Source organism: Neofelis nebulosa, chromosome 12, assembly GCF_028018385.1.
Source record: "Neofelis nebulosa isolate mNeoNeb1 chromosome 12, mNeoNeb1.pri, whole genome shotgun sequence".
NCBI lineage: Eukaryota > Metazoa > Chordata > Mammalia > Carnivora > Felidae > Neofelis > Neofelis nebulosa.
In genome coordinates this window covers 33,057,940-33,130,028 of record NC_080793.1, presented here as the reverse complement: position 1 = coordinate 33,130,028, position 72,089 = coordinate 33,057,940, and positions in this window count along the sequence as shown.

Sequence of the window (72,089 nt, the reverse complement as noted above, 5' to 3'; positions counted from 1 at the left end):
CTGAGGGACCAAGGGCATATGTCAAAAGCTAAAATGTTTGGAGGGGGTTGGACAGAAAGATGTGCTGTGCCTATAGACATTAGGGTCCCCTAAGAAAACCAACTGAAATTATCAAATGAAAACTTAAAAAAAAATTTTTTTAATGTTTATTTATTTTTGAGAGACAGAGAGAAAGAGCACAAGTAAGGGAGGGGCAGAGAGAGAGGGAAACACAGGATCCAAAGTAGGCTCCAGGCTCTAAACTCTCAGCACAGAGCCTGACATGGGGCTTGAACTCAGGAGCTGCGAGATCATGACCTGAGCCCAAGTCCGGTGCTTAACCGATTGAGCCACCCAGGCGCCCCTCCAATGAAAACTTTAAAATAGGGACTAATAACATCACTTATGATACTAGAGAATGATCTCAACATACATCAGAAATTTTGACAAGCATCTGATCTTCAAATGGAACCATTGGGCATCCAGTTGAAGGAAATATCCAAGGCAAAGGGCACTCCTAATTCCTGTGGGGGTACAGGCTAGAGGCCAAACTGGGCCATGAGCGAACAGGGACTTCTTCACTTGAAAATGCATTTGCTACCATAGAAAAATCTTTGAGAATCAGCTGTGCGGGCAGCACAGGGGAAATCTGTCACATTCAACAGGAAGCCCAGGAGAGCAGGGTGTTTGTCTTAAGTGGTTTTACTCTTCTGTGATATGGTCAGAATTTCCCTCATGGGGAAGACAGAAGTACAGGAAGGCTGTCAGACACAGATACAGAAGGGAGGCCAAGCCAGACAGTGATTTGGGTGTAGAAACTTTGTTAATATAAAGGTCCCCTCGTAGAAGACCTCTTCTGATACACATCTATGTTCCTAAACTAAAATGACATGGTCAACCAGCCCTCCAGTTGAAGACTGAAGATTTTAAGTCTATCCAAGTAAGACCTAAGAAGAACTCGCCCACCTTACTTTTCGGCAAGTACAGGATACACACACACACACACACACACACACACACACACACACACACACACACAATTTTTTGAAAGCTTATTTATTTATTTTGAGAGAGACAGAGACAGTGCAAGTGGGGGAGAGGCATAAAGAGAGGGAGAGAGAGGATACCAAGCAGACTCCATGCTGTTAATGCAGAGCCTGATGTGGGCCTTGAACTATGAAACCGTAAGATCATGACCTGAGCTGAAACCAAGAGTCAGAGACTTAACCGACTGAGCCACCCAGGTGAACCCCCCTCAACACACTCTATTAAAAAAAACTTTCTGTAACATACAAGATAAATGTAGCATTGAGAGACAAAGACATTTTTACATATATATTTCATTCAAGCCATGGAAGTAAATTTTAGAGAAAGTCTGCTTTACACCCTGGAGGAAATAAGAGCAAAGATTTTAAGAAGTAAGAGATAAAAGACAAGATGGTAAAACAATATATTCACATGTTCTGAGGTAGTTCATTAAAGAATATATATAAAGACACTGCTACAGAATAATCTGATAACTGTTAAAGGCAGAACTAATCACAGAAAATCAGATCTGTAACATGGAGGATAAACTTGAGGTGGTCTCTCATGATAGGAAGGAAAAGACACTAAAAAGACATTAAAGTAATAGAAGAAACATAAATAGAAGAACCAGAAAATGAAGAGTCCACATGTAGGTCTGCTACTTACTTGCTCTAAAACCATTTCTCCTGAGTTATAGGTGTTGCTCCAAATCTAAAATGAGCTGACTTCAATACTAGTCTATAGGGTACTGAGAGGATTGACTGAGACAACTATCATAAAGTGCCTAGCATTGAGAAAGCATCAAATAAACAGTAGTTGCTCTTGCTACTATTACTACTACCATTACTCCTCCTCCTCCTCCTCTACTATTTCCATTATTATTACTAAATAAACAAAGACAGGGAGGCATGGAGAAAAAAACCAGTACTATTGACTGTGGTCTATGTACCCGGATGATCAGCTGGATTTTGTCTATAGATATTTTTTTCCCAAGAAGACCTCAGAGCTGCTAAATTCCCTGAATCCATTTTCTAAGGATATCTGGCTTCATGCATAAATTATACATACATAAGTTATCATTTTATGGATATAAAATATTTGTCTAAAATTTTTCCCATAACTCTGCACACAGAGCTTCAGTCTTCCGACACTGAATGTTACAATGGAGAAATCAGAGGCCAGTTTGATTTTTTTTTATATGGAATATATTACATAGGATAAAAATTACAGCTACCACACTATCCTTATGGTTCTGTAACTTGAGATATGGGCCAGGTTTTTTGTTTTTGTTTTTGTTTTTGTTCTCAGGCTGCTGCTGCTGCTGCTGCTGCTTCTTCTTCTTCTTCTTCTTCTTCTTCTTCTTCTTCTTCTTCTTCTTCTTCTTTTCTTTTTCTTTCAGGACTGAGTGCTCTGCTGACCTGCAGGCTCAGCTCTGGGTTTATTACAGGGAAGTTTTTTCTATGATAGCTTACAATGCATTCAATGTGCTTAGGTTAGTTGGCCTTTATCTTCCATGTCCATCCCTTTTCTAACAATTAATAAACATCGTCTTTCCATTTTCCTTAGTTACTCATGCTCTGGATTCTGGCTATTACAGCTTCTAAGGTGACTTCTCTTTCAATAGTTTTATTACTGTGTTCAGTTTCTTTCCTAAACATTGACAGTTCTCTTTTTCCCCTTTCCCTATCTTACAGTCTCTTCCTTGAGTTCTTTTCTCTCCCTTGTGCTTCTTTCCCAAAGGAGCCATGTTCTTTTTAACTTCTCTGAGGTTGAAAAAGTATTTACCTGAACTTTTTTCTATACTCTAGAGTATTTTCTTTGATAGTTTGGAATGATTCCAGATGTAAATTCCTCATCCAGTTTCCACTTCTTAACTTTGCTCGTTCTTTTCCTTTGTGTAGTGTCTATACATAGGACCCATAGTGTGGCTTTTTTAATTCACTTCTCCATTAAGGAGGGGACCATGCTACTTGAGTTAGCTATTTGTTCAAGAATGGTGTGTAGAGTTGTGGCAGAGCTGTGATTTGGAGCAGCTGATAGCTTGGGTCCAGACACATGGTTTCTGAAGATATCAGAGAGATTATTTTCTTCTTAATTTTTATTGTTTGTCCCTATCAGCTGAGCAGATTGCCCAGACAGGAGGTAGGTCTGGCTCACAGTAACTCCCTAACACACAACTGGCATCCATCCCATTTACTTTTAGCCGAGTATCCCATTTACTCCATGCCGAGGTCTGGAGGGTTATATATCACCTCTCAGCATCCTTCTTCAAATCCATCCCAAACTCACTGATTTGGCAGACATCCTTTTTATTCTATGGGTTGGCAGCTGTAGCTCTAACTCTATTTGATGGAGTTGTCATTTTCTTCCCTATTTATGTTCTTTGGATTATTTTAATAGGTTACAAACTGGGGACTATCGTTAACCTGCTTTTCACCAGAAGTTCAGTGTAGACTTAAAAAAAAAAATCTGATGGTGGTATTCTGCTACCTCGCTGTGATCTGAGGCTTAGCTACATCTCCAGCACTTTTTTGTCCTTCATTCTTCTGCTTCATGTGATGTTGTTCACTTGCTTTCTCTCTGAAATCTGTCCTCTCGTACCTTTTGTTCCCTCTACCTGAAAGTTCTCCCTCCCCCACTCCCTTGGCTTGGCCAATGCCTCACACTCCAGGCTCACTGTAAACACCACTGTCCAAGGATGCTTTCTCTGATCACTTTAAGTTTATATTCACGCCATGTTCTTGCACTTGCTATGTCAAACGTCCCTTCACCTCTGGTCAGCAGCTCCCAAAATAACATCTTGATTTCTCTTAATGTTATGTGGTGTGGGCAATAAACAATGAATTCAGATTTTAAACTGCAGTTTTCAAGTGCATATTCTCGAATCTAGACTGGACATTAGTAGGAAAGTAAAAACTCTGTGAATTGATTTTGGTTTGGGTTTTTAAACTATTTTTTATTTTTAATGGAAGTATACTTGACATATTACATTAAACTGGTTTGAAGTATATGACATAGCGATTCAACAATTATATACATTACCAAATGCTCACCACTTAAGTGTATTAAAATATTATTTGTCTTTCTCTGACATATTTCACTTAGCATTATATCCTCTAAATCCATTCATGCTGTTGCAAATGGCAAGATTTCATTCTTTTTATGGCTAAGTAATATTCCAGTGAGTGAGAGAGAGAGAGAGAGAGAAAGAGAGAGTGTGTGTGTGTGTATCTCAAATCTTCTTTACCCATTTATCTATGGATGAACACTTGCGTTGCTTCCATACCTTGGCTATTGTGAATATGTTAATAATGCTACAGTAAACATAGGGGTGCATATATCTTTTCAAATTAGTGTTTTTATTTTTCTTTGGGTAAATACCCAGTAGTGGAATTACTGAATCATGGAGAAATTCTATTTTTAATGTTTTGAGGAACTTCCATACTGTTTTCCACAGTGGCTGTACCAGTTTGCATTCCCACCAACAGTGCATGAGGGTTCCTTTTTCTCCACATCCTCGCCAACATTTGTTATTTCTTGTTTTTGATTTCACTCATGTGTGGAATTTAAGAAATAAAACAAAAACAGAAAAAAAGATAAACAAAAAACCAGACTCTTAAATAGAGAACAAACTGGTGGCTGCTAGAAGGGAGCTAGGTGGGGGGATGGGTGAAATTGCAGAAGGGGATTAGGAGTACACTTATCATATGAACACTGAATAATGTATAGAATTGTTGAATCATTATATAGCACATTGGAAACTAATATAACACTGTATGTTAATTATACTTGAATTAAAAAATATTATTTTTTAAAGTTTTTATTTAAATTCCAGTTAGTTAACACACAGTATACTATTAGTTTCTGGTATACAATTTAGTGATTCAGTACTTCCATATGACACCCAGTGCTCATCACAAAAAGGGTACTCCTTAGTCCCCATCACCCATTTATCCCATCCCCCACCCATCTCCCCTCCAATAACCATCAGTTTGTTCTCTATAGTTACGAGTCTGTGTCTTCATTTGCCTCTTCTTCCCCTCTATGATCGTGAATTTAAAAATATTATTTGATGAAGTTTCGGGGTGATGGTGGGGTGGTCTGGAGCTGATGGCCAAGAAAGAATTCTTGAAGATATCTTTGGTGCAAAAAAGGTGATTTTATTAAAGCATGAGGACAGGACCTGTGCACAGGAATAGCTGCACCGGGGTTGTAATGGGTAATTCATTATGTACCCTCAGGTTGGGAGGGGGTCAGGGATAGAGTAAGTCTGTAAGGTATTTTAGAAGCAAGGGTTGTTTCCAGGACCTTGAGGGGCTAGCTGTTGCTGGAGAAACATCACTTATTACCGTTTAATAAAACCTCAGTCATGAGACCTTTTAGATGTATATTGGGAGGCCATAAGCTTGGAGTATGATTGCCAGCATATATCTTGGGGAAGTTGAGATAAAAAGAAGCAGACTTACAGGATTCTAGAGGTTGGGATGATGTTAAGCTAAGATTCTCTTTTCCTCCTAGCAAAGTGTTATCATCGAGGCAGCTGAGTTCCTGAGGGAGGTCACTCTGCCAGTTTCAAGGACCTGTCGATGGGCTGTAGGCAGTAAGGGAATTTAATTTTTCATTTTCCTTAGTTTCCCACCTTACCAAGGCAAGCACTTAAACCCCTTTCCTTTGTTCTTGAGTAGCTGGGAGTGTCCAAGGACTATCACACAGATTCCACCTGTGGCAGTGGGGGGAAGGGGGTAGTGCCCACAGCTTGCCCCATGCTCCCTCATCATTATTGACTATATTCCCTATGCTGTACTTTTCATCTCTGTGACTTGTTTATTTTATAACTAGAAGTTTGTACCTCTTAATCTCCTTCACCCATTTTGCCCATCCCCCACCTCTGTCCCCTTTGTCAACCACCAGTTTGTTCTTTATATTTATGAGGCTGTTTCTTCTGTTATTGTTCATTGTGAATTGATTTTGAAGTATCGTGTGCTTGTGTCCATTACAGATATTCACTCTAGAACAAGTCTAGTATAATGAGATGTAATAAAAATGGGTGTTTCAGAATCTGTATCATAAAGCTGAACAAATGAATGACTGGTATATCTTTAAGTTCCTACCCAAACATCCAAATAAAAGGTGATTCACAGATAGGCAGTTCTGTGGGGCTGGAAGAGGGAATACTTTCTCAATACAAATCAAGGCAAGGATTCAAGTTTTTCCATCAACTCACTCCACTGTTTTCATACTTCCTGTTCATAGGTAAGCACTTTGTAAACCTAGATGCAAAATGGAAGGCCTGCAGATTCCTTGCTAACAAGCTGTGTGAGGCATTCTCCAAATTTCTCCAGGCTGTCAGAGGGCTTAGATCAAGTGTTTTCACACTTTGCCTAAGCTCTTCTCAGACATATTTGCTCCAGGCTTTTATCAACTGCCAGGAACTGAGCAGCTGTGAGTTCCAGACCTCACAGGTCTGTGGAGCTGTCAACATGTCCAGTTCTGATCAGCGGCAGAGAAGCTGTGCTAGGGTCAGCTCTGTCTGACACCCTCTCCTCTGACCAGCAGGAGCTCCTGTGAGCTCTAGGCTCCTGCTAAACTGGGGGATTTCTGTTGAAGACACTCAGTCTGGGGACTTCCGCCAAGCAGAGCCTGGTTCCCACCCAGCTTCATATGGACCCTAATGCCCTGTCATCCAAGATGCCACATGGGATTCAGAGGGCAGGATTAGCTCCGGCACCCTGCACCTGCCTGCAGTCCATGGGCTGCACTAGATTAACTCAAATGTCTGTGTACTATTTATTTATTTATTTATTTATTTATTTATTTTATTTTATTTATTTTTTATTTTTTTAATATGAAATTTATTTTCAAATTGTTTTCCATACAACACCCAGTGCTCATCCCAACAGGTGCCCTCCTCAATGCCCATCTGTGTACTATTTAAAATGTGGCTCACCACTGAATTCATTTTACTTGGTTTTAAAGACTAAGAGTTTAACTCCTTTTTTTTTTCTTTTCAGTCTTTTATGATATGGAAAATCAACTACTTTATGCACAGGGAAGTTCTTCATTGTTTTAATGCCTTTCAGGTTGAGGCTGGGTCTTTGTTTTTGGCTTTAGTGCTTTTTTTCAATGAGCTACTTTTTAAATGTGTTAAGACTCCTTTTTTAGGCTTTAATCTGCCTTCAAGTGATATTACTGTTTTGTCTTTTAAATTTTATTAACTTTTATTTGGGTGTTTTTAAGAGTCTTCTTGGTGGTGAGATTTCATTCCACTCTAGAATCATAGACTTTTAGAGCTGGGAATGCCCTGGAGATTTTTCCTAAATCTCCCCTTGTAGAGGTGAGGGAAGTGAGGCAGAGGTGTGAAGAGACCTGCTCAGTTTCTCACAGTCAGTGGTAGAGTTGGAGTGAGGAAAATCAGGTTTCCTAACCCTCAGTTCAAAGGTATTTCCATTACAGCTGCTTATCTTTAAGGTATTTCCACTTGCTATGCTCAATATCTTAGACTCTAAGAGCTCCACCCCCACCTTTGATGAAAATACACATGCCAACTTGCATGGGAAAAGAATTCTAACTACAATCAGTGTGATTTTGTCAACTCTTCACCCACGACCCAAGAAATACTAATACCTATGTCAAACAGTCAATCAATGGTTAATTAGTATTAAATGCATCTGTGTGTCAGGACAACTGCCAAAATATGGAAGCCTTAGTTTCATGACAGGGTCATACGGAGATATGAACTGTGACATCCTGAGAAGCATAGCACTAATAATGGTAAACTAGATTTAGCAGTGGATATGGGGGAGAGGGGCATTCCTTGGAAGCCAGATATTCAAATTACACATTTTAGGCTAAGGAAAGCAGAAAATCTGGTGCTCTCTTTCAATTAGTAATACTGATAGATTATGCTGAATTTAGCAAGCCCTCATATTTTTTACAATAATAATAATGATAATAACAATAATAATATTTTCATGGCATCTTAAAGTTTGCAAAACTCTTTCAAATTTATAATCTCATTTAATTATCACAATAAATATTTTAAATAAGTATCTTCTTTTTTTTTAAATTTTTTTTTTTTCAACGTTTTTTTATTTATTTTTGGGACAGAGAGAGACAGAGCATGAACGGGGGAGGGGCAGAGAGAGAGGGAGACACAGAATCGGAAACAGGCTCCAGGCTCCGAGCCATCAGCCCAGAGCCTGACGCGGGGCTCGAACTCACGGACCGCGAGATCGTGACCTGGCTGAAGTCGGACGCTTAACCGACTGCGCCACCCAGGCGCCCCAAGTATCTTCTTTTTTAAAAGATGACATTTGTGACTCTAAGTCTCACAGCATATTAGTGGGAGACATTAGATTTCAACCCAGTTTCTTTCTACTCAAAATCTCATGATCTTTTGTCATTTCTTTCTTCCTCCCTCTTCCAACACATGTTCATGGAACACTGTTTATGTGCCAGAAACTGTAGTAAGGAATGATTCCGTCAAACGTGCAAAATTGGTTCAACACAAGGAAAATTATGGGTTAATCTATCACTTTAATAGACAAAGTAACAAAAATCAGATTTTGTGACTACATCAGAGCAGTAAGAAACAGCTCTTTGGATTAGCGTGCCCAAGTTCACATTTTACAGATGAGGGAAATCTGGCATGGAGGTGGGAAACAGCTCAAACATCCAGTGAGACAGAAGCAGTACACTGAGTAGCTCAGATATTTCTAGTAGACCACAGTGCTTCTCAGGAGACACACAAAACATGCACTTGGTAAAAATCTTCATGCATTTCTGAAGAATGGGCATGGATACACACAAAGACACACACACACACACACACACACACACACACACAGATAAAATATATACATAAGCAAGTCAATATTAATCTCAATGGGGAAGCCACAGAAAGGCCTGCCCTCTGAAAGAATAGGATATTATAGTTTTTAATATAGATTAGCAATGCTCTATAATTAGAGATGCTCATGAAAGGGGATTCACATAGAAAGGAAAAGAGAAAAATACCACCTTCTAAAAATCCAAGGGAACCAACCCAAAATCTAAGTAAGGTAAACAACGTGGCAGAAACCAAGTAGAAATATAATAACTAAGTCCTGAGAACCTGAGATAAATAGCCAGAAACTATCCTAAAAAAGAAAAGTTGAATTATAATAGCAATGCACAGCATTAAACATTTTATTTATTAATTCAATAAATGTTTATTGCCTAACAATGTTCTGGGCACTTGGTTTACAGCAGAGAACAAATAGACAAAGATCCTGCCCTTAGGGATCTTTTGTTCTCATGGAGGAGACAGACAAAGCATAAGGAAGTTGTATCATTCCTTGGAAGCTAAGTGCTATGGGAACAATGGTGAGCATGGTAAAGGGAATCAGGACCACAGATAGTGAGCATGGGTTATAGTGTCAAATAAGATAGTCAAGGCCACTGAGAAGGTAACATCTGAGTCAAGACCCGAAGAAGGTGAGTGAATTAGCCTTGCAAATATTTGAGAGAAGAGTGTTCAAGACAGAGAAGTCAGCCAGTGTAAAGGCCAGGAGGTGGCCTCTCTGTTGGGTTAAGGAAATAGCATGTCAAGGTGAACTACCCAGTGTTTGATTTAGCACAGAAGTGGAGGAGGGGTATAACCCCACAGAGCCTTGAACACCCTTGTCTACTACTCTAAGAACATGAAATATGAAGCCATGTGGGTATTTAGCAGAAGAGTGTCATGATGTGACTTGAACCTTAACTAGATCACTCTGGTGATGGTGTTGAGGCAATGTTCCATCACTGCCCTTTTTTTCTTCTCCCTGGCTCACACCTCTCTCTTCTCAATTATTGTAGATAACAGTGGCATGGGCCAAGGTAAGGGCAGTGGAGGCAGTAACAAGAGGCCAAAGTTTGTACATACTTTGAAGGTAAAGTCAACAAGATTTCCTGAGGTGCAATGTGCAAAGAAAAGGATAATGCTAAGGGTTTCAGCCTTGACCAACTGGAAGGATAGTTAATAATTAACATAGTATGGGATATATGAGAATTACTGAAAGAAAATACCAAAATCCTTATAGCATAGTACCAGAACTAAGACTCTATCCTCCTTGTTCTCTGTATTCCTGGAGTCTAGACCAATGTCCAGAATGCAAAAGGCACTTGATAAATATCTGTTGGATAAACTGATGAATGAATAGTAATTATTGGAATCTCCTTTCTGAACTGTAGTTTAAGCCAGCAGTTCTCAAACTCTCGCATTCAACAGAATCACCTTGTTAAAACACAGATTTTGGGCCTCGTCCCCAGACTTTCCGATTCAGTAGGTCTGGGATGGGACCCAAGAATTGGCATTCATAACACATTCCCAGGAGGAGGCAGATGCCGCTGGCTCGAGGAGCACACTTTGAGAACCACTAGTTTGAATGCTGTGCTGACGACGTGCTCTGACAGTGAGCACATCCCTGCCAAACCTGAGGTAGACTGAACTCCTGCTTCTCTGAGTGCTTGGACATCCCAGCTTCCCAGGATTGGCCTCCACGGGCCAAATGATGCCACCCATTCCTGACCACTCATTCCTGCTCCTTAAAACTTTTCTTTTGGTTTTCAATATTGCCATGTATTTTTTAATTTGCAAATGATTTTACTGGCTATCTCTTTTTGTTTGGAGCTGCCATTTTTGCCACTGAGTCTCAGCTGCCTCTCACTTCTTGGGGCTGTTTTCTTCTTTAAGTTCTGTCTCAATTCAAATGGGAAAATAGCCCCCTTTCCTTGATTTCCTCAGAGCACCATAACCCCCTGTGAGGTGGCTGTGTGGAGCAGGCGTTTTACTGAGGAGTCTAGCACACCTCAGCAGATACTTAAAATCTAACAGAAGACACTACATCTCTGTTTCCAAATTTCATAAGCCACTCCCACAGAGACCAGATGGCTTCCCTTTCCTGGCCCAGTGACCCTCATTCATCAGTCTTTCTTATTGAACTCCACACCACATACACACACCCCTAAACTGAAAGTCCTTCCCACTTTGCTATGCAATGTGCTTCCTCTCTTTTTCTCACCTAGTCTCATTCAGGCCAGGCCCTGGGGCTTCCCCTTTTACCAAAGTGATTTATTTTTCCAACAAAGATGACTTTCCCACTTATGAGATTTCTGCCATCTTTATAATGGTAATATTTTCCTCTACTATAACACACACATGCATATACACACATGTGCACTCATACATACATTTAATTTTAATAAGCAAAAGACTATACCTCACTATGGTTCTAATTTGCATCTCTTTGCTCATTTAGGAACTGAGGTCATTTTTTTGTGTGGTTTTTGTTTCAATGCGTATGTGTTTTCCAAGTAAATGTCAACTTTCTATCCTATCTGATGGTCTGCCTTTTAATTTTGTTTTTGCCAAAGTGTTTTAATTTTTATTAGTTAAGACTGTCAATCTATTCCTTGTGACTTCTTCAATCATTTGTAACCTTCCTTTCTTTCCCCTAAACTCTGAAAGTCTTGTGTTTTTTTGTTTGTATGTTTATATTTGGCTTTTCTTTTATAGTTGACCATTTATTACACCTGGAATAACTTGCCCCTGATATGAAATAAAGTTTAAATGAATTTTTCCCCTGTTAATCAATCTTCTTTATAGCCCTGTCACCCAGCACACGTTCCCACTAAATGTTTTTACAATCAGTGAATGCATCTCTGTACTTTGTAGAAAATAATACTTCTCTTCCCTATTGAACCTTGTTTTATTTAGGGATGTGATGAACATGGCATTCACCATTCCGCCAGCTACCACCACTACCTACCCACATATGTACACTTCGGGAAAAGCAAACTCCTCTTGGACATATTAGGTCCTTCTCAACTAGTGAATCTGCAGCCAATCAGAGATGGTCAGAGAAGATGTGAGCATTGTCCAGAAAAGAAGGTCCAAATGCTCTCTGGGTCTCTGACAACAGAGGCATGAGGATTAGAAAGGAAGGGATAAAACTATCTCTCTATGCAGTGGGTCTGCTTCTGTATGTGGAAAACCCAAGAGATTTCAGAAAAAAACTACCTCAAATGGTAGGACAATGTAGTGCAGGAGCACATAATGAAAATCAACATATGAAAATCAATAGATTTGTGGAACTGAATTATGTATAAACTGCATATCAATCCAAATTGAGGAGCATTTTATAAAATAACTGGCCTGTACTCCCCCAAAATGTCAAGGCCAAAAAAGGCAAAACGAACAAACAAAAAAAAGCCAAGGATCTCTTCCATAATAAAGAGACTAAAGAAACACAACAGTTTCTCCTTTAGGAGAAGAGAGATGGTGGAGAGGGAGGGGCAAAAATATCAAGGACTTTGTTGGTTTAATGGGTTAAAGTTAGATATCAGTTGTAGGTTGAATAGTCACATTATGATGTTACATTTTTTGAACTTGATAACTACTGTGGTTATGAAAGGTAATGTCCTTGTTCTTAGGAAATACACACTGAGTATTAGGGGTAAAGAGCATCATATCTCCAACTTACTCTCAAAATGATTTGGGGAAAATGAAAATGAAAGCAAGATAGATAGATAGATAGATAGATGACAGGTAGGTAGGTAGATACATGATAGATAGATAGATAGATAGATAGATAGATAGATAGATAGATAGATAATAGATAGGCAGAAACAGAGCAGAGGCAGAGACAGAGAGAGATCGAGAATGATAAAACAAGTGGAACAGAACATAAACAATGAGTCAATCTGGGAAAAGCATATATGGAAATCTCTTGTACTATTCTTTCAACTCTTCTGTAAGTCTGAAATTATATCAAAGTTAAACAATTAAATAAAAAGTAAGAACCCTGACATTTACAAACACAAACTAGTTAGAAGATACAACAGAAGACAAGGCCCTATTCACACAAACATGTACCCAGCATAGACCTAAAATGAAATATCTAAAACCTTATGAGAAAAATGAAAAAAAAACCCACTCCCTAAAGACACAAAATTATTTTTATAAACACAAAGATGTTCTTGATTAGAAAGACCCAAATTAAGAGAAGTCAGTCCTCCCTAAGTTAAACTACAAATTTATTGTGATCCTAACAAAAATATCATTAGGTTTGTTTTTCCTCCCTGGACCTTGAGAAGCTGGTTAAAAAGTTCATTTCAAAAACAAGCAGGAAAAATAATTAGAAAATTTCTGGAAAATAAGAGCAACTGGGGAGTGGGGTTAGCCCTATCAGGTATTAGATATAGTTTAAAGGTTCTATAATTAAATATGTGGTATTGGCATAGAGATAGACCAGTAGAATAGAATAGAAAGCCCAGAAATAGACCCAATGTAAAAGAAAATTTAAAGTATGATGAAGCAAATTCATAGAGAAAAGATGATTTGGGATAAGTGGATAGCCAGATGGAAAAAGATAAAATTTGGTCCATTCCTCACATCATACATTAGGATACATTCTAATTGGATCAGAGGTCTAAATATAGAAAGAAAGAAAGAAAGAAAGAAAGAAAGAAAGAAAGAAAGAAAGAAAGAAAGAAAGAAAGAAAGAAAGAAAGAAAGAAGAAGAAAGAAAGAAAAAGAAAGAGAGAAAGAAAGAAAAAGAAAGAGAGAAAGAAAGAAAAAAGGAGGGAGAGAGGGAAAGGAAGGAAAGAAAAACGAAAAGAGAGTGAGAAATATTGGTACTAGAAGAAAGCACAGGTTAATTCTTCTATAATACAGGAATGGAAAAAAGGTTTTAATTGAAAGGTCATAAGAAAAAGATTGATAGATTTGCCTTTATAAAAAATTTAAAAGTAAACTTTCACACAGCGAAAATACATGAAATGACAGTAAAAGACAAATGACAATCTGAAGAATATTAACTCACAGTGCATACAGCAGGTTAATATCCTAACCTATAAAAAATAACCTAGCCTATAACAAAACTTAAAACAGAGACTAAAAAGAGCAATGGCCCACAGAAAAATGAACAACACTGATGTGGAAAAAGAAATGCAAATGGCCCTTAATCATATGAAAGATGCTCAATGTAACTCCTGCTAAGGGGAAAATAAATGAAAAGGACATTGAGACACCATTCCAAAAGTTCGACTATTGGCAAGATTTAGGAAATAGACATTGTCATACATTGCTGGTGGGATTTATAAAATGGTATCTCCCAAAGAGGTGAATTTGTCAATATCTGTAAAAATCAAATACATGTTTACCCTTTGACCCAGCACCCCAGTTCCAGGAATCTAACCCAAAGACATACTGGCAAATATAGAAGGTATGTGTACAAGGCTACTCACTGCAGTAAAATTCGTTATATTACTTTGCCCAGTAGTAGACTGCTGAACTATGTGACATGTTTACATGACCAAGGCCCAAAAAAGGAATGAATATATGTGTGTGTATGTGTGTATATATATATCTAAAAAATATGTGTGTGTGTGTGTGTGTGTGTGTGTGTGTGTATACTTTTTGTCTTGGTTATTCTATTTCTAGGGATTTATCCCGTGCCAATAATTTTAAGTATATTAAAATTGACTATGTTGGTTTTCATTCTAGTATTATTAATCATATCGAACAATTAGAAATAATTGAGATCCCTTCTCCAAGAAGCCTTCCCTAATGCTTCACACTCATACAGTTCATTGTGACTATCTCTCCATGGCAATCATCACCTCATGCCTTGCTTTTGACGAATTTGTGTATGGTGGGTATGTCTGTTCCCTAGGCTACAGGTTCCTGGATCCAGGGAACCAGAGATGTATTGCTCATCTCTGTATCCATTTCACCTTGACTCTTACCTTTGCCCCTAAAGACTTTTTGGCACACTAGGCCAAAAAAGGCAAATAGTTTTCATTTGCAGCATTAGTCCTAATCACCTAATAGTGGCTTCCTAGAGCACCATTTGAGAATGATTCTGAGGCTGAATGCAGGCTTTGCTAGAAATAGTGCTATAATCAATCTATCTGTCACACACCTTGAAAAGAGAATAGGGGCACATATGCCATGCCTTGCATAAGAAACTATATCTTGGTCACATCACACTGACTTTGAGTACTAATTATTCTAACAAAGGCATTGACTCATCTTGTAATTCCTAGTTGTATTTAAAACACAGACACACTCACAAATAACCACTGTATATGGGAGACTTTATTAAAGGTGTTTAGGAAAAAATATGCTGTAGTTTTAATTCCAAAGGTAAAGACATTGTAACTAGCTGGGGAGACCCCAGTCAGCTTCAGGGAAGACGAACTTGAGTCAGGCTATGAAAGATGAACAAAATGGTAAAATCTGAACAAGAATAATTAGAAAGGCATTCCAGGCAGGGGAACAAGTGCGAACAATTCATTAGATAGGAAAGACTGGGTCAGTTTGAGGGCATCGCCACCCAGCATTCTTCTTCTTCCTAACTGAACCCTAAATTTCTTTTAGATATCCACCCCTCCCTCATGCAGCCACTTGCACCAAGAAAGGCTGACTCTTACCCCAGCTCTAAGCATGGTCCTGACTGGTGGAAGAGTAAAGCTATTCGTGATGTCAAAGATCAGTTTGGGAACAGTGTGTGTTCTGTTTCTGGCCAATGAGATATGAAGAGGAGTTTTCTAGGAGGGCTTCTTGGAATAATCTTCTTATTATAAAGCACTTGTAAAACAGTGCTCCTTTCTCTCTGAGATGTTGCCATGTTGACTTGATAACCTGGAACTGCTGCGGCCAATTCAACCTCTGGCCTGAGGTTGAATCCAACGCTAAGGATGGCAAGGCAGATGGGTGGGGCCCTGGATTAGGTCACTGAGCTGCTAAGTCCAGTATCCCTGCAGCCCAACCAATCTCTAGAATTTCTGTTATGTGAGAGAACACATTGCCTTTCTCTAAATGGCTGTTTGGGTTTCTGATCATGGCAGCTGAAAGCATCCTGAGTCATTAGAAAATTGTGAGAGCCCCAGCGCCTTTGGTTAGAGCAAAAGGTACCTGAAAAGAACTTGACTGGGGCAGTCCTCACAAAACCCTGCATGCCAGGCCAAAGGATTTGTAAATAATGGGGAGCCACTGACAGTTTTGGTAAGTAATGGGGAGCAGACTCTCAGAACAGATGGGATAAATATTGGTGCAAATGTATGGTGTAGCTAGCAAAGGACCCAATTTGATTCAGACTTCTCTCTCCTAAGTGAAATATGCATCTTCGGAGCAGCATCTTAACCAGACTGGGAACAATATGGAAAGGACGTGGGCGTGAGCGATGATCAAGTCCCCGGCATTGGTCTCGATGGTCACGCTCATACACAAATGCTGCCCTTGGCTGCAGTTTCGCCAGCATCGTGTGTGAAACCAAACAGTTGGTTTCTCCGCTTTCCTTGGCAATGGCAAAGCCCCAGTTGGAGCCCCATGTTTGTGCTAAACTCCAGGCGGCATGATTCTGATTTATAACTTTTAAAATTATTATAAATGTGATTTCTTTCCATTGTAGAAAAATTGGAAAATACATATAACAAAAAGAAAATTAAAGTACTTTTTGATCTATCTCTCAGAGACAAATCACGGATAACAAACATTTTGTTGTATTCATTCCAAACTTAGTCTCTCTCCCTGTGTATCCACTTGATAAACAAAAGTAATATCAAAATGTATATATTGTTTCATTTTTTTTCACTCAGCAATATATTGTGAATCACTTCTCATGTCGATAAATATTATTTATTTTATACAATGTCATTTTTAATGGCTCCATGAATTTCATTCTAAGGAAATATCCTGATTGGAATATTATTTCCAATGTTTGTTATTATATACATAGATGCTACTGTGATGAACATCTTTATATATATGCACAATTTATATACGCTGTCCAGTTATCATCTTGAAATAGAATCCCAGAAGTAAAACTGCTAAACAAAGATACAATAACATAAAAAAGTAAAAAATATTATTTCAAATTCTCTTCTTAACTAAGTATACAAATAAGTAAGAGTATCTCTTCTGTGTGAGTCCCCCAAGCTACATGTTTTCCAAGCTTTTAAAATATCTATTGAACATCTATTTGGACATATGTCTAAATATACAAATGCATCCATGTATATAATTCAATAGATATAGGTATATATACACACAAATATACAAATCTCTATTTAGGTAATTTGTTTTCACAAGAACAATAGATCTGTTGTCCTCATATGAAGACTTGTGAATAGTGCATGTTACATTGTCCTACCAACATCTTCCCATCTTCCTCCTGAAACTCGCTGGGATTATGCTTTAAAGCGGGGCCACCAACCCAATTGCTGCCAACAGGGATCGCACTGGATCCAAATGATCATTAAAACGACTGCCAAAGGCAGGTGACTTCAAACACAGTGTAGTTCAATGCAACCTTATTGTGAATCATTCTTTAAAACCTTCCAGGTTTCTGTTCTTTCCACCTGAGAATGACTGGGTGTCACCTCCTCCTCTCTCCTGTTGACATGGTAGATATAATATACACACTGTGTCCAAAGACTTGGCTGTATTGCTGACTTTCTCAGTGTCGTCATCCAACCTCTCTGTTACTTGATTATGCAACCTATAAATGGGACTGCAAGGCATGGTATAGTGTGACTGAAATTGGGGGTTCCAGCTCCAGACTAACAATGAACAAATAGCATTCTAAGAAGCCCCATCAGTGTGGCAAAGTCAAGCCAAAGCTGTCTTCTGGAGTCAGGATGGACAACGCCAAGAATAGAAGCCAAGCACAAGAGTCAACATCAATGCAGTGACGAAGCAGGGAACAGGCACTGGAGAATCTGCATGGCCAATAATATCATCCCTCTGAGTTATGATTCCCTGGCATGAGGCCCCTTTGTGGAGCCAAGCACACACCTCCCTGATTATTCTGTGGACTGTCTTAAAAGCTCCATCTACCACCTGCTAAGGATTCAACTAATCATCTGTGAGCCAAATCATGGCATCAGAGTCAGTTTTCACAATGGCTACGGCCTAGAAACCAAATCATAGGATATACATATATTTATATATTCAACTACATTCATTCATTCATTCATTTGAAAATACTTATTGAGCATTTACCATATTTAAAAAAATTTTTTTAGTGTTTATTTATTTTTGAGAGAGAGAGAAGGGCACAAGTGGGGAGGGGCAGAGAGAGAAGGAGACGGAGAATCTGAAGCAGGCTGCAGGCTCTGAGCTGTCACACAGAGCTCAACGCAGGCTTGAACTCCGGAACTGTGAGATCATGACCTGAGCCGAAGTCACATGCTGAACTGATTGAGCCACTTGAATTTACCATATTCAAGTCCAACACCAGGCTCTGAGGATTCAGAGGTGAGTGAGAAATAGTACCTGCCCTCAGGGAGGTAACACTTTAGTGGGACTGAGACACATAGGCACATGTTATTTCAATAGATTGTGTTAATCACAAAGATAGAGGCTGGAAAAATTGTTCTAGAGTACTTTTGAGCAGCACATGGAAGATTTCATGGAAGAGGCAGCACTCAGACAAAGAACTCCAAATATGCAGAAATGAATCAAATGAAGATAGAGTGGTGATGAGGGTGTTCAGGTAGAGGGGGCAGCCTGTGCAAAGGTGAGGGCTTAACAGGCTATGTCAGGAACTGCTTAGGATTCAGAGTGACCAAAGCAGAGAGGGCAAGCAGGCAGGAAGGAAGGGTGGTGAGATCTAAAACCAGAGAGGTGGGGCATCTGGGTGGCTCAGTCGGTTAAGCGTCCAACTTCGGCTCAGGTCATGATCTCACAGTTCGTGAGTTCGAGCCCCGCGTCGGGCTCTGTGCTGTCAGCTCAGAGCCTGGAGCCTGCTTTGGATTCTGTGTTTTCCTCTCTCTCTGCCCCTCCCTGCTCACACTCTCTCTCTCAAAAATAAAGAAACATTAAATAAATAAATAAATAAATAAATAAATAAATAAATAAATAAATAAAACAAACCAGAGAGGTAATCAAGGGCCATCAGGATCTTACACACCATGCTAAGGGGTATGGACCTCATCCTAAAGAAGATGGGAGCTACAGAAATGTTTTAAGCAGAAAGAGGGCTGGATTGGCATTTTAGAAAGATCATCGAGGCAAATGGATTGGAGGCAGGGAGACCATGCCTCTGAAAACTGATGTCAAAATAAGCAACATTTTCTTTTTCTACTTCTCATCTGACCATTCTTTATTCATTAATATTTACTGAGTATCTATTAAGTATCAGACTGTATATTAGGAACCAGAGGTAGAAAGAACAGGACATTAGCCTTGCTAGAAAGTGGTTGACTTTCTGTGCTTGTGTGATGGGTTTGTTCAAGGGTGCATGTCATTAGAACTTTAGCACCCTGTATTCTCTATAAAAAGCATCACGAAACCTCCTGCTCAGCTTCGGTTTCAATAAGAAAGCAGTACTCCCATCCCCCTTAATCCAATTAAAGGAGCTCTGCGTCACTGTGAGTGCCAGCCTGGCCATGCAGAAAGCTCCTGGCCACGGAGGATGTCCCATTCCTCGAGCTCGGCCTGGGCTGTTGGGCCCTAGCTCCTCCCCTGAGCCGTTTCCATGGGCTGCTGGCCATACTTTGAAAAATGCACAGGTTGCCAAACTGTCAGCAAAAGCTTTAATGAATGGTTCTAATTACATTCAAGTAGCAGAGCCCACTGCCATTTTAATCAAATCTGGGCCTGGCAAGCTCTTTGGCAGGAATACAAGAGAAAGCCTCATGAAAATCCTGCCAAAACACTAATCACCTTTTATCCGAAATTTGCCTGATGGAGGCCTGGATGTAAAACGCTTAGGGAGGGGGGAGAAAAAACCCAACAACAACAACGTTTGGATATTTTAAGGAGCTTATTTTGGGGCTTGCCATAAATTATTACATGTGGGGAGGGGAGAAAATTCCAAATCAGGAGTTGCTGGGGGACCTCCCTTTAGGAACAGTCCTAGCTGTTCCTAGCTGAGGAGGGGGAGGAAGCGAGCCCTCACAGGGTCTGAGGCAGGGGCACTCAGCCAGGTCCAAGTTCACCTTGCACACTGACAGAGACCTAACCACATAGCCTTGCCCAAGGCCTTGCTTTGGGCAGCAAAGGACCTACAGCCCTGCTCTGTGTCCTTGCACTCTCTGCCACCTACATCGTGTCACTAAAGGGAGTTCTTCCGACCTGAACTGGGGTGGTAATTAATAACTTCTTTTTTTTTCTCCCCAAAAAAGATGGCTTTCATATTAACTACTGTGATTCTCAAAAGCTACAAAGAGAAGGCTTCCTCTACCGAGTTATTCAAGGCAAGGACACAAGCAATAGGAAAGCTAAAACCCAGACACCTAGCAACTAAGTTCTAGCCAGGGCAAAACAGAAAGAGGAGGTTTGGTGATAAACACGGTTCCTCTCCCCTGGGGCAGAACAAGAGGAGAAGGATTCAAATTGCAGCAAGAGGGAATTCTTTTACAAATAAAAAGGAGAGCTTCCTGACAATGAGTATAGACAGTGAATAGGGAACAGAGATAAGGAGTAAAATCTCCTTCACTCCCAACTCTACCCTTAGAATCTGTTGTGAGGGGTTTCCACACCACCCCCCAAGTCTAAAAGCAAGTTGCCCTCAGGAAACAAAATGAAGTCCTCTTAACATTTTACTACTACAAATACCTCAGCCAATTGTATAACTCTCCAGCTTCTTGGTTTGAGTTTTTTCAACCTTATATTCTATATTCCACATATTTTATACCTTTTCCCCTATAATGAAGCCCCCAAGAGCCCTGGGATACAGGGGAGTCTCAAGTACCTGAAAGGGTTTGATTCGTGAATTTGGAAGCTCTGTTTTTAAACCCAATCCCTGTTATGGACTGGTTATGTGACCTGAGCCTTGGGTTTTTTTTTGTGACTTTCGGTTTTTGTCACTTATAAAATGAGGATTAAAATATTTGCTCTGCCTTTTCTACAGAATACCTACAAGGATTATATAAGATCATGTATATAAAAATACACAGGGGCGCCTGGGTGGCTCAGTCGGTTAAGCGTTCGACTTCAGCTCAGGTCATGATCTTATGGCTTGTGAGTTCAAGCCCTGCAAAGGCCTCTGTGCTGACAGCTCAGAGTCTGACCCTGCTTTGGATTCTGTGTCTCCCTCTCTCTCTGCCCCTCCCCCGCTCACACTCTATCTCTGTCTCTCAAAAATAAACATTTCTCCCAATATATATATATATATATTGCATTGCAAACAAGAGTACTTTACAAATATTTGCTCATTTCTTTATTTTCATATAAATATAGCTATAGAGGGTGATGGGGATTGAGGAGGGCATTTGTTGCGATGAGCACTGGGTGTTGTATCTAAATGATGAATCACGGGAATCTATTCCAGAAGCCAAGGCTACACTGTATGTTAGCTAACTTGACAATAAATAAATAAATAAATAAATAAATAAATAAATAAATAAAGCTATAGAAGAATCTGAAGATCTGAAGTCTAGTCTTGAATGTCACTTATTCACTGGCTACATAAACTTGTACTCTTGCTCCCTCATCTCTAAAATGGGTATAATATTGCCTCATAGAGCTATTGAGAGAACTGGATAAGATAGTCTATGTGAAAGCACTACAAAAAATAAAACAATAGATGGGGCGCCTGGGTGGCGCAGTCGGTTAAGCGTCCGACTTCAGCCAGGTCACGATCTCGCGGTCCGTGAGTTTGAGCCCCGCATCAGGCTCTGGGCTGATGGCTCGGAGCCTGGAGCCTGTTTCCGATTCTGTGTCTCCCTCTCTCTGCACCTCCCCTGTTCATGCTCTGTCTCTCTCTGTCCCAAAAATAAATAAAAAACGTTGAAAAAAAAAATTAAAAAAAAAAAATAAAACAATAGAGAAATATGATTATACCACAACATGCTTGCTGTGGGACCTAAATTATATTGGTTGGATCCTGGAGATGTGCCAAGAACTAAAAAATTGGTCAAAGCCTGCAGTTTAATTTGGGGAAAACAAACATCTCAATGGACATGAGGTTCCAAAAGAATGAATGTCTATGCAGCCAGTAGTTCCTCTGACCCCATTCAGGTGATGGAGTTCAGCTCAGGTACTACATTGCTAGGAGACCAGGTTGGGTTCTTCAGCCTTTCAGGATAAGTCCTTCTAAAAAAAATAATAAAGCATATTTCATACCATATATAGCTGATAGCACTTTATTTAATTGAAATTTGCTAAGGGAAAAGAACTTACATGTGTGCGTGTGTGTTTAAAACAAAACAAAAAAACCCATAAAATGGAAATCCTCCATTTTTTACTCCTTATCTATGAAATACTTGAAGATTATATAATAAGCCTCCCTTTTATCTTTGAAGAACTTGGACTTTTAAGAAAGTGTTCATAATAGAAGTAGGATCACGTAACCAAAGATGAATACAAAAGTATGGTGGGGACACTTAAGAATAGTATCCATAGATTAGAGCCCAACAGGTGTAGTGCTCTTTAAGGACCCATAAGGTAGAACAGGGAAGTGGATGGGAGCAGGAACTTGCAAGAATAGTTGGGAACGCTCAGGACCAAAATAAGCTGAGAGATAAAATTAAAAAGAAGGAGGAAGAAAGGAAGGAAAAGAAAAATGAGAGGAAGAGGAAGAGGAAGGAGGAGGAGAAGAAAAAGAAGGAAAGATGGAGGAGGTGGAGGCAAGAAGAAAAAGGAGAAGGAGAAGGTGGTGGTGAAGATGGAGGAGAAGGGGGAGGAGGAGGGGGAGGCAGGGGAGGAAGGGGAGAAAGAGAAGGAGAAGGAGAAAGAAGGAGAAAGAGAAGGTGGTAGAGGAGGAGGAGGAGGAGGGGGAGGAGGGGGAGAAAGAGAAGGAGAAGGAGAAAGAAGAAGGAGAACGAGAACAAAAAGATTTCAACAACTAAGAGGAAAGATAGGCCCTAAAAGTGAGAGCAGTATTTCCCAACATGAATTCCTTGAACATCAATTTTGTAGAGCATTATTAAGGGACAAAGAAAGGAAAAGAATAACTCTTACCAGAGTAACTCTTTACTAAAAAGTTTTAGAATTGTTGAATTATATAATTAATTAATTAAGTTCCTTTATTGAGGGACTTCTCAGAGACTTTAATATACTAATATGCACTGAAGTCTCTAAGATGATACAGTGACGTGTCTCCCAGACTTATTTGACCACAGGATTTTTTTCATAAGGCATCTTGAAGAAATAATACTCCACAGAACAGTTTGGTTTAGAACACTGGCTTAAAAGATCCAAAAATTATATTCTCTTTTATGATGACCAGCAGAGTCTCTGGAATGTTAGATATTCTGCCATTTCATTAATTCATTAATTTATTCATTCAACAAATATTTATCAGCATCTATTATAAACTGAACCCTATCCCAGACCCTGGATATACTGTGGTGAACAAAACAGATGAGGCCCCTGCTCCCACCCATGGAGGGTCCATTTTACTAACGGTGGCAAGGAGAGAAAAAACATAAACAAGTAAACAGACATCTGAACAAGATTGTGGTAGGCTCCATAATGGTCCATAAGGATGTCTGCATCCTAATCTCTGGAACCTGTGAATGTTACCTTATGTTGACAGGAATTTAGCAGTTATGTTTAAGAATTTTGAGATGGGGAGATTATCCTGGATTATTCATTGGGCCCTAAATGTAAACACAAAACACCTTATAAGAAGGATACAGGAATGTCAGACAGCTGAGAAACAAAGAGAGAAACACCATAGAAACAAAGAGAAAAAGCTGTGAGATGTGGGGACACAAACCAAGAGACATGGGCAGCCTTTAGGAGCCAGGGAAGGTGAGGAACAGGTTCTCCCCTGGAACCTCCAGAAGGAGCCTGTCCTGCCAACATCTTGTGAGACTCAATCCAGACATCCGACCTCCAGAACCATAAGAGAATAAATGTATGTTGTTTGAAGACAATAAGTTTGTAGTAATTTGTCATGGTAGCAACAGGAAATGAATACAAAAGTCATATGAGCTGATGATAAGTTCGGTGAAGACATTATGACGGGACCTGATGGTGTAACTGGCTGGGAAGGGGACAGGCTGCTGTTTTCAGCTGGGTGGCCAGGGAAGGCTGCTCTGAAGGGGATTCAAATGATAACACACTCAACACAGCTCAGGTCTGCTCCTCTGTTGCCTTGTCCCCTCTAGCAAGGAAAGGGGGCTCTCTGGCAGCTGACAGTTGAACCCTGTTGGTACAAAGAATAAAGACTCACTCCAGTCACTTTAAGGGATGAGCAGCTTACTGAAAGGACACACATAGAAGTAAAGAAAGCACGATCATCATCCTGGGCCACGTCCCAAGAAAATGGAGGAAAAAAGCTTCTCAGTCCAACTCCCAGAAAGAAGAGGAAGGGTCTTCTAGAGGTGGGAACAGAGTTGTTCAGAAATGGAAAGGAAGCAGGGTAGGCCGACACCATCAATAGGAAAAATAAGGGTCCTTAGCCTAAGCCTCCCTATTTAGCTGAGTTCTGTTTCTGTCTCTGCTTTTTCCTGTGTGTCTTACTGTGTTGGCTCCAAAAACAAATGGCTCACTCTGCCAAACTCTTCATTAAACTCCCTGAGAGAAAAAAATCTGATTTGTCCAATTCTTCACTAGTATCTCTCATTCGTCATTGGCCTGGGTAGAGATTGGCTGCCTCTGGGTCAAGTGCCCACCCCTGATCCAATCAGCTATGGCCAGAGTAGCCAGGTTGGTTGCAAGAGGAAGTGCCCAGGACCGCAGCAGAGAGGAATGGAGTCAGGCCTGGCTGCTTCCTTCTGAAGAGGTTGTGGGTGAGGCTGGAAATCAGCACCAAAGACCCATCTCAAGATTTAAGTTCCTACAGAGTGAAGCCTGTTTTACTTCTATCTTACCTCAACAATGTCTGATATTCTTAAAAAAAAAAAAAAAAAAAAAAGAAAGGAAAGAAAGAAAGAAAGAAAGAAAACATGATCTATGTAAAATAATAGTATCAAAACTTACATACACCTCTTTGTCATTTGAGTTATCCAAGCAGCAACCCTATCAAGATGACAGAGAAAGGATTTCATCCTCATGTCTGACCCCAGAGATTTCCTCACAAGCCATTTGCATTTCCTGAACACTCAGATATGTAGAAGGATAATCTAAATGTGTAGACAGCAGACACGAGGATGGCTGGTCCAGTTGACCTCCAGATTGTGACCCCTGCTAAAAAGCATGATTTCATGACATTTCAGACCAGCCCCTGTGGGACGGGGCAGGAACAGAGAAAGGAGGAATCAGAGGTCAAGAAAAGGCTAATGAGGCCAGTTCCCCCTTCCCCCACCAGAGCCTAGAGATGAACCCAGGAGTTTCATGGGGTCAGGGAGCAGACAGATTTTCCCCTCTCTTCCTGTCCCATCAGAACCTGTAGATGGAGTCCATGTGGTAACTTTGGGGACTGAGGGGGAGGTTCTTTGGGGGTCCATGAAAGATAAAAAGGCAAAAAGACTCAGTCACTTTATAGATCCCAAGTACAAAGGTCTATTTAAGTTTATCTCTTAATTTTTTAAAAAATTTTTTGAAGTTTATTCATTCATCATTTCTGAGAGAGAGAGAGAGAGAGAGAGAGAGAGAGAGAGAGAGAACGTGCACACACATCAGGGAGGGGCAGAAAGAGAAGGGGACACAGATCTGAAGCAGGCTCCAGGCTCTGAGCTGTCACCACAGAGCCGGAGATCATGACCTGAGCTGAAGTTGGATGCCTAACCAATGCCTAACCGACTGAGCCACCCAGGGGCCCCTCTTAATTTTTATAATAGACCACAGTGATAAGGAGATCTATATTAGCCCATTTCAGCAATGAGGAAATGAAGAGTTGTAGAGGTGAGTGTCCACAATGTCCAGAGACCCCTGAACCTCTGCAAAGCACCAGCCACCCCTGGGCAGCTCACAGTGTGATGAGATTCCTATCGCTGCCTCCTTTCTGCCAGCTCCCTTCCTCCCCATACACACAGCTTTCTGCGAGCAGACCTGGATGTAATAACCACTATGGTACGCAGAGAACTAGAGAAAATACTCAAGAACATTGATAAGATCTGGCCTGGGACAGATGGTCGCTAAGCATGGCTCAGGGAGGGAGAGGAAGAGGGAACCCAGGCTCCATCACTTGTAAGCAGAGAGCCCTTGTGAAAGCCACCTCACCTCCAGCCTCCGTGCCCTCAACTGCAAAGTATTTCTGCCCACCCTGCCATATCACAGACCTAAGGTAGGAGTAATTCTGGGACAGTTTGTGAAAGTGCTTTGCAAACAATAAAGTGTACTTTGAAGATTATTGTAGCCAGAAGGAAGATTACTTGGCCAGACTAGAATCTCCCTCCCAAGAAGCTGAATTTTCTCATCTAGTCATTCACTATCCCAGGTGACTGCTCTCTCTCTCACTTCCAACTCCAGCTGCAATCAGCAGTCCTGGAAGGTAGGGGCTTTTGTCTGAGCACCTTTGAATGCTCATCAGCTCAATGAATCTTAATTGAATGAACGTTTGTGCAGTGTTTTAGTCTATGCAGATTTACATGTAAACCATTTCATGAGTTCCTTGCGAACACCGCATGTTTGCCATAACCCTTTTAAGTAAGCACTAACCTTTCCGTGCATCATCTCATTTAATCATCCCAACTCTATGAAGGCAGGTGTAGTATTATTATCTCTTTATTCCAGATGGGGAAACTGGAGCACAGGGAGGTAAGGGAACTTGCCCAAGGTCACACAGTAAATAAGTAACAAAGTTGGGATACACTCCCAGGGTGGCTGGCTCCAGAGACTATCCTCTATAGCATGCTAAACTGGCTCTCGGCAATGCCCTTGTAGTATCCATTTCCTTTTCATTGACATGTGCCATATCATTCAACCACTACAGGAGTCCTACAAGGCATGTGATTCCATTATCCTGAAAAGGAGCAGTAAAGTGATTTTTATGAATCTTCGCAGTAACAGAGCAGGATTCATACCAGGTCTTGTAACCTAAGTCTGGTTTTCTTCCCATCAGAGGTACCTCTCTGATAATAAAGGTAAAAACAAGCTTCTTCCACGGTCCTCTAGAGATAATTGAGATAACAAAGGGCAAGTGGTTTGATTTTCTTGGGAAGAAAGGTTCTTGAGAAACTTAACATTTGATTATTGTTCCTGCGTCTTCAGTGAGGAGCAGCAGTGTGGGGGTGATGCCAAATATCAATCAGCCGGCGAGCAGATCAGTCATCTTCTGGGTAAGTGTGTGCATCAAATTAGCATTTTAGGAGCAAGGCAGAGAATAAGGTTTCTGATAAGTCTCTCTTCAAAACATATACCAGCCTTCAGAGATTTGCTTTAGATATTTCTGACATCCAACATGCACAGGATTTTCACAAGAAAGTTAGTAATCCTAAAACTCTCACTAGGCAATCAGCACCCTGCTTAGAAATTATAACAATAATCATTCTGAAGAACGCAGTTAAATTCTACTTCCTTATTTTCCAATTTCACATACCCTACAGTGGTCATATGTGGGATGTTGTTGATTTCTAAAGAAAAACCTAGTTTTACCCAGTGGAATTTTTGCAAGGGTGGAAAGTTACAAAAGGTGATTATTTAGTCAAGTCAACAAACCATCATTCACCATAGATATAAGAAACAAGATTGATCTTTCAACTTGACTTGCTTGAAATGATCTAGGAACGTAACAGGACATGTGGGAGCCTTAGAAGGCTTTTTTTTTCCTTGTCACTTCAACTTTTATTCTTCTGTTGAAATTAGGATAAACAATTTTAATTATTTTTATGGTGTTTTATATGTTCCTTTAACCTTTCCCCCAGCTTTATTGAGATATAATTGACATATGACATTGTGTAAATTTATGGTGTACAATGTGATGATTTGATACAGTATATATTGCAAAGTGATTACCACAGTAAGGTTAGTTAACACACCCTCACGTCATATAATTACTATTTTGTGTGTGTTGAGAAGAATCATTTAAAATCGACTCTGTTAGCCACTTTTCAAGTACACATAACAGTATTGTTAACTATAATTACCATGCTGAATATTAGATCCCTGGAACTTATTCAACTAATCACTGGAAGTTTACATACTTTGACTGAATCTCCCTGTTTCTCCCACCACCACCATCCCCAGCCCCTAGAAGCCATTCTACTCTCTAGGAGTTTGGCCTTTTTTTTTTTTTTTTAATTTCACATGAGATCATATAGTATGTGTCTTTCTCTGTCTGACTTATTTCATTTAGAATGATGCCAGTAGAGTTCATTTTGGTGTATGCAACCCAGCTCTGGCACTTATTAGCTCTGTACTTTTAGGCAAGACAATCTTGTAACACTTAAGCCTCAGTTACCTTATCTGTAAAATGGGAACAAAAATAATACCAACTGGATTATAATAAACGTTGATTGGGCAACTACCATATATTAGATACTGTCAGAAAGCTGGAGATACAGCATATAACAAGGCAGGCAAGGCCCTTGATCCTATGGAGCTTACATTATAGAGGTACTCAATAAATTGTTTGTCATTATAACATACTATTACTGTTACCGATATTTTTTTATTTTTATTTATTTTTTTATTTTTAATTTGATCCTTTTCTCCATGCCATTTTTTAGAAAAGAATATATTGTTTCAATAGAAGTTATTTTCTTTTTCATGCTTAGTGAATTTTCTTAGTGTTGCTAATAGTGGTGTATGAGTTGTCTTACAGACCAAAAAAAAAAAAAAAAAAAAAAACAAAGTACAGAAATTTGTTCTGCAGGGCCTGGCAATTTCTCGAGAGGTTAAAGATTCCTGGAGAGATACAAGCAAGGTCTTAGCATGATCTTGGAAGAATTCATGCTCATTACTGAGTGCACAGGGAATGGCTTGAATAAGAAGGCATCCTGGAAGCATCAGAGAGATGCAAGGCCCACCATGAAGGGACAACATGGCTGTGGCCACTGGAGAGACTCAGAGCGACATGCCCAGGAGGGGCTGAGAGGTGCCCTCAGACATGGGTAGCTGAAGAAAACTGCCAGGAGCATGAGATGCACATGTGCTGCACCTTCTCTAAATATCTAAATATCTGCTCCAAGAGAGACCCCACAAAGAGGTGGAGCCTATCACTCGCCTGCGCAGCCTTGAGTAGACCCACTCACCTCACAGCTTCCCTTTGGAGCCCAAACAGGCTTCTCTGCTTCTGATGCATCTGGATGGTTTTGTCTGGAGGCTCCTATAAGGCTCTCGGACCTTCTGTAGGTTTGCACATCACCTCAGCCCAGTCTAACTACTGCTAGAAGCAGAGCTTTGAAACTGAGGACACAGGGATGAAGATTTGACTTTGAATTCACCTCTACATTTATTTATTAACAAAGATACTCCCTATTAATTTTTTGATAAATGAATGAACTTTCGTACAGTTTATAAAGTTTTTAAAAATGGGGTAAGCATTCCTAGAACTCCAGAAAAAGAAATTATTAGAGATGGAGGGGCGATCAAGTCAACTAATCCAACCTCCTTGTTCAGAGCTGAGGGAAAGGCAGTTTGGAGAAGGGAGGGGCCTCTTCTGCAGCCCTATAATTAATATCTGAAAAATCTGGAACCAGGAACCAGAACTTCTGCCTCCCAATCTAGTGCTCCTTCCACCTCTTGATCAATTTACAACCTGGAGCAGGAAATTTGACTATCCTTCTAATCTCCTCCCAACTTGTGCAGCTACAAAAATAGATACAATCTGGAAGCCCAGCCATGCCAAATATTGTGGCAGACTTCCCAGCCTCTCCTCCTCCCCCAGCTGATGGGAAGTTGAAGCTCTATAACACTCTTGCTAGAAATGTGAAAATTATTTCTCTTTTATTCTTTCTTATATCTAAATCCCACTGCCCAGCCCAGTGAGGTTCAAAACCTATCCAGGATCTTCAATCCAGAGGGAAGATCAGACAGGTCATCAGCTAAGCAGAGTCCCCTATTTCAGATTCTATAAATTTAAAAATATCTGAGACAATTGTGAATATTTATGTTTAAAAAAGACCCAGACTAGTGATGAAGAAAAACATGAAGTCTTCGAGGGAAAACCTATGTGGCCATGTGAGGTCTTTCTACGGGGAGAAAAGGCTAAAAAAAGAGGAACAAACAAACAAAAAGTTTGGACTTTTTAAAAGATTAATTTGAAATGGTGGTTGGACCCTATGAGAGAAGCATCCTACATACAAAAGACAAGAGCATTTGAACATAGATGGACGTTGAATTCAAGAAACTGTTTTTCTTCATGCTGATACTTGGCAGCATATTGGAAAGAGTGATGGGGACATACGTACACAGCAGCACACTGCTGCATTATTTGTAATAGAAAGACATGAAAAGAATCCAAATCTCTTTCCATAGGAGACCTGTTAGAATAAATTATGGTGCATAGGGAGTATGGAATATCATGAAGGTTAGGCTGTATGTTCTCACATAGGATGGTGTCCAACAGACATTAAGATACTACATGGTGAAAAGCAAGTCCCAGTACTGTATGATAGGATCCCATTTGATCTCATAAGAAATGTGTGTATGTGTATACACATACAGACAATTCTAGAAGAACATGCAAGAAAATGCTGGGAAATGCTAATAGGAAGAGAAGGACAATGAGAGGCTTTTATTTGTCATCTTTTATTTTTCTAATGTGAAGGTTCTACCCTGAGAATATATTATGTCTACTATCTTTTTTTTTTATAAACCGTGAAAATCTAATATTTTAAAAACTGCAAGAGGGGAGCTTTGGGTGGCTCAGTTGGTTAAGCATCTGAGTCTTGATACTGGATCAGGCCATGATCTCACGGTTAGTGGGATTGAGCCCCATGTCTGACTCTGCACTGACAGCGTGGAGCCTCCTTAGGATTCTCTCTCTCTGCCCCTCATTTGCTTGCTCTCTCTCTCTCAAAATAAATAAATATTTAAAAACTTTTTAAAATTAAAATAAAATGAAAAAATCCCACAAGAATAATCCAGAAAAACTGATTTTCTCATAAATTTTCATTTATTAACAAACCTTCCACAACATATAAAATAATAATAATAATGTCATTAAATGAAAATAGTCCCTTTTCTCCCTTCATGAAGAATTCAGCCCTTGGATAAAAGTTATCCTCCCCATCCTTGCCATCACCCTCTGTAACTTTGAAGACTGACACCATGTAAAATTTCTTGGTCACATGCTTTCTTGTTCTCCTTGCTTCACAGAGCTCTAGATCCATCCTACAACAGCCACCAGCCTTTGGTTACTTGCTGGGTCTCATTATAATGCCTAGAGCTAGAATTTGGAACTTCTTTTCTTTAGTCAAAGCCCAGAGAGCTATGATCACAAAGAATTGGCACAGATGCCCCAATAAATCCAACCAAACCATCTCTATCCTCTTTTTTTTTTTTTTTTTGTAAAAGAACAGATCAGGGAATGTCCTTAGTGGGGTGCCAGTGAAGTGCAGCAAGGAATCTGCCCAAGTCTCTGCAACGTAGTCATGGCAGCTCTCGAGGAAGAATGGACTGGAGAACTGAGGAGTTAAGGTTACAGAGTCAACAAACACATCCACAAAGTGTAGGTTACTAATTATGACAGCCTGAAGGGAGCCTCTAAAGGTCTGCAAAAGGGTCCAGATTTGGGCCCTTTCTTGCTGAACCTACTTTTCAGTGATTTGGAGGAATACTGGAAAGCCATGTTTTCAATACTCACTAACTTTTCACCCATCACACTGATTTTCTTTCTGCTCCCACTTTATTAAAACATTCCAATCTCTGAATTGAAAAGGTAAAAATTGTATCATATCTTTTCTATGTTAGCAAGTTGCCTGTCTGAATACTATAGATTTCCATTTGTATGACATTCTGGAAAAGGCAAAACTATTGAGCTACAGAACAGGGCCTCTGGCAGGAGTAGGGACTGGCTACAACGGGGCCATGTGAGTGAACATTTTTGGAAGATGAAACTATTCTGTGTCATGACTGAGGAGGTGGATACATGACCCTATGTGTTTCAAAACCTACAGAACTATATGCCAAAAAAAGTTTGAATTTTTCTGTCTGTAAATTTTAAAATGAATCCCCAAAAATGTGCTTGTCATTTTAAGATTCTAATATTGACATTAATAATAATACAACATGGAAAAATAAATGCTAGCTTCTCAGTTCATTAGCTCACATTGAAAAGGTAGAAATCACCTGGTTTCTTTGGAGTTGGAGTTAAGAATACAGGGCTGGACGTATGCATCCGATCGTCACCTGGTCCCTACCTGCTTCTGCAGTTTCACCTCCAATCACTGCTCTTCCCCCTTATTTCACATTCCCAGTCCTAAATGGAGCAGGTGGTTTCTTGCTCCTCTGCCTTCACACAAACTCTTAATTGATAATGACTTCCCCCCACCCTCGCCTGCCACCCCATCTCCCTATGGGGCCCTACCAGAGAGCCCTTCCCCCTTCAAAACCTAGCTCAGCCATCAGCTTCCTGGGCAAATCTTCCCTGACTCCTGATAGAAATGATGCCTATTTCTATCTCCACTCTTTTGATGCTGGACTGTGATTATGTATCGATTCACCCCATTAAAATGATCTCCTGGAGGGTAGATACTGGGTCTTCTTATTTGCTTCTAAATCCAAGGAACTCAGCAGCATAGTGTGGGGTGGATAATTCAGCACTCAATAAATATTTGTAGACTTTAAACAATTTAAACAACTATTTTTTTTTCTGACTAGGCAAACTAAATCACTAATTATGTGTTTGAAGAAGGGGCATTTCTCCAAAAAAATAATTCCTTAACAATTAATCAGTTCTCCCTTTTCCAGCATTTTGTTACTACTTGGGAGCAATTTTATACATTCAGAGGATGCAATCAGCAGTAATCCATTTTATAGCATGATTTGCGAGATGCATTCCTGTATCTCATGTTAGTCCATTTTCCTCTAGTTTTTAGGCTTGCAACATCTTCGTGCAGTGTGTGATTCCTAATTCTTCCCTGCAGTCCCTTATACGTAAGATAAGAGGACTGAAGTGCATTTGACTTCAGCTGGGGCTTATCCTAATGCACCCAAAAGCAAAGAGAAATATTGGCAGACCACAGACTCGTGTGATACATTGCTGTGGAATCCTAGACTATTGCTTATGGTAAAAACCCAGGTGCCTTACTCAAATACTAAGGGATCTGAAGGGATTGCAGAAAGGGATTTCCTACCCCAGTATTCTGTATTCCCCAAAGCTGACCTCATTCCCTGGCTAATGAGATAGGTCAAAGACATCTGGCTGTTTCAGACTGGGATTTCGGCAACAGCTGGGATGAACCCTCGTCTCCAGTGAGACTTCAGTAGGCTGGGTCTGCCAGCCTTGTCACACTTGTTCGAGTCTGGTTAAGTCAAGGTTCTGGCTAGAGCTGGGGATGCAGGTGGACCATTAGAGGTCTGAACAGGGTGCAAATACTGGCAAGGCAAGGCTCGGGGACATGGCTTAGGGGCCTTGACAACACCACTTATGAACATAGTATCTTAGAAGAGTGGCATAGAAAACATGTGCTGTCATCTCTGTGATTCTGTTTCCCTATCTGTCAAAGATAATGCTTGCATTAGAACTAATGATTTCTGAGACACCTGAGTGGCTTAGTCAGTTTAAGCATCCAACTCTCAGTTTTGGCTCAGGTCATGATCTCATGGTTTTGTGAGCTCAAGCTCTGTGCTGGGCCTTGTGGAGCCTGCTTGGGATTCTCTGTCTCTCTCCCTCTCTCTCTCTCTGCCCCTCCCCCATGCACTCTGTCTCTGTCTCTCTCAAAAGTAAAGAAATAAATTTATTAATTTTTTTTTAAAAGGACTAATGATTTCTAAGGCTTCTTTCTTGATCCCAACTTAGATAAAATGGTTTGATCACAAACAAGGCCAGGCAGGAACAGAGGACAAGGCATTTCAGAGTTCATGGTAAGCTGGACTTCATGCTGAGCTAGAGAAGGATGCAGGTAAGAGTGGCCCCCAGGGACTCCAACAGCCCTTGGGGAAGCTGTCCCCTAGATGGGCTAAATTTCCCAGGCCAGCTAACAAGCTATCTGCTTAGAGGATATTTGTCCAAGGAAAGGCCTTCAGAGGCCCACATAGCAGCCCATGGTCAATCCACTAGGGGCTCAGCATGCCAGGCAAGAATCCTAGAATTTCTCAGCCCAGCTGCCCCGCATCCACACTGGCCCCAGGCTTCACACAGCCCTTCCAACTCCTTTTAAGGACCCTGCCCTCCCCTACCTCCAAAGCATATTTCATTGGGAAGCAGCATACATGGTGTAAATAGAGCAATTTTAGAGCCTGAATTCCTGGATTTGGGTCTCAGTTCTGACTGTTATGCACTTAAGTGACCTTGGGTAGATTATTTTCCCTACCTCTACCTCAATGCTCTTTATCTGTAAAATGGAAATTGTATCACCCACCTCCAAAGATGTTTCCATGATTCAAATCAGATCACTAAATAGCTGTGCTCTGTAAACTGAAACACTAGATAAACCTAAGCCATTAGCCACATCAAATTATTTTGGGAAGTTGTTGCGGTCTAAATGATGCATAAATAAAACCAGAGCTAGAGAGAAAGCCTCTCTATGCCCTGTGCAGACTCGCTGTCTCCTATCCTTCATCTGGCGATCCAACACCACCCCCCCACCCCGTCCCGACCCTCCCCTCCAGCCTTCCGGGCTTGGCTGTGGGGCCAGCCAGCCTCTAACAGGCCGGCTTACTGCTCAAACCAGACAGTCCCCAGGGCTGGAGCTTGTGCCTGTCAGCCTATCAGCTGGCATGCTGACAGACAAGGAATCCGGCCAATAAATGTCTAATCAGGATGATACCAATTCTCAAATCTGGCAATTCAGCATAGTGAATCCAAAGGAGTAGCAGGCAGTTCTATAGGCTAGAGGTCTGCTGGCCACAAACCCTGGAACTTCAGGGCTATGGGTATTATGGGAGGGGGACAAACTGGGGAAAAAGCACATCAGCATACCTTGCACAGGAGGCAGTGCATGGCAGTGGAAAATGCAATGTTGAGTCCCCAGACACTCAAATACCAAGCCCCGCTGTGCTATGTACTGACTACACAACCTTGGCCAGATCGCTTAACTTCTCTGAGCCTTGGTTTTCTCATTGTACAATGGGTGTTACAATAAAGGATAATTCTAATAGCTCCAAGCTGTTCCTTTTGCCTGGGAAGGAATCTCACTGGTGAGGCCACTGGGGGTTGACAGTGGGTGTGACTCAAAAACCCTGAATGAGCCCAGTGTCTCTGTGGCTGCTCTACAGGTGGAGGAAAAGGCCAATCCCAGGCAACTAGAGGCCCTTGAGGGTAATTTCTGTCAGGGACATTTCCATACTAGGGAGAAGGGGGGCATGGCTCTCAGTGGAAACAATTCTGAGCTTGGAAGTCCTCAGACCCATCTCAGGGTCCCACAGAAATTGAATGCAAAATTGTATGCATGAATGCTCCAGGTATTTTTCTGGGTAGAAAGTCCAAAGCTTTAATCAGATTCTTAGAGGCATCGCTGACTCACAGAAGGGAAAGAACGGTTATTCTAAACTGCCATGCTGACTTCCACACCTGAATCATGCTCTTCCAAGTCCTATTCCCTGGAGGTAGTGTCTGTGGACCATGACCATAACCAAAGGAAATTGCCACCAGCCTCTATCTGCTTTGCCTGGCATGATCTTTATTTTCCTATTTCATTTATATATATATTTGTCAAAAATATTTTAGTGAATAAGTAGTACCTTTATAGTCACTCAAAACAACATAGTTCCTTTCTCTTTTTTTTTTTTTTTTAAGTTTTAAGTCCATTATTTAACCCAAGAAACAAGAGTTAACATAGGCAGGGTTTACCACTTTGTCTCAACAAACACAATTTAGATGTGCTGTTTCTAATGAAAACCAAAACAGAGCAAATAATTAAGTTAAAAACAACAGCATCAATTTAGTGGTTTACCAATTAGCAATTCACTCCAACATGTATTGAGTAAATGCCGAGCTCACAGAACATCATGCTTAGTGCTCCTAGCTTAATTGGCCTCTCTGCAACAATTAGCATGGCTGGCCTCTGTCATCTACACCACCACCTTCCCTTGGTCTTGGTGACAGACACTTCTCAGACACTCTGTGGGTTTCATGTGCAGGTTCTTTCCTATTTCTCTGTGCTCCCCTAAGATACTGGCTGTACCCCCAGGCCCCTTGTTTTCTGGCTGGCTGTTTCCCTGATGGTTTCCTTTGCTTCTATGACTTTGGAGACCATTTCTACCCTAATGATTCCCAAATATGTAACTCTAGCCCAGGTATCTAGAAAGAATTCTAGGTCTGTAAGCCAGTCTCCTACTGGACACCTACATCTGAAGGTCCTACAGGCATTTAAACTCAACATGTCAGAAGCTGAACTTCTTATCCCCAAGGTCAACCCTCCTCCAAATCATGATCTTCATCTTATGTCTCCTATTAATGCATCCAAGCAAGAACCAAGGATGTTTGACTCCCTCTTTCCTGCCACACCTAGTGATCCTAAACATGTCAGTTCTTCCTCAGTACCCTCAGTAACCTCCAAATCCATTAGCTACCGTACTAACTTCACTCACGGGGTGATGGCAACAGCCTTCTATCAGGCCTCTTTGCCTCCATTCTTGCCTGCTTTGATCTATTCTTGATGCAGCAGTCAGAAAGAACTCTTCAATAGCTCACCAATGCCTTCAGGATAAGGTTCAAGCATCTGAGAATGTCTTACAAGTTCCTCTGTCTCTGACGCCATCCTTTCTGACTACTTCTCTAGACTGCATCTACTGTCCTCTGTAGTAGTTAAGATTGAGGTTCGAGCTGCTATAACAAAGACACAAATATCAGAGTGGCTTTTAAACAAGGTAGATGATTTTTTTCCCCTCTTATATAGCAATCTAAGTTCAGTTCTGGACTTAAAGCAGTTCAGGACTGATAGAGGAACCCTGATTCCTTGTATCCTGTGGCTCTATAATTTTTACTATGCAGCTTCCATCCAAGATGGTCTAAGGTGGTTTCTCCTGCTCCCACCTTCGCTTCCCTTGCCTACCAACAGTGAAGGGCTAGAGAGACAAGGGAAGGATCCAGAAAAGGTAAAATATGACATCCAACTACACTCCATTGGCCATAATTTAGCTACTTGCCCACAGATGGCTGCAAGGGTACCTATGTAATAGAGTGCTGAGCAGCCCTGTGCCTACTCAGACTTGTTTCAACTTAAGACTTTGTAGGGGAGCCTGGGTGGCTCAGTCGGTAAAGCGTCCAACTTCGGCTCAGGTCATGATCTTGCGGTCCGTGGGTTTGAGCCCCGCATAGGGCTCTGTGCTGACAGCTCAGGGCCCGGAGCCTGCTTTGGATTCTGTGTCTCCCTCTCTCTCTGCCCCTCCCCTACTCATGTTCTGTCTCTCTCCATCTCTCAAAAATGAATAAACGTTAAAAAAATTAAAAAAAAAGACTTTGTAACCACTGAGAAGCATTTCCATCCCACAGGATGGTGTGCTTCCTCTCCTAAAGATCTTATCACACTCAATTTTAGTTATTTGATCACTTATCTATCATCCCATCTAGGTTACGAGATTCTTTAGAGCTAGAATTGCATCTTGTTTATTTTTGTTTCCTCAATGTTTGGCATGATGCCTTATGCATAATGGGTTATCTATACATGTTTGCTGGTTGGATTAATGAAAAAAATTAAAAGTAGGACCCCCAAATTGTGTACACACAGTATGAACTTAACTATGAAAAAAACCACAAAAACAAAAAGACAAACCACCAAAAAGACAAAAAACAAAAAACAAAACAAACAAACAAAAACATAAACATAGTCCTGAATGGAAATATGTCAAAGTGTTAACAGTTGCTGCTGATAGGCAATGAGATCTGGGTACTTACTTTCTCCTTCTAGCAGTATTATTTTAATTGGGGCAGGGAGATAACATAAAAAACAAAGATGGAAATTTTGCTCCTTTTAATTCATATTAAGATCTTTAAAGGTTTCACTTAACAAATGACCATTACATTGTTTTAGAGCATTGCTCTTTCAAAACATCAAGGAGTCAACTTAGAATGAACTTTTTTTAGGTTAACAGTTATGGTTAGCAATCACTAAGTCCAGCCTGGCCATTTTATACATGGGAAAATCAAGGTCCAGAGAAAAGAAGGGGCCTCCATGTATATGGTCTTTCTAAAAAATACATGCACTTAAAAATTATACAATATAGTATTATTGATTATGGGCACAATGTTGTACAATAGAACTCTAGAATTTACTCATCTTGCATCACTGACTCTTTATGCCAGTTGAACAGCAACACTCCATTTCCCCCTGACAAGGACCATTCTATTCTGTTTCTCTGAGTTTGACTATTTTAGATACCTCATACAAAAGGAATCATGTAGTACTTGTCCTTCTGTGACTGGCTAATTTCATTTAGCACAACGTCTTCCAGGTCCATCCATGTTGTCGTAAATGGCAAATGGCAAATGAATGGCACCCATTCATAAAGGACATTAGCTTGTTTTCATATCTTGATTACTGTGAATAATGCTGCAGTGAACATAGGTAAAGTCATTTCTCTTTGAGATGCTGATTTTAAGTCTTTTAGATATATCACCAGAGGAAGGATTGCTAGATATTGTGATGATAGTTCTGTTTCTAGTTTTTAAAGGAACCTCCATATTCTTTTCCATAGAAGCTGCATCATTTTATACCCCCACCGATAGTATTTCAGGGTTCCAATTTCTCCATATTTTTACCAGCCCTTGTTACCTTTGTGGGGTTTTTGTGGTGGTGGGGGGGGGGGGTGAGGAGTTTGGATAATAGCCATCCTAACAGGTATGAGGTGATATTTCACTGTTTTTTTTTTAAATGTTTATTTATTCTAGAGGGAGAGAGAGACAGAGTGTGAGTGGGGAAGGGGCAGAGAGAGAGGGAGACACAGAATGTGAAGCAGGCTCCAAGACTCTGAGCTGTCAGCACAGAGCCCAACGCAGGGCTCAAACTCATGAACTGTGAGATCATTACCTGAGCCAAAGTCGGACGCTTAACTGACCGAGCCACCCAGGCACCCCATCACTCTGGTTTTGATTGCCATTTCCTTGATGGTCAGTGATATTGAGCATCTTTTCATATACCTGTTGGCCATTTTTATGTCTTCTTTGGAAAGATGTCTATTTGAGTCCTCTGCCCATTTCTCCATTTTAAAATTATTATTATTATTATTATTATTATTGCTATTGAATTGTAGGAGTTCCTTATACATTTTGGATATTAACCCCTTATCATCAGATACATGGTTTAAAAATATTTTCTCCCACTCAATAGGCTCCCTTCTCACTCCGTTGATTTTTCCTTAGTTGTGTTTTTTAGTTTGACATAATCCCACTTGTTTTTTTTGTTTCTTGTGCTTTTGGTATCATATCCAAGAAATTATTGTCTAGACCAATATCATGAAGGTTTCCCCCTTTCTCTTCTTCTAGGTTTTATAGATTCAGGTCTTATATTTAAATATTTAATCCATTTTTTTAATGTTTATTTATTTTTTAGAGAGAGAGCACCGGCGGAAGAGGGGCAGAGAGAGGGAGACAGAAGATCTGAAGCAGGCTCTGCGCTGACAACAGGGAGCTTGATGTAGGGTTTGAACTCATGAACCATGAGATCATGACCTGAGCTGAAGTCAGATGCTTAACCGACTGAGCCACCCAGACATTCCTTAATCCATTTTGAGTTGATTTTTGTGTATGGTGTAAGTTATGGGTCCAATATCATTCTTTTGCATATGTATATCAGTTTTTGCAATAGCATTTATTGAAGAGAGTATCCTTTTCTCATTGTGTTTTCCTGGCACCCTTATTGAAGATCAGATCACTGTGTTTGCATGGGTTTATTTCTGGGATCTCTATCCTGTTCCATTGATCTATATGTCTATATGGTCTATATGCCAATACCTTACTGTTTTAATTACTATAGCTTTGTAATATATTTTGAAATCAAGAATTGTGATGCCTCTCATTTGTTCTTTTTGCTCAGGATTGCTTTGGTTATTCAGATCTTTTGTGGTTCTATATGAATATTAGGATTATTTTTTTCTATATCTGAAAAAGAATCATTGGAATTTTGATAGGGATTTCAGTGATTCTAGACCACTTTGGCTAGTATGGACACTTTAACAATGTGAAATGTCCAAACCACGAGTATGGGTTATATTTCCATTTATTTGTGTCTTCGTTGATTTCTCTCATCAATGTTTTATAGTTTTTAGAGTACAAGTCTTCCATTTCCTTGGTTAAACTTATTCCCAAGTGTTTTATTCTTTTTGCTGCTATAGTAAATGGGATTGTTTTCTTAATTTCCTTTTCAGATAATTCACTGTTAGTATATAGAAATGAAACTCATTTTTTTGCATGTTGATTTTGTATCCTAAGTTTGTTTATTAGCTTAAACTGATTAGCATGTGGCTCTGGATATATCAGATTTGGTTTTATTCTTCAGGAAATGCCTTTGATGTTTTAAAATTTTTTGATTGTTTTCATTTTCAGCCATGAGAGACTGCCGGTCCAGAAATGATGCATCCCACTGTGTGCATGGCTCAGTTTGGTGCCTTGGCCAGCGCATTGGAAATAAATGATGCAATCAGCCCTAGTGGCCCACTGCAGATGCCACCACATCACAGCATTCGGAGACAAGGCCATTTGTCTATAGGTCTTCTAGGAAGAAGCCTCTGGCAGAGCTCTTCAAAATAAAAGGTGAGGCTGCCAGATGTATTTCTTTTCCTGACATGATTGTGGAGGCCATTTTGTGGTAATTTAAAAAATATATATGAATTTATTCTTCTTTCCACTTACCTCTTTACCTGTCAGTTATGTGGGCTTGCAGAGGGCACAGAGAGGCAAGTCATTTTTTAAAAGACTTTAAAAAGCAGACAAATTCAAGGAGGAACTGGATCCTTGGTTTTCCGTCTCTCTGTTGCATGCTACATTCTGGGGAATTAGACTTCTTCCTCAGCATAAACACAGCATGAGCACACCTAGCTAGGCATCTTTACTCACAGCTTCTTCTGCCCAGCCTCCATACCCGATGGTGTTACCTGTCTTCCTGAAATTCCTGAAATCTCTGCTCTCACCTGCCCCAGGACTCCTAGTTCATGGTGGATATGCATGCACCACTCTTCTACACTTCCCATGTACACCTTAGGCTGTGATTAAAAAATTTTTCACGTGAACCTGCTGTTGCCCCACACCACGGCTTTCCTGAAGGCAACAACTGCGTCTGATCTGTCTCCATTTCTTCAGTGACTCACACTCACTAAGCCCTCAGGACATTCTTGTTGACTCCATCAGATTGTCTAAGATCCAACCCTCGAGGGCAGCTTTGCTCTGGGATTTGAGCCAAGATTCCTTTCCCAGCTCGCCCAGAGCTTCTATCTCTCATCCACAGATCTTTGGAACCAAGGCCTTAGGCTTGAGGAAAAGGAGAAAAGGGTGTGGGGCTGGTGGAGTTCTGGGTGCAAGTCTAATCCCACCCACCGCTAATTCAATGAGTCATTTCATCTCTTCCAGAAACAGGTTTTTTTTTCCCCACCTGCAAAATGATTATTGTTGCACTTCACAGGTTGTAAGGATTCATTGAAGTAGTATACCCAAAATAGCTTGCAGACAGGTTAAAACTGAAAAAAGCAACTTTGTGCATCTGTGAACATTACCTTTTTCCTTCTCCACTTACAGGCATCACTACTTGTTTGTTTCTTTTGCATCCATGTCTAACCTATCTGCAACATTGCTATCCACAAAATTCATCCTAGCACAAGATGCCCTTGCCTATAACAAACAGCAGTTTCTAGAATTTCAAATTTCATAATTGCAAATGGAGTCATTTAAGAATACCATGATCAGTGCCATGCCTAGGGTCTACTATGAGGGTCCAGAAATAGTTATAAAAATCAAATGATCTCTCTATTATTATAGACAGCCAATATATCCTGCAGGGATTCATGTTAGCAGGAATACCTAGATGGTGACAGTAAAAGGGTATATGGAAATGGAGTTCCTACAAATTGTACTGGCCATCTTATGTAAAGATCCATTGTTTAGCTCCCTTTGTTCACAATGCTACCAGCACATCAGCACCCTACATTTCCTTTTTCATGGCTAAGGCCACTTGGGGGAACTCAGAATATTTCTGCAGCCTTCATTTTGTGAATACGGCCTGATCATATAAGTACAACATGGATCCTTCATCTTTCCACTATTCGATATGTAGAATTTTTTTTAACTTTTTAAAAATTTTATTTTATAAAGAGAGAGAGTGTGTGTGTATAAGCAGGAGAAAGAGTCAGAGGAGGAGGGAGAGAGAGAATCTTAAGCATTCTCTCCACCTAGGATCATGAACTGGGCCAAAATCAAGAGTTGACACTCAACAGACTGAGCCACCCAGGTGCCCCTTGATATGTAGAATTTATATAATGTGAAAATTCATCTTATCTCTTGATTCTAGACATGGGAGAGCTCATATATGAGTCTAAGAAAAATATCTTTGGTGCCAAGATGTCAGAAGAGCCAGATCCATGTGGGGTTTTCTGGGGCTCTTGTATAATGCAACATGCCCAGAGTCCGGAAGAAGAAAATGTTATTGGGTGAGACCTTGCAAGATAAACACCTCTGAACTGGAGGGCAAAGGTCACAGTGACAGGTTCCTCCCCCTGCCTCTCCTACAAATACTACTTTTCATGGGATGTGACTTGTTATAGTGATGGAGGCGGAGTGGAGTGAACCTAGAGGGAAAAAGGAAATGTGCTATTGGCTATGGGTTCTCTTCTCTTCTGCCATGCCTCCTTTACATCTTCTTTCCCAACCATAGTCTGCCAACTCAACCTTTAACAGCCATGTGCCTTCTGGCAAACCTTACCACACACATTTCTACCCAATTGCTCATTTTCAGATACTCCTTCACTGATTAGTTCTTTTCAGACTGATAACTTCTTAGGATTATCTACAAATTTTAGATTTTACCTCCCTCTTCTATTAAAATTATGCACTGGAGGCCTTAGGCTAGGGAGGCACCTAGGTTCCTGGAATACTGCTCTGGCTAAGACTTCTGAGCACCCAGGTCCCTGGTTTCTGAAAGAGAAAATTGGACACCCTGTACACGTATCCTCTCTGATAGGTTTATAGTCCCCTGTGAGAGTCTCTCATTGGGTTATGGCTCTGACACTTCAGAAGAATATACTTTGTCACTAAATGAGAAGCTCAGTGGTCCCTAAGTAAAGGTCGAATTATGCATTGTTTACTCAGCTAGAAAATACCTTTTTGAGAAAGAGCTTAGAGCTGGAACTGGCTGTAGGCTCAGCAAGGGTGGACAGTACAACATGGCCACTCATCAAAGTCTGCAGCATCTTGGGCAGTCTTGGTAAATGAGAAGAGCTCAGATGAATGGAAGGGAGACAGGGGCTTCTTTCGACCTTGTGCCAGTCAATCCACAGTTGGATTACCACACTCCTAATTACAAATCTCTTCATAGAAGTCACACAACCGGAGTCCATAAAGAGAAGAGGAGCAAGATGGATAAAGGGTTGGATATGTAACAGATGTGAAGAAACAGGGCATCTTTAGCTTGCAGGGGAGAAGGCATTTTAGGCTCTATAAATTTTTTTTTTTTTCAACATTTATTTATTTTTGGGACAGAGAGAGACAGAGCATGAACGGGGGAGGGGCAGAGAGAGAGGGAGACACAGAATCGGAAACAGGCTCCAGGCTCTGAGCCATCAGCCCAGAGCCTGACGCGGGGCTCGAACTCACGGACTGCGAGATCGTGACCTGGCTGAAGTCGGACGCCCAACCGACTGCGCCACCCAGGCGCCCCTTAGGCTCTATAAAAGCTGCTTCCAAATATCTGAAAGGTTGTCACTTGGAAATGAGATCAACCACATTCTATGTGAAAACTGAAACCAATGGCTGAAATTAATTTTGGCTCAACATTAAGTATACCTTTTCTAACAGAGCTGCTTATCAGTAGAAGAGGTTGCCTTGTGAAGGAAGGAGCCCCTCACCAGTGGGAGTGGTCAGAGGTCCGATAGCAAACCATTAAGAACATGGTTTAAGAGGATACAACTTTCGGGACTCAAAGCTGATGACCTCTGATAGCTTTCCGAATTCCACAAAGTTTTCATGCCAAAAGAGAGTCCAGAACCTAATTCCAAAGAGCAGCCTTTCCCCTACCCGCCTTTCTGTTCCCAGCACACTAATTTTCTCTCCTTTGGTGCTGGTAGGAAGCAGGACTCCATGAGAGCTGGTAAGTGAGACAAGGCTCTGCCCAGCCCTCTCAGCATGATTGGCAATTAGCTGGACTCCAGCCTTCCAGGACTCACAAGCTCTCAGCAGGTTGTGATACTCCACAGTGCTTATTTAGAACCCAGGGAAGGAGGCAGCCACAGGTAGCAGGAGCTTAATTCTGAACCCATGCTAACCAAACATTAACATTTGCATTTAAAAAACAGAGCAGGAAAAAGAGCAATGAAAACTCTACTCAATTAAAGCTGTTTGCAAATGCAAATATGCCTGACACAGAAAAGAAAGGGGCTCTGGAGTGGCTACCCTTCTCTGCTGACATTTGTGACCAGACAGGAGAGGGGAGTATATACAAATGGTGGAAGAAGGAACTGGAGTGGATGGGGAGTGGAGGATGAGGAGGGACAGAAAGATAATTTGGTTCTATACCATGAAACCTATAATTTCACTCTGACATGAAAATTAGCTCTGTAGCTAATTAGCTTTCTAATATCATTTGCTGCCATAGAAAGGACAAAAGTTTATCAATTTATGAAGCTACCTGAAAAAGAAAAAAAGATGGCAAGTTTGCAAGAGGGGATTAGCTAATTCAAATGACAGGGGCCATTTCAGGGAATTAGGCCTGTCACTGCCTTTGTGCTCTGAAGAGCCCACAGAGGCAGGCCTTGGGTTGTGTCTGTACACAGTCACCACTCTGGCTGGCTTGGCTTCTCTGAGGAACCCTTCAGTATTTGGAAAACACTGCCCTCCCATACTGTGCTGGACTCTCCTCTGCAGCAACCCACCACTAGGCCTACTTGTCCCCTCTTGAGCCACTGAGCGCACTTTCCCTTCTCCTGCCCAGAACAAGCCTACTGTTCCTTGAAGTAATTTATAAATCAGACCATAAATCCACTTGGAAGCTGGCCTTCTTACCCTATCAAGCATCTAGCTCCCTTCACCTTCTCTACCAAGCTCTATGTGATCCACTTAGGTTTAGAGCCTTCTGGAAGCTTTTAGAACTCAGCCTGACCTTGGGAAATCTCTCCTTTATTTTTATTTTCTTTAAAATATAATCATGGGGGGGGTGCCATGGTTGGCTCAGTCGGTTAAGCATCTGACTTTGGCTCAGGTCATGATCTCACTGCTCATGAGTTCGAGCCTTGTGTCAAGCTCTGGGCTGACGGCTCGGATCCTGGAGCTTACTTTGGATTCCATCTCTCTCTCTCTCTCTCTCTCTCTCTCTCTCTCTCTCTGCCCCTCTCCCGCTCATGCTCTGTCTTTTTCCCCCTCTCTCTGTCTCTCAGAAATAAATAAACATTTAAAAAATAATAAAAAAATAAAATATAATCATGGTATGACAGAAAAATAGCAGGATATGAGGTCTAACCTATGTAACTCCCATAGAAGCACTGATTTTAACAACCACTCATGAACGATAATACCTCTAGTGGAGTCCAAGAGCACAGTGGAGAGGTTTCAGCACCCAGGTGGAGCAAAAAATCCAAGAATAGATGCAGTGATGGGTATAAGAAGAGCAATTTTAATTCGCCAGCACCAACTCTCCCCCAGGTTGGCATAATTCAGGACTAAGAGAAACCCCCTAGGCCCACGATTTTTCCCAAAAGGGAAAGTGAGAGCAAAGTGAGTACCCAACTTCCCTAGTCTTGTAGTACACTACTCATGACCCACTTTTGTCTCATCCCACCCAGAACGCTCAAGGGATGGGAACAGCCAAATCATCTGGGAACAGTTAGGAACAGAAAAAAGGGATAAGGATTCACAGCACCCGGAACATGGATCTCAACAGCTCACAGATACTAACCAGCTTGCAGGCTCCACTAAAAGCCTTAGAACAGACAAACAAAATTAAGAGTTAATTTTTTGAAAAGATAAACAAAATTGACAAGGCTTTAGTTAGAATAAGTAAAAAGGTGAAAAGGGGCACTGGGGTGGCTCAGTAGGTTAAGCATCTGGCTTTTGGTTGAGTCAAATCATGATCTAAAGGTTGTGAGATTGAGACCTTCATCAACTCTGTCCTGAGTGTGGAGCCTGCTTAAGATTCTCTCTCTTTTTCCCTCTGTCCCCCCTAAAATAAAGAAAAAAAATTTTTTAAGAAAGAGAAAAGGCAAGAAGACTCAAATCAATAAAATTACAATTGAAAGATGAGACATTATAACTGATTCCACAGAAATACAAAGGATCATAAGACACTACTATGAACAATTATATGCCAACACTTGGATAGTCTAGAAGAAATAGCTGAATTCCTAGAAACATACAACCAGCAAGATTGAATCACAAAGAAATAGAAAATTTGAACAGACCAATAACAAGTAATGAGATTTAATCAGCAATCAAAAACCTCCAAACTAAGAAAAGCCAGACAGCTTCACTGGTGAATTCTACCAAACACTTAAGGAATTAACACCAATCCTTCTCAAACTCTTTCAAAAATGTGAGGAGGAGGGAACATTTCCAAACTTATTTTAGAGGCCAGTATTATACCAAAGTCAGGCAAGGACACTATAAGAAAAGAAAATTACAGGCCAATATCCCTGATAAACATAGATGCAAAAATTCTCAACAAAATAATACCACACCCACTAAAAAGCACATCAAAAGAATCACACAACATGGATCAAGTGGAATTTATTCCTGGGATAAAAGACTAGTTCAACATATGCAAATAAATACATGGAACATATCACATTAACACAGTGAAATATAAAACTCATATAATCACCTCAATAGATGCAAAAAAAGCATTTGACAAAATTTGATATCTTTTTATCACAAAAACTCTCAAGAAATTGGTATGGGAAAAATGCCTCTCGACATAGTAAGGGGCATATGTGACAAGCCCACAGCAAATATCACATGCAATGGTGAAAAGCTTCCTCTAAGATCAGACACAAGACAAGGATGCCCACTCTCACCACTTCTATTCAACGTAGTAATGGAAGTGTTAGAGCAGTTGTGCAAGAAAAAGAAATAAAAGGCACCCAAGTAGAAAGTAAGAAGTAAAGTTGTCTCTGTTTGTAGATGACATGATTCTATACATAGAGAACTCTACAGAGTTCACCCAAAAGCTGTTAGAATCAATAAATTCAGTAAAGTTACAGGATACAAAACCAACAGAAAAACAAGTTGTGTATCTATACACTAATAACAAACTATCCACAAAAATAAAATTGAAGAAAACAATCCCATCTATGGTAGCACCCCCACAAATAAAATACTTAGAAATAAACTTAACCAAGAAGGTGAAAAATCTGTACACTAAAAATTATAAAACATTGATGAAAGATCTAGCAATCCCACTCCTGAGTATTAAATCCATATCTTAAGATATCTGCACTCCCTTGTTCATTATAGTATTATTTATAGTAGCCAAGATATATTTATGATGTGTATATATGTACATATACATAGACATATATACCATATATATGATATATATCACATTATATACAATGGAACATTATTTAGCCATAAAAAAGCAGCATATTTTGCCATTTTTGACAACATGGATGAAGCTGGATGACATTAAGCTAAGTAAAATAAGCCAGAAACACAGAAAGACAGTGTATGATTTCCCTTATATGTAGAATATAAAAAAGTCAAACTTAGAGAAGCAGAGAGTGGAACAGTCATTGCCAGGGGCCTGAGGCTGGAGAAAATAGAGGATTTGGGTCAAAGGATATAAACTTTCAGTTATAAGATAAGTAGGCTCTGGGCACCTAATGTACAAAATGGTGATAACACTTATCAATATTGTACTGTATACTTGAAATTTGCTAAGAGAGTAAATCTTAAGTGTTCTCATCAGGGGAAAAAAGGGAACTAAGTGAGGTAATAAAATATGTTAAGTAGCTTGATATGGAAATTATTTTACAATGTATATGTATACCAATACATCACATTGTACAACTTAAATATATATAATTTTTATTTGTCAATTATACCTCAGTAAAGGTCAAAAAAATTGAAGAAGATGTGAATAAATAGAAAGATATCCCATGTTCATAGATGGGAAGAATTAATATTGTTAAAATGTCTATACTATCCAAAGCAATCTACAGATTCATTGCAATCCCTATCAAAATTCCAGTGCCATTTTTTCATAGAAATAAAAAAATCCTAAAACTCACATGAAACCACAAAACACTCCCAATAACTAAAGCAATCTTGAATAAGAACAAAATTAGAGGCATCACATTTCCTGATTTCAAATTATATTATAAAACTACAGTAATTAAAGCAGTAGGATACTGGCATAAAAACAGACATATAGACCAGCGGAATAGAATAAAGAGCCAGAAATAACCCACCTATATATCGTCTAATTCTTTACAAAAACAACAAGAATACAAAATGGGGAAAGGATAGTCCCTTTAATAAATGGTGTTAGGAAAAATTGATATTCACAAACAAAAGAATAATATTGGACCATATCTTATACTATAGACAAAGGCCAACTCAAAATGGATTAAAGACTTAAACATAAGACCTGAAAGTATAAAACTTTTGGAAGAAAATATAGGGGAAAAAACTCATTGCCACTGGTCTTGGCAATGATTTTGGATATGATACCCAAAGCACAGGCAACAAAAGCAAAACTAAACAAGTGAAATTGCATCAGACTAAAAAGCTCCTGCATAACAAAAGAAACAATCAACAAAATGAAAAGACATCTTACATAATGGGGGAAAATATTCACAAACCATGTATCTGATAAAAGGTTAATATCCAAAATATATAAGGAACTCCTACAACTCAATAGCAAGACAAAACAAAACAAAACAACCAAATAATCTGATGTTAAAAGTGAGCAAAGGGCTTGAATGGACATTTTTCTAAAGAAGACATACAAATGAGCAGCAAGTTCTTGAAAAGATCCTCAACATTACTAATCATCAGGGAAATGGAAATCAAAATCACAATGAGATAGCACCTCACACCTTAGGATGGCTATTTAAAACAAAATGAAACAAATGTTGGCAAGAATATGGAGGAAAGGGAGCCCTGGTACACTATTTGTGTGACTGTAAATTGGTAGATCCATTATGGAAAACAGTGAAGAACTTTCTCAAGAAGTTAAAAATAGAACTATCTTATGACCCAGAAATTTTACTTTTGGTATTTACCCAAGGGAATTGACATAAAAATCTCAAAAGAGATACCTGTACTTTGGTGTTCACTGCAGCATCATTCATAGTAGCCAAGATATGGAAATAGCCATTGAAGGATGAATGTGTAAAGAAAATGTGGTGTACACATTCAATGGAATACTATTCAGCCTTACAAAAGAAAGAAATCCTGCCATTTGCAATAATATGGATAGACTTGGAGGACACTAGGTGACGTGAAATAAGCCAGACACAGAAAGACAAATACTGCATGATCACTTACAAGTAGAATCTAAAATAGTCAAAGAAGCAGAGTAGAATTGTGGTTGCCAAGAGCTGGAGAGAGGAGAAAATGGGGATGTGAAGGTCAGAAGGTATAAATTTTTAGTTATATAAGATAAAGAAATTCTGGAGATCTACTATGCAGTATAGTGACTGCATTTCACAATATTGTATATTTCAAATTTGTTAAGAAAACAGATCTTATGCTAAGTGTTCTTACCACAAAATAATAGTAATAGTAATAGTAATAATAATATAGTGGGAGGAAATTTTTGGAAGAGATACGTTTAGGGCCTTGATGGTGCCATTGGTTTCATAGGTACAGCTTTTTATATGTTAATCTTACCCCAAAAAAGTATTTTTTAAATATATGTATAATCATAGTTACACTTACTGAGCACATCATGTACCAAAAATGTCATGTACATTATCTGATTTAACCCTCACAGGAACCCTGGGAGTTAGATGTTCAATTATTATTCCCCCTGAACAGCTGAGAAAACGGAGTCTCCAAGAAGGTATTGCCTTACGCAAGGTTATAGAGCTGGTAAATTATATACCCAGGATTTTGAACCCAGGTCTGTCATTTTTTACCAATATCACTACCTCATACATGTAGGACCCTTTGCAGCTCATTGATTATCAATTTCATTAGCTCTGTGAATTCTCCAATTTCCCAAGGTGGGGGTGAAGAATGTAAGCTTCACAGAGGTTGAGTGACCTGTCCCCTGTCAACAGCAGGTTGTTCTGCGGTTGGACACAGATTCTCTGTTCTATGCTTTCTGCATCACAGCACACTGATATACACCTGCTAAATATTTTGTCCTAAAATTATTTTCTTTGGATTAACCAACTCTCAGGATTGTTAGGATTTCCATAAAATAGAACACTTACCTGTAATTAAGCTTATTTTTAAGGCCCTTTCCATGGGCCCATAAACATGACATAATTGCATTCCAAGGCTTTCTATATGCAGATGGATATCAGCTTCTGGCCACATGTAACCACCAGGCTTTGTGTCCAAAACATCACAATCCAAGAGTCCTGGGGGTGGGAGTCCTTCGAAGAAGGCCAGGGAGCCTCAGAGTCCTGCCCAGCTCCTCATCCATACAGAGTGCCTTCCTGCCCTTTCTCCTATTCCTTTTCCCCTTAGCAGTCCCTCCCAGCTATGAGGCTGGATTTACCCAGTGACTACAACTCCCACACTGACCTGTAAGTTCCCAGATCTGTTATCTCCTGGGATGGGACCACTAATGGTTTCTTTTTGGCCTCCACAGCCAGGTCTAGGCTCTGTGCCACATGCTTCCTATAATCTGTCCCGACACCTTCCCAGATTTCTTGGTATCCACAGTTTGTAGTAACCTCAACCTTAGGACACTTTAAAAAACAAAAAAAGAATATCATCCATTTATCTGGTAAAGTCCACAGTACACAGAACCCCCGTTGAGTAAAAGTGGGCCCTCAGTAAAAACATCAATTAAGCTGAATTAAAAAAAAAAAATCTGTACCAAGTTACCATCCTCTTTCCAAATATTGTTATGAATTAGAGTTCCTTAAATGATTACATTCTTTAATTGTCAGAAATGTACTCTGGGATACCTTAAAAAACAAATTTGAAGATGAATCAAGCAAAGCTCCCTGATACTGTAATTGCTAAACTTCTCATGGACTATAAGAAGCAAACTTACTTTTAAAACATCCTCTTCCAGGTTATGGGGCTTAGGGAACTGATACAAGTAACTGATTGTTACTTGGGCACTTCCATACAGAGGGTTGTGTATAGAGACAACAATAGTACTCTTAAAGAATAATTAGCATCTTTAGAATAGGATTCATGAATATTACTTATCACAGTTTATGGCATCCAGCCAAAAGCACAGCCAACGGACTAATGGCTGTTGATATACAGAAATAGCCAAACCTGGCAGTGTGATCAGTGGCCTCAACAGTCCAACCAAAGAGTGGAATGGGACTCGAGGGGGCATGAGAGTAAGCACTTCCCACAGCATTCTGAAGATGGTCATCTGGTACAAGTGACCCCCCAATTCAATTTCTTCATTCCCAATAGTGCCCTTAAAAAAAAAAAGTTACTCTTAACTATTAAGAGTGCATCCAGTTTCAATGCTCTCGCGCTTCTCTAAGAATACAATCCTGCTTTCTGTTTTTATATTTATGACATAGTTGAGGTTCATCAATATTTTGGGAATGATTTCTATCTTTCAAAACTTTTGCTGAACTTGATCTCTTCACAAATGAACGAGAGTGTCCCTGTTCTCCAGGCAGCCTCTCCTTCTAGCTCCCCACTCCGTTAAAACCCTGCCATTCCCTTCTTTAGTCCCTCCAACATGGTTCCCCTCCAAAATAGACTTGCTACCTCGTTTTCGAGATGTGTCCTCCATTCATTTCTCCATGTATCTCTCACCCTCCTCCTCACTTCTTCTGTGGACTTCAGATTCAGCTGACACATCTGAGCTCACTCTGACAGCCTGAATACCGAAAGAGCTCCTTTGGCCCTGCTCTTTCCTTGCTGCGTCTCAAGTTTAGCCTTAATGATTTTGTTTGCTTGCTTCATTTCATTCTTTTCACTTCTTGCAACAACTCTTGAAAAGTACCATCTTGATTTCTCCCACTGGTCCCCTTCAAAAATATGATGGAAAGATGGGGTGCCTTGTGGCTCAGTTGGTTAAGTGTCTGATTTTGGCTCAGGTCATGATCTCACAGTTTGTGAATTTGAACCCCACATTGGCCTCTGTGCAGACAGCTCAGAGCCTGGAGCCTGCTTCAGATTCTGCGTGTGTGTGTGTGTGTGTGTGTGTGTGTGTGTATCTCTCTGCCCTCCCCAGCTTGCACTCTGTCTCTTTCTGGCTGTCTCTCTCAAAAGTAAATAAACATTAAAATTTTTTAAAAATATGATAGAAAGAGGTCTGAGGTGGGAGAGATGGCTTTAGAAAACTGGAATACAAATGGCACTGCTAACAAGCTGTGTGACCTAAGGAAAATCACATAACATTTCTGAGCCTCTTTCCTGGTTTGTAAAAGGGAGATTATCACTCAACTAATAGGGGTTAGCACGGGTGAGTGGTTAATCCAAGCCATCCTCATCACCTTGCCATTTACACATGTCTGGAGGCAACAAGGTGATACTAGAAGGACACAGCTTTGAGGGACGATGTCCTGGGTTCGAGTCCTGCCACCAACCGTTTTTACTAGCTGTGTCATGCTGGGTTAGCCTCTGAACTTCTGTGATCCTCAGGTTTCTCCTCTATGAAATGGAGACAAAAATACCTCACAGAGGCACTCAGTAAGTGCAAGGAGCTCATTTGAGGAACATCTAGTTTTACTGCTACTTTTCTGGGATTAAAATTTCCTAATAACTTGTTAGCTAAGTCCCACGGCTTTCTGGGGCCACTGTGCCATTCATAGGTCCAAGGAGGGAAACCCTTAATAGTCCCCCTAGATTACTTACTTGTCTCCTAGACATCTTCCAAAATAAATCTCATTTCTTATACCATGCTCCATATCTCCAGAAAATGGAAACAAGACAAACATAACTCTTGGATTAATTCCGAACAATCACTCACTGTTCCCCAAATAAGCCCCTCGTGTTGTTGCCCAAATCCTACCTGTCTTCCAAGTCTCTTGCTCTCTGCTTCCCCTGATGTTCAGAATCCTCTGCTAACATGTCTTACCTCTTTCTCTGCCCTGGTAGCTCCTGGAGGGCAGAGACCTTGCTACCATCTCACTGGGGGAATTCAGAGTGGTACTTAAGGGGAAGAGGAAGTGGAGAAAGTGGTACCAGTAACTGATACGGGAAGAATGATAAATTACTGAAGTCAGGGAAAATTTGAATCCGAGGGTCACCCTATGTTCAGACAGGATTTTCATGACAGGAAAACACCGTCTAGTGTAAGAAATCAAATGACAGAAGAGCTATGGGGAGTCTTTATCCTGGAAGAGTGCAAAATATTCTCACAAGGCTTTCCATATACTATGTTCTGTAAGACCATGATTAAAATCCGCAAATAATAAGAAGGTAGATGTAAACATAGAATAAACATTAGTGCTCAATCAATGCAGAAATGATCATCAGTTAAGACACCTGGAGAGTCTCCCAACAGCAGAGGTACTCAAACTATCCTGGAGGGCTCTCTCCTCTACGCAATTTCAGAGTGTTTCACTTTCCAAGTATTGCGGTTGTCTCCTTCCGGGGCTCCACAGCGACAAAGCTGAATCTGATTCTTGCCTGTCTTCTTGGCACCCAGTAGAGGATCAGCTTCTCCAAAACTGAGTTCTGGACCATGCCTCCTGCCCACATTCTCTCACACTGCCAGAGCAAACCCTTTGTACTCAGGGTGAGGCCTTGAGTTGCTGAGTTTTGATTCCCAGTCCAGCATCTTTCCAAGGCAACACAACCAGCATGCTGAGTAAGAGGCCTCCATGAATATCTGCTGACCAAGACCTGCCCACCTCCTGGCACCCTCTTCCCTGTATAACTCTGGCAGGAATGCCTCTTCAGCCCTACCTGTGGGCTCAACCTGACCTCCAGCTCTGGATCCTTTCCTGGCCTGAGGTAAAGGGGAGCATAAGTCCTCAGTGTAAGCCAATATGGCACCTGAACGACTCAGACTTAATCTCAAGGAGACAAGATCCCCAATCTTCTTATCATCCAGTCAATCTATAACAGCAATGGATTTGGAGTGCTATCACCTTAATAAATCACCTGGTTTCCTTTCTCCTTGTTCCAGTATAGACACGACTTCTACATTGCAAAACAATAGAAAAATTACAATTTTTTTTTTTTTTTGCTTCACATTATAAATATTTGTTTCCATCTTGTTGTCTGGTTTCTAGTGGCCTAGTGGCTGTATAATATTCAGTCAGGTTGATATACCACAATTTACTTAACCAGCTGTCTATTTTTGGACACTTAGTTACTTCCACACTGATACTAAACAACCCTACAATTAACACCTTTTTCCGGATTCAGAATTATTTTCAAGTGAAGATTTCCAGAGATGGAATCGATGAATCAAAGAAGAGGAGCATTGCAAAGACTCTTAACACACACTGTCATATTAAAGTTAGTCTACCTTGCTATGAGCAATAAATACGTAAGTATCCCAGTTTCAACACGATATCACCTATATTAACTATCATGATTATCTAACATGTTTGCTAATTTAGAATGTATAATGGTATCTCAGTAAAAAAATTTTTATTCTTCTCTAATCACTGGTGAGATTGGAAGGTCTCCCTTATGTTTGTCACTAATCACATTGCCTCTTTTGCAGGTTTTGACAGCATCAGAATTTGGGTTCTTGCATTTGTGACCTGTTCTCCCTGCCTCTGGCTTTAGAACCCATCTGCTAATCTCCCCGACACCACTTGATCCCACATCTGTCTACCATTTAACCAAGGTCTACAGACCTGGATAGGGATTTATAATCATGGATTAAGAGAACGTCATCCACAATTAGAAGTTCGGGTTTCACTATACACCGTTTTTTGTTTTTTAAAATTATGTGGCAGTAACTGATCCACTTTTCCTCTCAAGGCCTCTCTTCCCTCACCTAGGAAAAGAGTAACACCACTCACCACTTACCCACAGTGTTATAGGAGTGCTCTAGATCCTATAAAAGCAGGGCCAGCTACCTTTTTCTGTAAAGAGCCACATGGTAAATATTTTAGAGTTGAAGGTCCTATGGTCTCTGTTACAACTACTCAATTCTGCTATTGTGGCATGAAAATAGCACAGATAATGACAGTAAAGAAATGAGCATGACTGTGGTCCAGTAAAACTTTCTTTCTGGATACTCAAATTTAATTTTATATTTATATATAAACATTTTATAGTTATATATAAATCATATATGTAAAATACACAATAACATATTATAATAACATATAATAGGTAATTATACAAGTAACATAAATAATATACTTACATTTATATATTATATAATTAAATATAACCTATATAATGATATATAATAATATGCATTAATATATATTTTTATATAAGTTTATATATATAATATAATATAAGAACATATTATATGTTACTATATATAATATATTATTACATATTATAATAATATATAATGTGTGTGTGTGTATACCTACGGGCCAGTTTGCCAACCTCTGCTCTAAAGCCCTATCCAGCAATGATCTCATGGGATGGTCAAAACAAATAAGTAGGGACTCCTGGGTGGCTCAGTCGGCTGAGCATCTGACTTCAGCTCAGGTCATGATCTCACGGCTTGTGAGTCCGAGCCCTGCGTCGGGCTCTGTGCTGACAGCTCAGAGCCTGGAGCCTGCTTTGGATTCTGTGTCTCTCCCTCTGTCTGCTCTTCCCCAGCTTGCTCTCTCTCTCTCTCTCTCAAAAATAAACGTTAAAAAAGAAAACAAATAGGTACACAGAACAGGCAATAGTATTCATTGATATTTAGTTGTGAAAACTAAAGACAAAGCAGGTGAAGTGACTTGCCCAAGGCCATTCAGCCTTTTTTTAAAAGAAGATATACCAGATGGGGGAGAATATTCCCAAGGATGACGCAGCACATGCAAAGGTAAGGAAATGTGAAGAGCAGGTTATGGGGATTTGAGCCAGTAAGAGGTAAGGCATGGGGCTGGGGAAGACCCAGGTCTTAAAGCTCTGAGAATCTTTTAAGTTTATCCTGAGGACAATGGGGAGCCACTGATAATTCTTGAGGAGTGATGGGGTCACTTTGGCCTTCTTGGTACAGTCTAGGAAGGACAAGCCCAGAGGTGCTTGAGTAGCCTCTGGTGCTTGAGTAGCCAGAGGAGGGAAAGGAGAAGTTGACCTGGGAAGAGAGAATGAGGCTACCTCCCCCCGCCAGGAGTCTTCCAGCTGCAAGGGTGGACCTGGGATTCTGACCAGATCTGTCTGACTCTGAGCCTCCAAGCAATGTCTGCTGTAGCCAGCCACCTCCCCAGTCAGTGATCTCAGCCCTGGGCCAACTCTTTCTCAACCTGAACCTATTCCCAGACCTCCTCTCCTTCCTCAGCCTGCTCTAGGCTAGGCCTAGGGCTACCATGGTCATATTAGCATTAACAGGGAAAGAGCAAACCCTGTTTCTCTGGCTCCAACAAACGGGCCCTTGATTCTCCTTCCTACTGCAAGCCATGTGTTTGCAGGTCAAGCTCTAGTTTTCCACATTCATGGAGATGTTTAGTTGTATACGGATAGAGCTCAAATCTGCCTTCCATACTCTGCAGATACTTAGTCACCAGCTATCTCTGATTATAAATCTTCTCTGTCCTGATGTGTGACCACAATCATATCTTTCTTTTTAGTCTGCTTTTGACAAGTTCTCACTCTTGGAGGACAAGACCAGAAATAACAACAAAATCACTACTGTCAGAAACAAGAACCTTACTACAATAAGAGCCTAAATAGCCCGGTGGAAAGAGAATGCAATTTGGAAAATGAAGACAAAAGTTCAAGCCACAGATTACTCGACGCCCTGAGGTTCAGTTTTCTCATCTGAAAATAAGCAGAATTAGCTTTAAATGAGAAAATATATGTAAATGTGTATTATGAACTGTTGAGCGCTATACTAAAACACTAGCTAACAATGCTAATATCAGGTTTGTACTATTCCAAACAAAACCATGACTCTCTTAGCCATAATCAAAATGCACAACATTCATCATCTATAGAAACTCTAAGGCAGTGTTTTCAGATTTGTTTCCCCCCAAGCTTTACTTTCTTTCCTGCATGAATGGGAAAGTGAATTCATTATGAATTCTCCTGGCCCCGGCACAATCTGAAGTGCATGTGGTTTGAAGTGACAAATGATAGGATGTTATTGCAGGGTCTTGTAGGGGCTGGCAGCACAGAGCCAGCAGCAGCATCGACAGCCTCTGCATGACACTGTGACTGCTGCCTACACGAAGCACATCACAAAGTACCCCCGCCCCAGAGGAGGCTCTCAGCCTGGCCAGCCTCTGAAATCCCAGGGTTGTCAGATACACACCTCTCCCTGCCTTTCTGGAAACTCAGTCACCTAGACAAGAATCCTTTCCTTGGGTTCTGATCAGTGCCTGTTTAAAGCTTAAAAAGACCCCACATCACCTAGTCTAATCTATTCCTCTTACATATGGAGAAACTGAGGCTCACATAGTAAAAGTGACTTACCCCAAATTATGTAAGCCCTGGTCTTAGCATTAGGAGACTTTGGTGTGAATTCCTGTTCTGTAACCAACTAGCTTTGTGACCTTGGTCAAATCATCATTGTTGAAAGACATTAATCGTATCATCGACAGAAAGCTAGCATTTCAATAGTACTTTAGGATCAATCAACTGTATTCACACTCGAAGCCTTACAATATACATTAAGACAGGTTACACATTGTGCTCATCTGCATTCTGGTGAAGAGGAAATAGGAGCTCAGAGAAACTAAGCTATTTGCAAGGTTACCCAACCAGTAAGTGGCATGTTCTGGTTCCAAGTATCATATTTTCTCCACCAATATATATTGCTGAAATTCTTCAGTGATGAAACAGAATTAAACCTTGTCTTGCAAGATGTATAGAGTATATGTTAAAGTATGCTTGAACTGGAAACTGCTCAACTATTGGTTCCTGACATTTTGAAAATGAGGGTCTGTATTAGTTATCCATTGCTGGGGAATAAACCATCCCCAAATTTAGTAGCTTATAACAACAAACACTTATGCCCTCACACAGTCTCAGCTCGGGAATATGGGAGCAACTTAGCTGGGAGACTGTGGCTCGGAGGCCCTCACCAAGTTGCAGTTAAGCTGTCAGCTAGGGCTGCAACCATCTCAGTACTTGACTGGGGCCAGAACCCTTCTGCAGGTTCTTGCCTGTGGTTGGTGGCAGTGTCTCACTGGCTGTTGGCTGGAGACCTCTACTCCTCCCCATGGAAGTCTCCCCATAGGCTGCCTGAGTGTCATCATTATGGGACAGCTGGCTTCCCTCAAACTGAGAGATCCAAGAGGAAGAGAGAGACAGAGAGAGTACACCCAAGACAGAGCTGAAGTGTTTTATAACCTAATTTTAAGGGTGATATACCGTCACTTCTGCAGTCCACTAGTCATTAGAAACATGTCACTAAGTCCAGCTCATACTCAAGGGGAGAGGATTACACAAAGATGTGAATACTGTCTGATGAGGATCGTGAAAGCCATTTTGGAGGCTGGCCGCCATAGGGCTTCTTTATCATTCCAAAATCTTTGTTGACTCTCACAAAATCAAGATCATAATTTTTGTATCATGTGTTTATTGAAAAAAATTAGATTAAACTACATGAAATTGCCTATATTTGATGATTTGTGACCCGCAAAAATAGTAATCTCATATGATTCAACCAAATTTATTACCTCTGGGAGTTCTCAGATATCTGCTAACAATTTGTGATTAAGTTGCATTTTATGAATCATATTAGCATATGTGTTCCCTGGGAAAACGTTAACATGTATTGTTGGAGATATGTTATTTATTTGGTCTTCAGACAATGGTTGGTGGAAAATGACTTCATGTCTATGCATCACCTTCTCAGAATCAACTACATCAGCCTATGGGGATCTAGAACTCATAGATGTAATCACTGCACAAGCCAGGTGTGAGATACTACTAACTCTAACAGGTGCCAAGTGTCCTTTCTATTATAGCATACTGTCTTCCACTAAGTCTTGTTATCAACCATAGAAACCGCCTTTTCTGTTAAAATGAACACTTCCAATGAATCAGTTCTGATTTGCTAATAGCTGCCCCATATCAATCAGAGGTTTTTGTCATACTTACTGGTGCTGAAGTAATGAAACTGAAGGAATCATTTTTAAGCTTAGTTATCATTTTATCCTGCCAACTTCTGATTGACTGTACTTCAAGCCATTGGCCTATTATGCGTATCCTTACTGATTTACATGGTTAATGCTTTACTATTAATACCACCCTATAAAAAGTAGCTGATAGCAGTGATTTGGTTCAGGGAGCGGCTATCCTACGTAGTAACTGAGAAACTAGTCTGGGCAGAGGCTGTTCTGGGTCCTCCAGGTGCAGTGATGGACAAGATAGGGAAGGTCTCTGCTCTCATGGACTTTACATTCTAGTGGTTCCCAAACCTGGCTTCTTAGAAATATGGATCCTCAGGACACACCCTAGACTTACTGAATCGGAAAACGTGGGATAGAGGCCAGGAATTCATGTTCCCTAATGCCTCATAAGTGATTCTGATGTAGCTGAGTTCATGGTCCAGCATTTGGGAGTCACTGGCACATATTTCAGTTCTCAACTGTTTCACCTCCCATTTACTCCATGACCTACAATGCTGATTTCCACCTCAACATTTCAAGCAACTGGTCTTGCTAACATCACCAACGAACTCCTGATAACCAAGTCCTTGGCTTATTTCAGACTTTATCCTACTTTCTCCCTTCGTGGCATAATAATTGCTCACCTTCCCATGCTTCTTGAAATCCCCCTCCCTTAGCTTTTGACAATGTTCTCTTTTGGTTCTCCTCCTACCTTAACTCTGGTTGCTCCCTCTCAGTGTCCCACTGATCCTCTTTCTTTCCCACTGGATAAATGGGTGGTGGTGGTGGTGGTGGTATGTCTGTGTGTGTATAATGGAGATAGTAACCATACCTACCCCACGTAATTATTATAAAAAGTAAATGAACTAATGTAAATAAAATACTGAACACCTGTCTGGTACATAGTAAGGATACTTTCGTGTTAGCACCTTTCCAATCTCTCCATAATCTTACTTGCTTACAAAAATTTGCATGTGAGTCAGATTCAATTGTTAAGCTCAATCTTAGGCCAGAGGGTAGGTAACTGCACCCCTGAAACTGTATGCATAATTTTGTATAAATATGTAGATGTTTGTTTTTCTGAGGAGAAAAGCCATTACTTTCACGAGATTCTCAAAGGTGTCTAAAAATGTCCAGAATGCTTAAATATCATCTGCTGGTCAACATTTCAACAACCATTACCATTCTCACTGGTTCGTAAACACACTACTTTCCCATCAAGATATGCACCAGTGGGATGCCTAAGTGGCTCCATTGACTAAGCATCCAACTCTTGATTTCAATGTGGATCATGATCACAGAGTCATGGGATTGAGCCCCACATTGGGCTGCACACTGAGTGTGAGGCCTGCTTAAGATTCTGTCTCTCTCTCTCTCTCTCTTTCTGCCCCTCTCCCCTGCTCATTCTCTCTCTCTCTCTCTCAAATTAAAAACAAAAATGAGCTTGAATTCAAAGAATATTAAAAAAAAGATATGCATCAGTGACTCAAAGATGCATCTTTTAAATGTTAGTAGAGTCTTTATTCATTCATGCATACATTTATTTGTGCATGATCACACAGTCAGGGGATCGAGCCCCACATTGGGCTCCACACTGAGTATGGGGCCTGCTTAAGATTCTGTCTCTCTCTCTCTCTCTCTCTCTCTCTGCCCTCTCCCCTGCTCATTCTCTCTCTCTCTAAAATTAAAAAAAAAAATGAGCTTGAACTCAAAGTATATTAAAAAAAAAAGATATGCACCAGTGACTCAAAGACGCTTTTTTTAAATGTTAGTAGAATCTTTATTCATTCATGCACACATTTATTCATTTGTGCAATAGGCAATTATTGGTACTGACTCTACATCTGACATTGCTAAGCACAGGGTACAGGGGCACACAGACCGTGAGATCATTCAAAAGGCAACTGCCTAAGCTGTGATGAAGGCTTAAAGGGACCATAAAATTTGAAGAAGGAACTTTCCAGCAGCTTAGCAGCAACTGCTTTAAAATTTGCTACTTTCAAGACAGTAAGAATGTTTCTGAGGAAGGGAGATCATTCAGTAGGGAACACATATGTAAGTTAGAGAACGTTTTCTGTTTAACTGGACAGAAGCTAAACAGAGACAGTCTCCCAAACTCTCCCACCTATCCCCCCTGCCTCTTTAGTTATTTTGAACCCAAATCTTCCCTTTATGTTCTAGAGTTAGTCTTTTAGCTGTGTGTGGATTGTAGACTTTGGACTCTTTGAACTGGGAGAGCCCTTAGTCCACAGACACAGCATATAAATTAGGTCTAGGGGCTCCTGGGTGGCTCAGTCCATTGAGCATCAGACTTTTGAATTCGGCTCAGGTCATGATCTCACGGTTTGTGATATCGAGCCCTGTGTAGGGCTGTGCACTGTCAGCTGTCAGTGCAGAGTCTGCTTGGGGTTCTCTTTCTCCCTCTCTCTCTCCCCCTCCCCTGCTCACATGCTCATGCTTTCTCTTTCTCTCTCTCTCTCTCTCTCAAAATAAGTAAACATTTTTTAAAATAATAAATTAGGTCTAATCTTGAAAATCTCCAAGGGCAGGGGTCTCACTACCTTGAGAGGTTCATTCTATATTTGAGTGGGCTTAAATACTAGTAATTTCTTCCTTGTCTTGAGCTGAAAGATGCTTTAATTTTCACCTCAAAATCCTAATTCCATACTCTGGGATTGTAGATGTCTCCCACATCAATATTTTTCATTAATAGGTCATAAAATCAATTTTGTGATTACATTCTGCATTATGTTTAATGAAATTAGGATAGGATAGAAGAATAGAATAGAATAGATCAGAGTTCATAGCATGTGAGAAAGACAAGTTTTATTTTTCAAAGTTTTGTTTTAGTTGTTTTAAGATTTATTAATATGTGTATTAGGTTGTGATATAAAATGTATTTACTGTGGGTTGTACTGACAAGTTTGAGAAACACCAATTCCTTCAGATAATTTAAGATGGCTGTGTCATGGAGCCCTATGCCTTCTCTTCTCCAGATTCAATATCCCAGTCCCCTTGAATGTGCCTCCTTTGTTTTTGTTTTTGTTTTTTTTTTTCCCCAGTCTCTTCTCTACTTAGGTCTCCCTCCTCTGACTACGCTCTCTCTCAAGTGTTCCTAGTGAAATGGAATGCGTAGAACCACCCAGTCATGATAGCACATGCCATGACAGGACAGACAGAGGGACAATACACATTTGGGGGCAAGGAGACAGGCAGGAGTTCTCCCTGCTTCAGTGTTTGCTAAGTTCTCGGATGCCCTCAGCAGTGGAGCTCCAAGGTCATTGACTCTATCGCCAGAGGTTTTAGGAAGGTATTATGGGAGACGTGGATTCAAAAATACGTAATGTACAGCTACTCTACCAGGGCTCAGGCTAGTGCCAAGAGATACGGAGGTAACACCACCATCCTGCACATTACAGGCCCACTCACACCCATCATCTCACTGAATCTATGAGCTAAAAGTCAACTAATTTTACAACAAGAAACCTGAGGCTCGGAGAGGCAGGTAAAAACTTCCTGACGTATTTGAGGACTTGTCATAAAGCTTGTAACAAATGTTCGTCAGACAACCTACAATGTGACATGGGTGACAATGGTGGTAGCTTTCACTGTAATGGCACTTCATTGTTTTCAAGAAACTCTTATATCCCTTATCCTGATCATCCAGTGATATGTACAGGGCAGATGATAGTTTTTCCATCTTTCCAATGAGAACATGGGCCCAGGGAGATTAAGTTACTTATCGATGGCCACATAGCTAGAGGTTAGTATAGCTAACTCTAACTTAGATCCTAACACTAAATCCAAAGCTATTTTTATGGGCCTCTCTGCCTAATGCTGAAAGTTGTATTCAGACCTATGAAAGCAAACTGCTCTTTATCTTTCCTGGCCCATAAATTTACAAAGAAATAGATACTGGGGTGTTAATGCTCTATGCAGCTATCCTGTTATGACCACGATGGCATTAGCCTTTGTGACTCTAGCATAAGATAGATTCTTCCCGCAAATGGCCAACAAGTTTGGGCCAAGTTATAAACATTATTTACATCAACCTTAGACAGCAGCTGAGTCTGTGGTCAGGGTGCCAGGGAATAGATGAGAAAATCAGGCAGCCTTAATCTCTGTAGCATGTGGAAGGAAATAAAGACCACCTTGACTGATGGTTGGCTTGATATATCTGAAGAGGATTAAGTCTGACTGTGACAGAAACGGCTGGGGAGCCAAGGTGAAGACAACTCGATGAGGTATGGCCTTCAAAGTTTAAACTTCTAATCTCCAAGGACCAGAGTGACTTCGTAAGGAATTCAAGAAGAACGCAATTCACTCAACATATAATAGGATCCTGAAATCCTAAGAATGTTTTCCTGAGGCCAGAAAAAGGAAAGAAGTGTACTGGTGCCCACTGTGGGGTGACTGAAGTCTCAGGCAGACTGTGTGGTGCTGCTTTGATAACTCAGGGCTACAAAGGTATTACAAGACTGATGACATTTGCAGGTGTTGTCACCTACCCAAACTCATCCCCTAAATGGAGAGCTTAATAGATAGAAGCAAGCAACTAAACATATCCATGCATTCACCCCAAATGGCAGACTGGCAAAGTCAAGCCCGGAAATAAATGGAATTTAATCTCTGGAGTTTAACCTTAAATACCATCATTGGGTTTGTAAGGTGATTCTCTGGCATCCCCCGCCCCCATCCACTGTTTTTCTTCCTGTAGGGGTTTGTCTTTTGATAACAAGCTCTACTTGCATTTGCAAAATATAAAAAGTGAACTTCCAGATGGACTTCTCAAAGTGCAATCCAAACATGAAGGAAACAAGAAATCCAAAAGTCAAAGGCGAGTGGGAGGTTTTTTTCTCCCCCAAATCTCTGGGGAGTCCAATTCATTCAACATGCTCACATTCTGGTTTCATTTCCATTTTCTATAATAAGAGATGAAGATGTAATATGTCAATGTTGATGTATCAGAGAGATGATGAATTCCAGGCTAAAACACAGCGACATCTGCTTGGAAACGAGATGGAAGAAATTAAGATGCTTACCATGATTATTTTCCTCCCGAGCAAATTTATAGTATCTCTGGTCTCAAGGGCAGAAATTCCAGACAGATTAGCTTTTCATCTCCTAGGTAACTCTCTGAACCGCATAGCTATAGAAATTCATTGCTTTAACACTGGGTGTCCTTATTAGGGAAATATCTTAAATTCTGTGCCAACAAAGAAACTCATTGACTACTAAGCAATAGTCACGAAAATATTTATGACATGGATTACAAACAGGTGCTCCAAACAGAACAAAAGCTGGGGTCATTCACCATTTGGGCTAACTGGGGAAAAAATTATTTACACCTAGTACAGTACGTTTTATGCTTTCAGTAAATATTTTTTTCTGGGTTATGTGCCCTCATTTCTAGGAATGGTAAATTTGCTCAAGTACCAGAGGAAATTGGCAATGTGAATAGAGCTATACGAATAATAGGTGCTAGAGCTATAGAACTGCCTGTATTATACTCATTTGTAAATTATTCAAAAAAGATGCATCCAGTCCCTACTATGCACCTGGTTTTGGCACTGGAGATGCAAAGATAAATACAACATGACCCTGTATAGTTCAAAATTTGCTTTATTTATTCTCTGTAAGTGTCTTAGGAAGCTGTGCAGGCATAAGGCATGTCCATTTCACAGTTGAGGAAGCTGAGGCTAGATGAGGTCCCACATCTGGAAATGCCAAAGTCCAGAATGGCATCCCAACTTTCTTTCCTCAAGTCCAGTGCCCTGCCTACTCCCTCATACACTGGCATGATTGAGATGAGACCCGAAGGAGGTTTGGGTGACCCACGGGCAACCACTCATAATGTCGGAGGACATTAAAGCTGGCTTTTGACTCATTATTAACACTCCAATGCATCTCAATTTTTATTTTTCAGCCAGATGTTTAGCACCATGTAGACACAACTGTGGTCTCAGTCAAGCCTAAGCAATATTTTCCAGGGAAGACTCTAACGCTCACTGAAAAACTCTTGTCTTCTCATTGTGTTCTGAAATGATCCAATGTGGGGAAAGGGTTTTGGGGCCTTTTCGAAGCAGCTTCTCTCAGAACTTTAGCAACAGGAGTTGTAAAATGTTCCCAAAAATATTGCTTGGCATGAAAACCTCTTTCAATGCAAATGAGCCATTGATAAAAAAGAATTTGTTAAGAGAGACAGGAGTTGGGGGGTGAAGCTCATTAGCCATTTGGTTGCCAAGGAAGCAAAGCTGCCAGAAAAGCCCCAGTCGGGTTGGGGCAGAATGCCTGGGGGGCAGGCACCAAGCACACGGGGTCATTTGCAGTCAATAAGGAACACAGAGGACATTTTTACACCCATTTTAGGTACTATTATTTTTTTAAAAACCAGCAGAATTAATATGGGACTACTCTAAAATAACCACGATAAAATGTAAATAGCGCCATTAAATGAAAATGATTTTAGGTTCAGAAAACCTGGATTTGAGAATTCCCTCACCTGTTCATTGTGTGACCTTGGGCAAGACCCTGAACTTCTCTGAACTTCCATTTCCTCATCTCCAAAATGAAGATAATAATTCCTACCTCACAGGATAAATATGACAGATTTGACAGTGCTTATTAAATTGTAAAACAGTATATGAATCCAAGTTTTCCTTTTCTATTTACACAAAAACTCAAATCCCAATACAGAGTTGAACATCTCTGTGTGCTCAAATATTATTCATCACTAATTCAGTCTAACTTTGAGCGGCCCCAGCCTCAGCCACACTCTCTCTGTGCCTCTACTAAGAATAAACATTCAGGTGCCTTCTGCAGGCGCTCCCCACTCCAAGGCTTCAGTTCTGTGATCTCAGACCTGAGAGTGTTTGCTGAATCCCTGACAGGAAATCAAGGCTTTCTACTGGTTTTCCCAGCACTCTTAATATGCAAAAGGCCACACAGCAACTAATCCAGATGTCTGACTGCTATCTCAAGCGTGACCCTTGATCTCTAACCTCTCCAGCCTGCTCTGTACCATTTCCTCAAATTTCGGTAAATAGCAACTCCATTCATCCAGTAGCTCAGGTCACAAGAGTAGGGGTCATCTTCTACTCTTCCATTTCATTCGCTCTCCATCAGTATCCAGTCCAGCCCCCAGTACTGTCACTCTGCCTTCAAAGCACATCATGTTTATTTTGTCTCCCCACGGGAATATAAGCCCCGCAAGGGCATTCATTGGTCTTCTTCATTTATCAACATATCTCCAGCATTTAAATTAAACTGGTCCATTGTAGATGCTTTAAGAGGCTGCCTGATGCATCCTTGAGCCCATCAGGAGATCCAAGTTGTCTTTCAGTTGGGGGCATACTTACCCATTTTGGTGAATGGTATGATTAAGGGTATAGAGAGGACCATGTATCAACCAAGGTGTTCTGCCTGAAGCTGAGGAATAAGGAGGTGATCAGTTCCGGCAGTGCGAACGGATACCATAGAATCTCCAGAGCTGATAAACAGAGACACTGAACCTGGATCACAATGGCCATTCCAGGAAGCTCTGGTGGCTGCTGCCTTGGACACTCAGGAGACCATGAGAGGGGCAGCCTCTTCTCAGGCCTTGGGTGGGTCTCCAAAAGGAGATTCCGACTTCCTGGCCCAGCCTGAGTTGGCATCATGGGACTCACCCACAGAAAAGGTGCACTTTAACTTGTTTCATGATTGTGAAACTCTTGGGGTTTCAGTTCCCAGGGACTGCCTCTTTCTCTAATTCTCTTGAAATCTCTCAGCTATGAAAGCAGGTCACCAGGAAAATGTCCTTCCAGGGCCCTGTCCTTGAGCTGGAGACAACATCCTGACCCCAGAAGCTTACCAGGTCCTCTGAGGTTGGCAGAGGAGACAGACCTATGTCTAAGGAAGGAGATGTCTTCAAGCAGGCATCACTAAGCCTTGATAAAGGCACTTCTCTCCTCTCTTGTGAGAGGCTGGGTGCTGTCCTTTACGCCGCTTGCAAACCCTAGAGCATCCTGAAGTGCATTGTCATTACCAAAGACGGAATAAGTGAAAATCCTCAGTGAGACATTCAGATCTCATACAAGTATATGTTCTTATGATCCCCCAAACACTCTCACTATGCTCTGCACAGGCACTACCAATAACCAAAGTTATTCTCTCCAGAGCATGCTGAGAGAGAAAGCTATTTTGCTGAAGATTGTGTCTTTGACATTCACGCTCCAACAAGGATCGTCTCTTCTGGGCCTAATTTGACTTCTTTATGTGCCAAGAGGAAACTTTCCTTCTGAAGGGCAGGCATACAGATATCTGAAGAGGTCTTTAGCAGGCACTTTATAATTTCCTTGAATTTCCTAGAATGTTTGGAGAATAATGTGTATTGATTAACCGTCTCTTTCAAAATACTTAAAGTTCTCCTATCCTTCCTTTTTTTTTTTTTTTTAAGGGAATTAACAGTGAAGGGGAAAAAGAAAAGAATATACCTATTCACTTACCCATGTTTTCTAACCACAGAGAGTGTGGCCTAAAATCCCATGAAACAGAATGAGTCCACAGAAGGACAGCAGAAGCCAAGTGGCCATTCCTGATAAATGTGGAATCGGGGCCAGTGGAAATAAGAAAGATGGCAGAGACTCCTTGAGACCATGTCATAATCTAGGGCTGACACGAGGCTGGCCAGTGTGACTGCACAGAGACTTCATGAGTCCAGGGTTATCAGGGATACATGACCTTCTGCTGCCTGGCACAAAGGGAAGTAGAGATCTGACCGTGTCACAGACGTAGTCTGTGTTATTTAATATGCAAAGCAAGTGATACTCCTAGGCCAATATTCTAATAGAGAATTCTGCATCCAATCAATGACTTGGCACAAAAACAATAGGAAAAATGAAAGCTACGACCAGTGATGCCACATAGTAGCAAAACTAGCATGTCTGAGGGGTTGGAGTTTTTTAAGTTATTATTATCGTGCCCTATATGCAGGGTTTCTGAGTGCTTTTTCTTCCTCGCTCACCCCAGGGGATTGGCATTTTGGCATACTGAGGACCCACTGGTGGCACACTGATAAGCCATGGCACATGGGTTGAAGCTTTGCTGGTGGAAAGAGCACTGGATTTAGGGACAGACCTGGGTTGCATTCCTGACCGTGGCTACTAGCTGAGTAACTTTGCACAAACTACCTAAATTTCTGAGCCCTGCTGCTATTATCTCTAAAATGCAAAATCTGGAAAATTCAAAGGGCTAACCTTAGGAAGGAGGCATTATCATCCCCATGTCACAAGTGAAGAAACTGTGGCCATGAATTCATAAGGAAAAGAACCGAGACAGTAAGATTTTTCAGATTATGTTTTTAGTGCCTGTCTATACCATGATTTCCTGAGGCGGCCTCAACAAAGAAGGAAAAAGAGTGATGGGGAGTGGAGCTCACATCTGTAAGAAGTCCAGGCACGGTGAGGAGGGAGGGAAAAGAATGGCAGTGGGGTTACTGTTTACCAACCCCAACACACAAGCCTACTCCCGCTCTTAACCACTCAGCTACACAATGTGGCTCCTAAGGTGAGGGCAGGGCCAGATCCCAAGCCTCTGAGGACATTGCAAATGGATGTGCCTCAGAAAGGCCTGGAATCCACCTAAGGGACCAGATGATTCTGAAGCCTTCACTTTAACATTAAACGCATTTTACATTTAATACACTGTGAGTTCATTAATACACAGTGCATTAAAAGTTGTACAGCAATAATAGCCAAATTATGGAAAGAGCCCAAATGTCCATCGAATGATGAATGGATAAAGAAGATATGGTATATATATATAATGGAATATAACTCAGCTATCAAAAGTAATGAAATCTTGCCATTTGCAACAACGTGGATGGAACTAAAGGGTATTATGCTAAGCGAAATACGTCAGTCAGAGAAAAGACAAATATATGATTTCACTCGTGTGGAATTTAAGAAACACAACAGATGAACACAGGGAAAGGAAGAAAAAATAAGAAAAAAGAAAACAGAGAGGGAGGCAAACCATAAGAGACTCTTAAATACCAAGAACAAACAGAGGGTTGCTGGAGGTGCAGTGGGTAGGGGATGGGCTAAATGGGTGACGGGCATTAAGGAGGGCACTTTTCAGTATGAGCACTGGGGGCTATATGTAAGAGATGAATCACTGGGTTCTACGCCTGAAATCAAGACTACACTGTATGTTAACTAACTTGAATTTAAATAAATTTTTTAAAAATTTGCACATTAAACTTCCTCCACTCAGCCCAGCTTTGAGGGCAAGGAGGTAAAACATAACAACTCCTGAAACCATTTTCTCTTTTTTTTTCAAGGTGCCTTTGAGGAACTTAGAGCTAAAACAAAGGAAGTAAAACAGAACCTTTATTTTGGTCTTCTTTCCAGCTTTCCTGTAACCCTTGGGTCCAGCCTCAGTGCCAGCACCAGCCCCACCTCCTTTCTTTGGACAGGTGTCAGCTGTAGCCTCGCTTCCTCAGGGAAGCCCTCCCTGGCTCCCCAAAGGGTCTCGTCCCCACCTCTCTGCTCTCCCCCCTACCCCCAGAACTCTGCCTCTGCAGGGTATCGCACACTTGTCCTTGTTCCATTAAACTCCCGAACTTATTGGTTAAGCACCTGTCTTCCCTAGAGACTCTGAACTCCAGGAGGATGGGGACCCTGTCTGTTTTGTTCACTACTGAGCCTGCAGAGCCTAAGGCAGTGCCCGGCACAAGGTAGTAGATGCTGGACAAATATGTGTTGGCCAAACCACACCCTAGTCATGACCTCCTTCCTTTCCTCCACAAGGTCTGAATCACCCACCACCAGAAGCTATCCACAGAGCACGCACAGTGGGTGGTGTTGTGTTGGGTGACGTGGAGTCCAGAATGTCACCTCCACTCCCAGAGTGAGCTGATGCTGATCTGAGGCAGCTGCCATTGTGGTATGTTAGAAACAATACTGTTTGCAGCCAGGGTACCCTGCTTCAAACCTCAGCTTCCCCATCTGCAAAAAGGAATACAAACACCAAATTCACCTAACTTACAGCATTGTTGCAAAGACCACATGTGAAAAATAGATGAGAGATGTTTATTTATCATGGAGAATGTTACCATGAATGTCCAATTTGTATAAGCAGTGTAAGAAGCAGGTGACTTTCCTTAAGCCCTACAGAAGGGCTCTCTTGTGGCTCCCTTTATCCCTTGCTCCTCTCTAAGCTCCTTTTGGGGCTGTGGTCTCCAAGGTCTCAGGACCTAACCCTTCATTTTATAACCATGGCTCAGAAAACGGAAGGGACATGCCCAAAATCAAACATGGAGTCTGAGCCAGGGCCAGGTCTGGAACCTTGTGTATCTGGTGTCCTTTCCATCCATCTCTTTTGTGTTGCCTCCCTTCTGTGTCTCCTCGAGTCAATTTCCACGCTCCTAGATAGTTCCTTCTACCCATCTGGAAACCATTCTCCACCTTCACTGCACAGAATACTGATACAAGAAGGTGCCAGCTGAAGTGTTTGTTAAATACGAATTTAGTTTCACGTTTGGTTGTTAGAGGCCCAGAAATATTTTTTCACAGGCCAGCCTGACCCTTAATACTTCTCCAATTTTCCATTCATTGGTTATTTTAATGAGGCACCTTGTCAGGATCTCCTCTTATTCTCGTCCTAAAAAAGTAAATACACCTTTCACCTACAGAAGAGAATTTCAGATTCGTTGTTACCAGATCCAGGGACAGAAGAGTCTAGCAGATTATAGCCCAAGTCTGTGGAGCTGAGGTAGGCGCAGGGAAAGGGGGGGGGGGGTGTGGAGGAGGAAGAGCAAAGGGTGCAACCCAATCACCGCACTTTCTCTAGCAGTACATGCTAAGCCTTTAGCCTGTGGGATCTAAGTTAGTTCTTAAACAATCTTAATAAGGTGGTAGCCTCTGTTAAATAATGTTCCCACAAAATTCATGTCCACCTGCAACCTCAGAAGGTGGCCTTATTTGGAAATTGGACTTTTGTAGGTGTAATTAGTTAAGATGAGGTCATACTGGATTGGGGAGAGCCCTGATGCAATGACTGGTGTCCTTGTAAGAAGAGAAAACTGAGACACAGACATGCTGAGAGAACACCTATGACCAGGGAGGCAGAGACTGGAATAATACATCTATAAGCTAAGGAACACCAAGGGTTGCTGGCAAACACCAGAAGCTAGGAAGAGGCAAGGAAAGACTGCTCCCTAGAGCCTTTGGAGAGAATATGGGTCTGTGGACACCTTGATTTTGGATTTCTAGCCTCCAGAAGCGTGAGACAATAAATTGCTGTTGTTGTAAGCCACCCAGTTTGTGGCAATTTGTTACAGCAGCTCCAGAAAACTAATATGCAAGAGGTATTAAAATTCCCACAGCCTAGATAAAGCTAGAAAGTGTTTCAAGTCTAGCACCTTTGATCTTGATAATAGCCCAGGGATGGTGGGGAATTCTGTGATTAGTCTCCATTTCATGGGTGAGGCCACCGAAGCCAGAGAGATCAAGCAAAATGCCAACGTCATGTGAAAGCAGGCTTTAGAGTTGAGATTAATGCATACCCATTTTAAGTCAGGTCCAGGGGGTTGCTCCCAAAGAACCCAACGCCCTTCCCATGGCCTACCCTTCACCCCCTCCTGTGAACAAAGAGGTTTCCGGGTGTCAGGTCAACCCTTGTCAGATAGAACTTCTAACTCTGGCTTGTG